This window comes from Theropithecus gelada, chromosome 16 (assembly GCF_003255815.1).
Source record: "Theropithecus gelada isolate Dixy chromosome 16, Tgel_1.0, whole genome shotgun sequence".
Taxonomy (NCBI): Eukaryota; Metazoa; Chordata; class Mammalia; order Primates; family Cercopithecidae; genus Theropithecus; species Theropithecus gelada.
Window position 1 is genome coordinate 6,372,771 of NC_037684.1, and position 71,356 is coordinate 6,444,126.

The window sequence follows — 71,356 nt, forward strand, 5'->3', positions numbered from 1 at the left end:
CTGTAATCACGCCGCTGCACTCCAGCTTGGGCAACAAAGCAAGACCTTGTCTCAAAAAAATAAGCTAATTAAATAAAGTGCAATTGCGTGCCAGGGTCTCTGCCATTCAATTAATTCCATTCCACAAATGTTTATGTGTGAGGCCCAGTGCTCGGGCTGCCAGAGAACAAAGACAAATTCGGCAGGTCTAGTAGGAGCTGATCTTTTGGAGTTTCTCATCACTTCTCATATTTAGTTCAGAAACAAAAACTCAGGACACAGCACATTTTGCACTTACTTCAGCTCCACAGATGCAACATTACCCAGCCCTTCAAAGACTGCACCTTTTGAAAGACGCTTAGCAATAAAACTGCGCAGCTCTGGCTCCACTTCGGATGGTAGATTAGTATCCGCCAAGGAGAGGCTTGACAAATGAAAGACACACATTCTTTACCAGTGGACTAGTGTATTCACACCCATTAAGTCAGACAGAATGGTACCAAAGCCAAGGGCTCTTTTAAGGACGGGGGAAAGCTGTCCTTATAAATCCTATTGGTGAAGCTCCTAGGAATGTATGTCACTAAGTATGATCTACCTCATTAAATAGCTTAAAATATTCCTATCTTTCCAGCTCATTCTCTCCAGTACTGTGACTCCACTGGAACCCCCAATCCACTGACCCTACCTCTTTTTCACAGTCTCTCAAGTTTCTCATCTCATTTCCCTCCTTATTCCACCTTAATTCCATGGTCAGTCATTATAATCACACCCCTGCACACATTCTTATCTTTTTTATCTTTCAACTTCATTGAGGTATAATTGATGATTTAAAATTTTCAGGGCTGGGACCGGGCGCAGTGGCTCATGCCTATAATCCCAGCACTTTGGGAGGTTGAGGTGGGTGGACCACGAGGTCAGGAGTTTGAGATCATCCTGGCTAACACAGTGAAACCCGTCTCTACTAAAAAAATACAAAAAAATTAGCCAGGCATGGTGGTGGGTGCCGGTAGTCCCAGCTACTCGGGAGGCTGAGGCAGAAGAATGGCCTGAACCCGGGAGGCGGAGCTTGCAGTGAGCCGAGATCGTGCCACTGCACTCCAGCCTGGCCAACAGAGGGAGACTGTCTCAAAAAACAACAACAACAACAACAAAAATTTCAGGACTGGGCAAGGTGGCTCATGCCTGTAATCCCAACACTTTGGGAGGCAGAAGTGGGCAGATCACTTCAGTCCAGGAGTTCAAGACTAGACTGGGCAACATGGCGAAACCCCATCTCTATCAGAAATACAAAAATTAGCCAGGCGTGGCGGTCAGTAGTCCCAGATACTGGGGAGGCTGTAGTGAGAGGATCACCTGAGGCCGGGGAGGTTGATGCTGCAGCGAGCCAAGATCATGCCACTGCACTCCAACCTGGGCAGCAGAGCAAGACCCGGTCTCAATTTAAAAGGGAAAAAAAAAAGGATTTCTTTCTAGCTAATCACCAAGCACAAGTATGTGGATTTGTTTGTCCCAGCCTTGAATGAACCAGCCAATGAGGAAATCAGGATGAGGTTCCTAGGGGACAGGAGGAATTGATGGTTTGACTCAGGGAAAGCTCAGTGGAAACAGAGTACCCACTGACATGCACAGGCCAGAGATACAGGGAAGATAAAAGCACATGCATGAATTACGGTGAAGTTCTTTTTACCTGAAATCATCACCAGAGGGAGTTTCTGCATTTGTGCCACTTGGGCTTCCGTCATCACTGTCCCCTCGTTGCTGTGCCAATCTGCAAGCCACAAAACCAATAGTGCTATCAATTGTGGGCTCTAAACCAAGAGGAGTATGGGGGCCTTGCAAGCAGGGTAAGGCAAGGAGTCAACTAAAAATGCTGCAAGGTGGAAGTGCACTGCCTATCCTCATGACAAGGAAAACCCATACAGCAGTGCTGACAAGAGCCCCTTCTCTCTCCAGGCCACCTAAGGGATGGAGGAAAGGTTAAATACCCAGAAGGTTCAAGGAGACTCCTTTAAAAACCAAACTTGACAGGGCCAAGAAGGTTCCAGGAAAGTCAGTCAGGAGAAGGGAAAAGAGGAAGCAAGAACAGAGGAAAACCAGAGGGTGGGGACAGGGGTGTGTGTGACAGAAATGGGAGAAAGTGGGGAGATAATGACAGAAAGGAGAGGGGACGGGAACTGAAATTATTGAGCGTGCGGGGCACTGCGCTAAACAAAGGGCAGCCGCAGAGTAAGGAGGTGGGATGATATAGGGGCAGATGAAGGGCACAGGCATGGTTGGGCCAGGCATACAAGTCCACGATGGGGGCTGGGAAGAGCAGCGTGAGGCAAGGAGCGCCCTTCAGGCCAGAGACCTTGGCTGGGAGAGGAGAAGATGGCTTTTAGGAGCGGCCGGGCCGCCGGGCCGGGGGTGGGGTGCAAGGCCGGGCGGCGGGCCAGGGGCGGGGCCGCAGGGGCAGGCGGGCTGGCAGGCCGAGCTGGGCGCCAGCACCTGCTTCCGCGGTAGCTGTAAAGACAGTAGTGGCTGCTGGACGGCGGCTCGAGTCTCCGCTCCTCGGCTGAGCCTCCCTCCTCGCTACTCTCTAGCTCCTTTTCATCTCCATCCAGCGATTCCTGCAAGGAGGGGAGCATCGCGACGGCCTCTGGGTGGCCCTGTGTCTCCGCCAAACCGCTCCCCTGCTGCCGTGCAGCCGTCAGTATCCGGGCTCGTCCGGCTCCCGGCGCTCGCACACCTGCGTTCCGCTGGTTTTCCCGGGTTCGCAGGCAAAGACTGCCCTGGAAAGGGAGGCTTTTCACCCCACAGGGGCTGACAAGCGTACTGAGTTCGCCTTTACTGAAAAACTTTTACCATTTATTTTGAACTTATTTTCCTTTGAGTCGTCTAGGAAACTTACTATGTGATGAGGGTGGCACAACTGCCTAGCCACATGGAAAAGAATAAGGCTACTTGTCTGCCTCCTTGTTCGCGTGCCAGCACGCACAGACACCCGTTCGATAAAAAAGTTAAGAATTTAAAATGAATTTTGTTAAAGTGAAAATATGGGATAATGTTAATTCTTGAAGTTAAGGAGGTCTTTCCAAACATAATAAAACAGAAATCATACAGGAAAACGTTTTAAAAATCTGACTATGTAAAAACTAAAAGGCCGGGCACGGTGGCTCACGCCTGTAATCCCAGTGCTTTGGGAGACCGACGCAGGCGGATCACTTGAGGTCAGGAGTTCAAGACCAGCCTGGGCAACATGGTGAAACTCTGTCTCTACCAAAAGTACAAAAAATTAGCCAGGCGTGGTGGTTCACGCCTGTAATCCCAGCAGCCCTTCCAGTCTCTGCCCATTACCCAGTTCTAACACCAATTCACATTTTCAGGTGTTTGTTTCTGCAACACCCTATTCTCCAGTACCAGTTTTCTGTCTCAGTTCATTTTATGATGCTATAAAAGGATACCAAAGAGTGGGCAATTTATAATCACCTCTTAAAGGCCCCACTTCTTAATAGTCTTACAATGGCAGTTAAATTTCAACATGAATTTGGGAGTGGACAAACACTTAAACCATAGCACCACGTGAAGGAGGAGGCAGACTGCAGTGATGTGTCTACAAACCAAGGAATGTCAGGGATTAATGGTCATCACCAGAAGCTAGGAGAGGACATGGAACAGATTCTCCACTAGAGGCTTCAAGAGAGTATGTCCCCACCAGCACCTCCATGTCAACTTCTAGCATCCAGAACTGTGAAACAATACATTTCCATTGTTTTAAGCCACCGTGTGTGTGCGTGTGTTTTGTATTTTTTTTTTTTAGTAGTACAAACTTTATTCATAAATAAAACTTCATAAAGTTAAAAGCAGGGGCAGTTCCTACTTTAAAAAGGGAATACTGGAAGGCAGCCTGCCATTTTATTTAAAATTACAAGTTAGGTTTTTCAGATGGATAATAGTTGAGATCATTAAATCCCCTTCCTGCTTCTCAGATTTTCACAAAATAGCACATTAAATCCTCAGTCCTAAGCAATCCCAGCAGAGATTCCAAATTGCCTCTCAATATCAAAGTGGATAGCACAGTTTCTTCTCTTGCAATAAGGGTACTCATTTGATGAACAAGGGAGTATAGCAGTCACATTCTTAAAAGATTGTGTTGCAGAAGTTACTGCCATGTCTTCATTCACAATGTGTATCCTCACCTCTATCTCCCATTTAGTAACATTGTCAGTTTCCTTATCTCTCATTTCAACTACATTTAAAAGAGGATTCTAATTGCGGACAACACACGACAGAGGCATTTCAGATCGGACAGTAGTCTCTTGAGATACACTTGATTTTAGTTTTAAGCAGAACTTCCTGGAGAGGTTAAGTTACAATACCACAGTCACGAGGATGGTAGAAAAACTCATAGTAGATATTTGGCAAAACATAGGTTACAAGGCAACCACCTCCTAGAAACACTTCATCGGGGGTTCATATACAAATTGTGAAATATCATGGGTTTAATCCTGGCACAGAACCAAAACTGGGTGCATTATACTTGAATAGCTGACCAGTCCCCAGCACAGGTCCATATCAAGGAATGGAGAAAAAAGAGCCCTTTTAACCCCAAAATGGTCTTCATTTGCCCGGACTGAAAACCAAATCTCACTCAGGAAACAGCTGTATTTTTATTTTTTATAGAGACAGGGTATCAAGAAAGAAAAAGAAAGAAAGAAAGAAAGAAGAAAGAAAGAAAGAAAGAAAGAAAGAAAGAAAGAAAGAAAGAAAGAAAGAAAGAAAGAAAGAAAGAAAGAAAGAAGGAAAGAAACTAATACAGAGTCCCCACAACAACCCTTTCTTCTATTCCAATCTGGATTTCTTCACATTCTTCCCTGTTAATCCCATTTTTTTCTAAATTATGGTTTATTCTCTTAATTTGCTTTAATCAAATCAAGAGGCAGGAGAATCACCTGATCCTGGAAGGCAGAGGCTGCAGTGAGCCAAGATCGTGCCACTGCTCTCCAGCCTGGGCAACAGAGCGAGACTACGTCTTGGGTGGGGGGAAAAAAGAAAGAAATAGAATTTTAGACTGATATGATTGGACATTGAATTCTAGGTTGAAAAGAATTACCCCAGCCGGGTGCAGTGGCTCACACCTGTAATCCCAGCACTTTGGGAGGCTGAGGCAGGTGGATCACCTGAGGTCACGAGTTCAAGACCAGCCTGGCAAACCTGGTGAAACTCTGTCTCTACTAAAAAATATAAAAATTATCCAGGCGTGGTGGCACACACCTGTAGTCCCAGATACTCGGGAGTCTGAGGCAGAAGAATCCCCATGTTGGTCAGGCTGGTCTCGAACTCCTGACCTCATGATCCGCCCTCCTCGGCCTCCCAAAGTGCTGGGATTATAGGCATAAGCCACGACCGTGACCGGCCCAAATCAGTCATTTCTCCAAGAACCTCAGGTTGCTTTTACTGGAGAATGGTATTATAAACCAAGACCCGGGGGCAAAGTATGCTTGCTATGGGGCATTATTGCTTCTAGGCCCTCTCAGCTGATAAGACAAGGAAATATATGTATCTATACTAACTTGAGTATATACCCATATCCATAAATATTTCTCTGTGTATCTATTTTAAAATAAACATGAGTTCATACTGGTGTCTCCAGCCCTAATCCATGGCCACATGGATCATTCTAGCCTCCTCCCCTTGCTTATCTATAAACCCACTACAACGAGAGGCACAGCATGGTAGCTCACGCCTGTAATCTCAACACTTTGAGAAGCTAAGACAGAAGGATCACTTGAGCCCAGGAGTTCAAGACCAGCCTGGACAACAAAGCAAGACCTTATCTCGACAAAAAATAAAAAAATTAGCAAGGCATGGTGGCATGGCCCTGTAGTCCCTGCTACTTGGTGGGCTGAGGTGTCAGGATCCATTGAGCCCAGGAGATCGAGGCTGCAGTGTGCTACGATTGCATCACTGCACTCTACCATTCTGGGCCACCGAAACCCAGCTAATTTTTATTTTCATAGAGAATAGGATATTGCTTTGTTGCCCAGGCTTGCCTTAAACTTTTGGCTTCAAGTGATTCTCCCACCTCAGCCTCCCAAAGTGCTGGGAATGATCTAGCCCACCAGGCCTTCTTTAATTTCTAACAGCATTTTTTTTTTTTTTTTTTTTTTTTGAGACAGAGTCTCGGTCTGTCGCCAGGCTGGAGTGCAGTGGCTCAATCTTGGCTCACTGCAACCTCTGCCTCCTGGGTTCAAGTGATTCTCCTGCCTCAGCCTCCCAAGTAGCTGGGACTACAGGCACACGCCACCAGGCCCAACCAATTTTTGTATTTTTAGCAGAGACAGGGTTTCACCATGTTGGCCAGGATGGTCTCTCTCTTGACCTTAAGTGATCCGCCCGCCTAAGCCTCCCAACTAACAGCAATATTTTATTGCTTTCATAGTAAAAGTGTTTTAATCTGTTTGTGGTGCTATAACAAAACACTACAGACTGGGGAATTTATGAGTAACAGAATTGTATTTCTTTTCTTTTTTTTTTTTTTGAGATGGAGTCTCACTATGTCGCCAAGGCTGGAGTATAGTCGTGCAATCTCAGCTTACTGCAACCTCCACCTGCAAGGTTCAAGCCTCAGCCTGGGTTCTCCTGCCTCAGCCTCCTGAGTAGCTGGGGTTACAGGTGCCCACCACAATGCCCAGCTAATTTTTGTATTTTTAGTAGAGATGGGATTTTGCCATGTTGGCAAGGCTGGTCTCGAACTCTTGATCTCAGGTGATCCACCCACCTCAGCCTTCCAAAGTGCTGGGATTACAGGCATGAGCCACCACACCTGGCCAGCATTTTATTTCTTTTCTTTTTCTTTTTTTTACCCTGAGATGGAGTTTTGGTCTTATTGCCCAGGCTGGAGTGCAATGGCGCGATCTTGGCTCACTATAACCTCCGCCTCCTGGGTTCAAGCGATTCTCCTGCCTCAGTCTCCCGAGTAGCTGGGATTACAGGCGCCCGCCACCATGCCCAGCTAATTCTTTTTGTATTTTCAGTAGAGACAGGGTTTCATCATGTTGGCCAGGCTGGTCTCGAACTCCTGACCTCAGGTGATCCACCCACCTCAGCCTCCCAGTGTTGGGATTACAGGTGGAAGCCACTATGCCCACTGAATTTTATTTTCTTATGGTCTGGAAATTTGGAAATCCAAGATCAAGGTACTAGTACTCAGTGTCTGATGAGGACATTCTTGCTGCATCCTCATTTGGTGGAAGGCAGGAGAGAGTAGAAAGTTTAGTTCCTTCCAGCACTTTAATAAACTCACTAATCCACCCATTTACTCACGATTTAATCACCTGCTAAAGGTCCCACCTCTTAATGCTATCACATTGGTGATTACGTTTCAAGCAGTTGGGGGAATATTCAGCACATTGCAATATGGTTTTGAAGTTTTTCATTTTTTAATTCATTTTTTGATACAGATGGTCTCACTATGGTACCCAGGCTGATCTCACACTCCTGGCCTCAAGCCACCCTCCTGCCTCGGTCTCCCAAAGCACTGGGATTACAGGCTTGAGCAACTGCACCCAGCCTGAACTTCCTTTTTTTTTTTTTTTTTTTTTTTTTGAGACAGTCTCCCTCTATCGCCCAGGCTGGAGTGCAGTGGTATAATCTTGGCTCACTGCAGCCTCTGCCTCCCGGGTTCAAGTGATTCTCCTGCCTCAGCCTCCCGAGTAGCTGGGGTTACAGGCGTGTCCCACCATGCCTGGCTACTTTTTTTTTTTTTTTTTTGATATTTTTAGTAAAGACTGGGTTTCACCATGCTGGCCAGGCTGGTCTCGAACTCCTGACCTCAGGTGATCCACCCACCTCAGCCTCCCAGAGTGCTGGGATTACAGGCGTGAGCCACTGCGCCCAGCCTAAACTTATCCTTTAAAATTCAATTCAGCTCCACACTTACTTTGTGCTTTCGGGCAAATTACTCCAGCTCTCTTAAGTCTCTTTTATCTCATCTCTATTAACAAGTTGACAATAATGGCTCCTACCCCAGAGGCTGAGATAAATAATGTTAAAACTTACTACAATGCTTGGCACACGGTAGGTGCTCCATGGATGTCTGCTATTATTTTCTGCTTTTAATAGTAACACATAATTTACATCACTAGTTATTACCATATGCCAAGCTCTGTTCTGAGTGCAGCCAGATGAAGTTTAAGTGCCTTGCCCAAAGTCAGGCAGCTAGGCAGTGGCACTGGTGGACTATGAACCCAAGCACTGGGCTTTTAACCACCTCTCACTTGCATGATCCTCCAGTTGCCCTCTTAGAACTCCTCTGTGCCAGGCCGGGCGCGGTGGCTCAAGCCTGTAATCCCAGCACTTTGGGAGGCCGAGACGGGCGGATCACGAGGTCAGGAGATCGAGACCATCCTGGCTAACACGGTGAAACCCTGTCTCTACTAAAAATATAAAAAAAAAATAAGCCGGGCAAGGTGGTGGGCGCCTGTAGTCCCAGCTACACAGGAGGCTGAGGCAGGAGAATGGCGGGAACCCGGGAGGCGGAGCTTGCAGTGAGCTGAGATCCGGCCACAGCACTCCAGCCTGGGCGACAGAGCGAGACTCAGTCTCAAAAAAAAAAAAAAAAAAAAAAAAACTCCTCTGTGCCTTCTCAGAGACTTCAGCCTGAAATCCAACTTCTGACAATGTTTCTAGGGTTTGCCAGAATCCGCCTTTGCTAGCCTCCCTAGGATTATCTCTTGTGACCAGCACCTTCACTGACAGCTCCAGTATTTTTTTTTTTTTTGAGATGGAGTCTCGCTCTGTCACCCAGGCTGGAGTGCAATGCCGAGATCTCGGCTCACTGCAACCTTCACCTCCCAGGTTCAAGTGATTCTCCTGCCTCATTCTCCAGAGTAGCTGAGGTTACAGGCGCCTGCCACTACGGCTGGCTAATTTTTGTATTTTTAGTAGACAGGGTTTCACCATGTTGGCCAGGCTGGTCTCGAACTCCTGACCTCAAGTGATCCGCCAGGCTTGGCCTCGGCCTCGGCCCCGGCCTCGGCCTATAGTGCTGGGATTACAGGCGTGAGCCACCGCGCCCGGCTATCAGCTCCAGTCTTACCACGACTAGTGTTTTCACGTGCCCAGCCTCAAAGACTTCAACTCTTTGCTCCCTTACTGAGATACCCTTTCCTTCACCTTGCTTGCTCCCTTTGACTCTTCAAGAAACCTTTCTTGTGTCGGGTGCAGAGGCTCAAGCCTGCAGTCCAGCACTTCGGGAGGACGAGGCGGGCGGATCACTTAAGCCCAGGAGTTCGAAACCAGCCTAGCTAACACGGTGAAACCCCATTTCTACTAAAAATACAAAAATTAGCCGGGCTTGGTGGCGCGGGCCTGCAGTCCCGCAGGAGGCTGAGGTAGGAAAATCGCTTGAACCCGGGAGACAGAGGGTGCAGTGAGTAGAGATCGCGCAGCTGCACTCCAGCCTAGGCGACAGAGCGAGACTTCGTCTTAGAAAAATAAAACAAAACAAAGAAAAACAAAACCTTTCTTGACAACCCAATGATCACTACCACTACGGCCGCCTTAGGACTCCCGCTCTCTGAGGTCCTACAGCACTTCACATTTCCCCCAACGCCGCACTGAGGGCTCTGCGTTGTGTACTCGTCTGTCACCAATCTGCGAGTTACAAAGCAGAGACTAACTTCTTTGGTTTAGCATTTAATAGGCACATAATCAACATTTACTGTTAAAACAAAATTAAAATTGGGCGCTGTCTCTATCTCTATTTGTGATCGGCCCTAACTGCACTGGCAATCTTTCCCGTTTTTTCGTTTTCTGTTTTCCATTTGCATGTGCCTTGGCGTACCTAGGTCTCTGGCTCCTTTACAAAAGAAATCCGAAGTGCTCCGCAAGCACTGACAGCGAAAGCGAAAGACTCTCAAACGGACAAGATGTCAGCTACCTCTTCGCGCCTCTTAGTCCCACCCACTCAGGGCGGAGGTCTGCGTCCTGTGACCCTCCCTTCCTGGCTCCGCCTCCTGCCGCAGTGCCTGACGGGAGGCGGAGCGGCGAACGAGGCCGTCGGCCATTTTGTGTCTGCTTCCTGTGGGACGCAGTCGTAGCCGTTGGGTCGGGAAAGTGAAGGATTTTCGCCTCGTTTCTCCTGCTTCTTTTCTCCTCCCTTTTACTTTGTCGGTAGAACACAGTTATGGGTCGCAAGAAGAAGAAGCAGCTGAAGCCGTGGTGCTGGTATCCTTTGTCGGTTTGAAGTCGAGGTCGCGCTGGGGTGCCGGTTGGTGGGGCCCGGGACTGGGAGGCCTGGGTTTGGCCTATGGCGTGGAGCGTTTGTATTTAAGCGTCGGCGTGGGTGGCCTGGTGGCTGGGATTGGACTTGGGAAGGCTTCTAGGAAAATGGTATTCCGAGGTTGAGAGGATCTTGCAGTTGTGGATCGTGTGACTGACTCAGGAGGATCTTGTTCGGTGCGAATTTTAGACTCTGGGAGGCGGCCTGGACCCCTCCGCCAAGGACAGTGTCCCCTAGGGACTATTCAGCCACATTCCGTTGTTTTGGTGACGATTCAACAAAGGGACTTTTCTTCGAGTGCGATAGGCTTATTAATTTCATGGAGGGTTGGGGAAGAGCTTCCCAGTCTGTCACCCACTTTTTCTGTTTTTATGTACTTTATGGGTGCTTTGTGTTTTTTCGAATTGGCGGTTTAGTAAAGGCCCAAGTTAGTCAACCCTGGTTTCGAACCTTTTTTATTTTTTTCTTCTTGGGGCTGGAGGAGAACTAGCTTCCGTGTCTCACCCAGAGGCGCCTTAATCTGCAGGAAGCGTTCTCACAGGGTGGAGTTTCTGTTACCCAACTTTGTAGGACTAAAAAATGACTATCTTATTAGAAAGGAAAACTCTTACTACAGTGTGGTATTATTTAATACTTTTTCCGGAAGCGTTAATATTCTTTACATTAAAATTGATTTTGTTTAGTTTTGTACGTAAAGGCGGCCTGTTACAGTACTGCATTTATTTATGTAACAGCTTTAAAAATAGCTTAAATACGGTTACGAATTTTGTAATGTGATTTTAGGAAAATCTGAGTAGTGAGGTAAGAATTCTGTTTTATTGATTTTATTGATCTGTGAATTTAAATACATTGCTTGGCAACAAATTCATTCGGAATTGGAAACAATTTTATGGATTGTTCATTCGAAATTATGTGATTATTGTTCACCATATAATCTTAGATTCTAAATATTGCTAAATTCCTAATGCAGTTATGGCTATCGTCTACGTATCTAGTGAAGTAATTGTCTAGACAGAACCTTGGGGATTTCTTAACTGAACTCCTTCCTGTCCTCAGTGTGCATTTGTAAATGTTGAAATATTTGTAACAAAAGTTTCACAGACATCTCTGTTGAACATAGGAATTTGACAAAGTATATTGCTGATGACTGACGTGTTTTTTGAGGTAATGAAGAGAGATAGGCTTCTAGGAAATTGAAAATATTGAAATTACATGGCATGTGCAGTCCTTAATTGTGTAATAAATATCAAAAGCAGGGTTTCTGTACAGTACCATTTTGGTTTTAGCTGTTCCTATATTGTAGTGTTATCCATGTGTTTTTATTACAGGCAGTGTCATCATTATGCTGTTTTTGTGCCTTAACAGTATTGATCAGGTATTGTAATAGAGATTTTGATGATGAGAAGATCCTTATACAGCACCAAAAAGCAAAGCATTTTAAATGCCATATATGTCACAAGAAATTGTATACAGGACCTGGCTTAGCTATTCATTGCATGCAGGTAAGGATTTTTCTTCTGTATTTATTGTCCGCTTGTGATTTGGAAACAACTTGAAAGAATAATCTTTTTTATTTTTTTGAGCTTCGGTCTAGTCGCCCAGGCTGGAGTGCAGTGATGCAATCTCGGCTCACTGCAACCTCTGCCTCCCCAGTTAAAGTGATTCTTCTGCCTCAGCCTCCCGATTAGCTGGGACTACAGGCGCCCGCCACCATGCCTGGCTAATTTTTTGTATTTTTAGTACAGACTGGGATTTCACCATGTTGACCAGGCTGGTCTTGAACTCCTGACCTCAGGTGATCTACCCACCTGGGCCTCCCGGAGTGCTGGGATTACAGGCATGAGCCACCGCGCCTGGCTGAAAGAATAATCATTTATTTCTCTGACAACTGTAATTTTTTTGTTGTTGTTGTTGATTTACTTACTGCAAAAGATAAGATAGCTAGTCAGCCTTAAAAAAAAAAAATTGTTCGATAGCCATCAAGACAATAAAACTGGCTTTTTATGTTTAAAGAGAGTTTATATTTGTATTTAGTTTGATAGTACCTTACTAGGGTAGATTGGTAACAGATTGAAATCACAAAATATTTCCTGAGTTCTTGGAGCAGAGAACAAGGATCAGCGATTTAGATTTTGTAGGTGGTCTGGCCATAAGGATTAATACTTAATTAGCTGTCATTACTCACTGCCATTGAAGGATTTGTTATTATCTGTAGCTTGGGGCTAGGCTAATTTCAGCAACTTACTTATTGGAATGGCAGCGTTGTATTCTTTGCTTCTAAGAGACGGCCTTGCTCTGTGGCCCAGGCTGGATTGCAGTGACATGGTTATGGCTCACTGCAGCCTCAAACTCCTGGGTTCTAGCCATCTTCCTGCCTCGTTCTCCCAAAGCCCTGGGATTATAGGCATGAGCCATTGTGCCAGCCCAGAATTGTATTTCATTTAATAATTTCTAGGTTTCAACCAGGCACGGTGGCTCACGCCTGTAATCCCAGCACTTTGGGAGGCCGAGGTGGGCGTATCACAAGGTCAGGAGTTCAAGACCAACCTGACCAACATGTTGAATACAAAAATTAGCCGGGTGTGGTGGGGTGTGCCTGTAATCCCAGCTACTGGGGAGTCTGAGGCAGGAGAATCATTTGAACCCTGGAGGTGGAGGTTGCAGTGAGCCGAGATGGCGCCACTGCATTCCAGCCTGGGCGACAGGGTGAGACTCCATCCCCGAAATAATAATAGTAATAGTAACAATAATTTCTAGGTTTCTTAAGTTCTTTTAGAAAGTAGAGCATTGTAACTTACAGTTTTTAAGATCTAGTAAGTACCTTCATGTCTCATTCAACGTTATTCTACTTTTGCTTAGTCCTAGAGCCGTCTGTACTTTTGCTAAATTATACCTTAGAGAAATATGAGAAGATCAAATACCCAATCATTGGAAACTACTGTTGGTGGGAGGTAGGGAGACATGGTTTCTCTGGGTTTAAAGATAAATTGATATAGATCCTTTTCACTCCGTATACTTTAACAACAATTTAATACTCACTTTAAAATGTTGACCAGGTGCGGTGGCTCACGCCTGTAATACCAGCACTTTGGGAGGCTGAGGCGGATGGATCACCTGAGGTCAGGAGTTTGAGACCAACCTGGCCAACATGGTGAAACCCCGTCTCTACTAAAAATAGAAAAAATTAGTTGGGCGTGGTGGCGGGCGCCTGTAGTCCTGGCTACCCAGGGGGCTGAAACAGGAGTATCACTTGAACCTGGAAAGTGGAGGTTGCAGTGAGCTGAGTTTGTGCCACTGCACTCCTCCAGCCTGGGTGACAGAGACTCCGTTTCAAAAAAAAAAAAAAAAAAGTTAGAGAACCTACTACATGTTAGACCCACAGCTGTTCACTGTTGCGGCCACTAGTTACATGTGGCTATTTGAAATTCTATGAATAGCTAAATGTTCAGTGTCTCTGTCACGTAGCTAACTATTATATTGGATAATGTGGATAAGAACATTTTCTTTTGATTGATTGACAGGGTCTCACCCTGTTGCCCAGGCTGGAGTGCAGATCATAGCTCACTGCAGCTTTGAACTCCCTTACTCAAATGATCCTTCCATCTCAGCCTCCTGAGTACCTGGGACCACAGGTGTGTGCCACCATACCTGGCTATTTTTAAAATTTTAGTTTATAGAGACAGGGTCTCACTATGTTGCCTAGGCTGGTCTCCAACTCCTGGGATCAAGCGATTCTCCCACCTCAGCCTCCCAAAGTGGTGGAATTACAGTTGTGAGCCACTGTACCTGGCTGTTTTCTTTAATTCTGAATGAAATGGGGGTTTAAATAGAGATGTATGCTCTGTCACTCTGTCTCAAAAAAAATAAGTAAATAGAGTTTTGCTCTGTCTTGGGCTCACTGCAACCTCCGCCTCCTGGGATTAAGTGATTCTCGTGTATCAGCCTCCTGAGTAGCTAGAATTACAGGCGTGTACCACTGTGCCTGTCTGAGTTTTGTAGTTTTAGTAGAGATGGGGTTTCGCCACGTTGGCCAGGCTGGTCTTGAACTCCTGGCTTCACGTGATCCTGTCTCAGCCTCCCAGAGTGCTGGGATTACAGATATAAGTCACTGCAGCTGGCCTCCGTTAGACTTTTTTTTTTTTTTTTTTTTTTTTTTGAGACGGAGTCTCTTTTGCCCAGGCTGGAGTGCAGTGGCGCGATCTTGGCTCACTGCAACCTCTGCTCCCCGAGTTCAAGTGATTCTCCTGCCTCAGCCTCCCGAGTAGCTGGGATTACAGGTGCCTACCATTTTGCCTGGCTAATTTTTTTGTATTTTTAGTAGAGATGGGGTTTCAGCATCTTGGCCAGGCTGTTCTTGAACTCCTGACCTGATCCACCTTCCTTGGCCTCCCAAAGTGCTGGGATCACAGGCATGAGCCACGGCGTCCAGCCTGTAAGACTTTTTTAAAAGGATTTTTCTGGCTGCAGGGTTGAAAGTAGAGTGCAGAGTACAGTGAGACCGGTTTAGAAGACTTGGAATATTACAGACAAGAGGAGATGGTGACAGAGACCAGAGTTTGATAGGTTAGATATGGGATATAAGAAAAACTGAGGAGTTAAGGGTGATCTCAAGATGGTCTGGCTAGGTGCGGTGGCTCACGCCTGTAATCAGCACTTTGAGAGGCCGAGTTGGACTAATCACTTGATCCTAATAGTTCGAGACTAGCCTGGGCAATGTAATGAGACCCTATCTCTACAAAAAATGGAAAGTTGGGCATGGTGGCACGTGCCTGTGTCCCAGCTACTGAGGAGGCTGAGGCAGGAAGGATCGCTTGGGCTAGGGAGGACAAGATTGCAATGAGCCGTGATAGCACTACTCGGCTTCAACTTGGGCTACAAGAGTGAGACCCTGTCTCAAAAATGTTTTATCTGAGCAGTGTGAAAAATGAGTTAGCATATATCGAAATGTGAAAAGCTACAGGAATAATAGACTTAAGAATGAGAATAAGGGAGGCCTGTGTTAATTTTGAGTGTAGGTATGTTTGAGGTCTATTAAATATTCAGACGGAAAGGTTACCTAAGCGGTTTGATGTACAGGTCAGGAATTCACAGAAGTTAAAACAGGAGATAGAAATGTGGAAGCATATAATGTACGGGTGGCTAGTTTAAGCCATGCTACTAGATTTCCTTTCTAGGGAATCTAATGTGGATGGAAATTAGGTCCTCTCTGCTCGTGGCCAGTTCCAACATTTGAAGGTCAGGAGATTAAAAGGAATCATCCAAGGAGATTGAAAGGTAGGAAAACCAAGAATAGTGCCCTGGAAGTCAATGATGTGTTTCAAGGAGTGACTTATTTAACTGAGTCAAATGCTGGTGGTTGGTTCAGTAAGAGGACTGAGACTGGGTTAATAAGGTCATTGGTGACTTGACAAAGAGTCATTGCTAAGAGTGGTGAGGGTGAAGTGTGATTACCGTGCTTTGAAGAGACAAAGGGAGAGGAAGTGGAGGCACTCTTAGGGAGTTGTACTATATGAAGAGCAGAGAAGTGGTGTGGAAGCTGCAAGGAGGTTAGTTGAGAAACTGTTAGTAACATTATTAATTGTCTGAGTGCCTTTATTTAGTCCTATATTTTCACAGCAACCTGTGAGATAGGCCTGGCAGTTAAATCATACCAGTTTTATAGATGATAAACCCTAAGACATGATTAGTAAGTTAGGTGGTTACCTGCAGTTTCTCATCAATGCTTGCCTCCTGTCTTTTCAACCAAGACCCTATGACTTTGCTTGACAAGGTCCCAAGAAATCTAATTCTGGCTGTACCATAATAGATAACACCTTTAAATTAGTAAATTGTTGCCCTCAGAAATGTAGTGAAGATTAGTGTGTATGTGAATGTAATTGTTTATAGAATGCCTGTTGCGTCATCTCTTTAAGAATAGCAAAATATCCCAAAAATCCTTAGGAAACAGGGCAATTAAGTCACTTGTTGAGCCGCTTTATCCATAAATATTTTAATTGCTATATAAGGAATAGCTTTTAACAATCAGATATTAGCTGGGCGCGGTGGCTCAAGCCTGTAATCCCAGCACTTTGGGAGGCCGAGACGGGCGGATCACGAGGTCACAAGATCAAGACCATCCTGGCTAACACGGTGAAACCCCGTCTCTACTAAAAAATACAAAAAACTAGCCGGGCGAGGTGGCGGGTACCTGTAGTCCCAGCTACTCGGGAGGCTGAGGCAGGAGAATGGCGTGAACCCGAGAGGCGGAGCTTGCAGTGAGCTGAGATCCGGCCACTGCACTCCAGCCCGGGCGACAGAGCGGCACTCCGTCTCTGATATTAAGATAATTTCTGAGTTTGGTTTGCATGCCCCAGTTTCAAATCTTTAAGTGAGATACATTGCTAAGAAGAAAATACTTACCTTTTTGTAGTTACTTTTCTGTTCATACATGAAAATGTTTTATGAGGAAAGAAAAAATGAATGTTATTTGGGCGAGTATATCTGAGTCATTAGCCTAAATCAGGGCTTCTCAAACTTGAGCATGCATTAGCATTTCCAGAAAGACTTGATAGTCTAGGCAAAATACTTTGACGTCTACTTCAGCAAAATGGCTTGCTGAAGAAACCAAGACTGGGAGGGGTATTGGCAAAAGTTGTCCAGATCTGAAGATTAGAAACATTTATGTAGCAAAACAATATAGTGAGAAAAAAAAATCCCAGATTTTCAGTGTGTTGCAAGAAACTTGTTGAAGTGCCTCAGGGCCGGGCATGGTGGCTCACTGCTGTAACCCCAGCACTTTAGGACACTGAAGCGAGTGCATCCCTTGAGTTCAGGAGTTTGAGACCAGTGTGAGGAATGTAACAAAACCCCATCGCCACAGAAAATACAAAACTTAGCCAGGCATGGCAGCGCACACACCTGTAGTCCCAGTTACTTGGGAGGCTCAGGTGGGAGGATGGCTTGAGCTTGAGAGGCAGAGGTTGCAGTGAGCTGAGATAATGCCACTGTACTCCTGCCTGGGCGGCAGAGTGAGACCCTGTCTTAAAAAAAAAAAGTAAAATGCCTCACGTAACTCATTAGTTGCAAGTGATACTGATTGTAAATGTAACTTTTCTAGTTTGTAACCAGAGGCTTGTCTCAAGATCTGTACTTAGAAAATTTGCTATTGTAATTATTATTATTATTATTTTTGAGACAGAATCTCGCTCTCCTGCCCAGGCTACGGTGCCATGGTGCAGTCTCGGCTCACTGCAACCTCTGCCTCCCATGTTCAAGCGATTCTCCTGCCTCAGCCTCCTGAGTAGCTGGAATTACAGGTGCATGCCACCATGCCAGGCTAAGTTTTGTATTTTTAGTAGAGACAGGGTTTCACCATGTTGGTCAGGCTGGTCTCAAACTCCTGACCTCGTGATCCGCCTGCCTTGGCCTCCCAAAGTGCTGGGATTACAGGCGTGAGCCACCGCGCCCAGCTTTTTATTTTTTTATTTTTATTTTTGGAGACAGTCTCGCTGTTTCAGCCCAGGCTGGAATGCTCACTGCAACCTCTGCCTCCCGTGTTCAAGTTATTCTCATGCCTCAGCCTGTCCAGTGGTTGGGATTACTGGTGTGCACCACCACGCCTAGCTTTTTTTTATTTTTATTTTTGAGGGACTCTTCCCTCTGTCGTGCAGACTGGATTGCAGTGTTGCGATCTCTGCTCACTTCAAGCGATTCTCCCTCTTCAGCCTCCTGAATGGCTGGTATTACAGGCACCCCCCACCACGCCCAGCTAATTTTTGTATTTTTGGTAGGAACAGGGTTTTGTCATGTTGACCAGGCTGGCCTCAAACTCCTGACTCAGGTGAACCACCTATCTCGGCCTCCCCAGTGCTGGGATTACAGGTGTGAGCCACCTCACCTGGCTATATTGTAATTCTAATATGAGGCTGTTTCCTAATCTTTTCTTAATTCACATGTGAAACATCCCTGATTTGGATAGGACTACTAGTTACTGCTAATAATTGAAGTAATCAAGATTATATGATAAACTTGAAAGAATGTTTATTGAATGTTTACTGTGTGTTAGACGTCTGGCCAAGTATTTTTTATATATAGTATTTAATCCTAAAAACAACTCTACAAGTTAGCTACTATATAGATGAAGTAAACAGGCTTAGAGGTCCACTGACATGCTTGATATCAGTCACAGAGCTAGTGAATGGCAAAACTGGGAATTGACCCTACATGGCCTCACCATAGAACATTTATTCTTTAGCATTATACTAAGTAGTCTTTGATTAATTCATAATTATTCTTAAAAAAAGACTTTTATCTAATGGAAATTGTTGTTGTTAGGTACATAAAGAAACAATAGATGCCGTACCAAATGCAATACCTGGAAGAACAGACATAGAATTGGAAATATACGGTATGGAAGGTATTCCAGAAAAAGACATGGATGAAAGACGACGACTTCTTGAGCAGAAAACACAAGGTAAATATTGGAATAAATTTTCTTTTTTTTTTTTTTTTTGAGAACAGAGGCTTACTCTGTCCAGCCAAGGCTGGAGTACAGTGGTGTGATCTCGGCTCTCTGCATCTTCTGCCTCCGGGGTTTAAGTGATTCTTTTTTTTTTTTTTTTTTTTTTTGACGTGGAGTCTTGCTTTGTTGCCAGGCTGTAGTGCAGTGGCATGATCTCGGCTCACTGCACTGCAACCTGTGCCTCCCAGGTTCAGGTGGTAATCTTGCCTCGGCCTCCTGAGTAGCTGGGGAATACAGGCATGCACCACCACGCCCGGCTAATTTTTGTGGTTTTAGTAGCTAATTTTTGTGGTTTTACCATGTTGGCCAGGCTGATCTTGAACTCCAGACCTTAAGTGGTGATCTGCCCGCTTTGGCCTCCCAAAGTGCTGGGATTACAGGCGCAAGCCACCGTGCCCAGCCTTAAGTGATTATTGTGCCTCAGCCACCTGAGTAGCTGGGATTACAGGTTTGTGCCACCACACCCAGCTGATTTTTGTTTGCTTTTATTTTTGAGACGGAGTCTCTGTTGCCCAGGCTGGAGTGCAGTGGTATGATCTCGGCTCACCACAACCTCCGCTTCCCAGGTTCAAGCGATTCACCTGCCCCAGCCTCTGGAGTAGCTGGCATTAGAGGTGCGCACGACCACACCTGGCTAATTTTTGTATTTTTAGTAGAGAGGGGTTTCACCATGTTGGTCAGGCTGGTCTCGAACTCCTGACCTCGTGATCTGCTCCTTACCTAGTGATTTACCCGCCTCGGCCTCCCAAAGTGCTGGGATTACAGGCGTGAGCCACCTTGCCCGGCTTGTATTTTTTTTTTTTTTTTTAATTAATTTATTTATTTTGAGACAGAGTCTAGCTGTTGGCCAGGCTGGAGTGCAGTGACATGATTCAGTTCACTGCAACCTCAGCTTCACAGGCTGAAGTGATTCTCGTGCCTCAGCTGCTCAGCTGGGATTTCAGGCGTGTACCACTATTCGCAGCTTTTTTTTTTTTTTTCTGTGTTTTCAGTAGAGACAGTGTTTCACCATGTTGCCTAGGCTGTTCTCAAACTCTTGGCCTCAAGTGATCCGCCCACCTCAGCTTCCCAAAGTGCTGGGATTACAGACCTGAGTCACCACACTTGGCCTAGTTTTTTTTAATATTTTTTAGTAGAAACGGCGTTTCACCATGTTGGTCAGATTGGTCTCAAACTCCTGACCTCAAGCAGTCTACCTGCCAAGGCCTCCCAAAGTGCTGGGATTACAGGTGTGAGCCACCATCTCTCTCCCCTTGTAATAATATTCTTTTTTCAGCCTCACTGAAGCCCATAGTTACTATTTTCAATTATAAATGTAATGGTAGGTTAGTTGCAGTGGCTCACACCTGTCATCCCAGCACTATGGGCAGGCGGTGCAGGAAGATTGCTTGAGCCTAGAAATTGGGAGACCAACCTGGGCAATAGAAAGTGACATGCTGTCTTTACAAAAAAATATAAAAATTAGCTGGGCATGGTGGCACATGCCTGTAGTCTCAGCTGAGGTGGGAGTATGTCTTGAGCCCTGGGGGTTGAGGCTTCAGTGAGCTGTGAATTCTCCACTGCAGCCGGGGTAACAGAGTGAGATCCTATCTAGATAAATTAATTGATTAGTCACTTAATAGATAAGATAGATAAAATTGAATGGTAGATCTATCTATTTGGAATTTTAAATTTGAGCTCTGTTTTTGAAGACATGTACTTGATTGGTATATATGCAGTACCATTTGGATCATTCCATTTTCTTATATTATTGTTCATAATTGAATTCCAAATAGAATTAACAAGTGTTAAGGCATATGAAAATGAAGGACCCCCTATAATTTCGGTGCTTTAGGTGGCTGAGGCAGTAGGATCAATTGAGGCCAAAAGTTCGAGACCTCATCTTTACCAAAAATAATAATAATAATAATAATTTTTAAAAAAGGCCCGGTGTTGTGGCATGTGCCTGCAGTCCCAGCTACTTGGGAGACTGAGGCGGGAGCATCACTTCAGCCCAGGAGTTTGAGAATGCAGTGAGCTGCAGTCGTGCCATTGCTTTCCAGCCTGCGTCACAGAGCAAGACCCTACTAAAAATTTAAAAGAAAAAATACTGATTTAGGATAATCATTTTACCTTTTATGGGACAGGGAAAGAACGTTAACCTTGTTTAATATAGAGTGAAAACACATTTGAAGAACATAGAGCAATATTGAATTTTGGGGGAAGAAAAATCTCATGAACTAATTTTACCAATACAAGTATTTTTAAATATTGAATGTTGTAAGTAAACTTTCTTAGTTTTTACTCCATGGAAATAATTAAGATTTTTTTTGTAACAGAAAGTCAAAAAAAGAAACAACAAGATGATTCTGATGAATATGATGATGATGACTCTGCAGCCTCAACTTCATTTCAGCCACAGCCTGTTCAACCTCAACAAGGTTATATTCCCCCAATGGCACAGCCAGGACTGCCACCAGTACCAGGAGCACCAGGAATGCCTCCAGGTAGCACATAGGATTGCTTAAAATCTTACATTTTTAGGGCATTATTTATATTGTATCGAAGTATTACTTTCTTCCTCCTGACTCTTTAATATTTGTTATTATTTTGATTGAAATTCTTGCTTGTAGGCATACCTCCATTAATGCCAGGTGTTCCTCCTCTGATGCCAGGAATGCCACCAGTTATGCCAGGCATGCCACCTGGGTAAGAACATTTTTTTATTTATCTTGTAGGCTTGTGCCTAGTAATCTTTTTCAATTTGGATGTTATATGAATGAAATGTTAGTTTCCATTTTTTGCTTTAGAAGAAGGTATGGGCTATATAAATCTTGTCTAATAAAGGGATCAACCAATAAATTTAAGGAGTATAAATTTGCCTCTGAATAATAGATTTTTGGGTTTTAGGGTATATGTAAGCAACCATCTACTTCAATTGCATTTACTGTGATTAAAGTAGTTGGTTATTTATAGATTTGCGTTTCTGAGATTCAGAACTATCTGTGACACTTTGTAGTTGCGACAAGAAGCAGACAAACTCTGTAAATGATTTATTTGTCAAAGCATCAAAACTAAAATGAGTATGAGGTGCTTGTGCCCATCACTTTTACTTAAATATTGTTGGATGTGAGAGGTATACAATACACTTTCCCACTGTATTTTGAAAATCACAGTTAGATTTTGATTTTGTCATACATTTTCACAGATTGCATCATCAGAGAAAATACACCCAGTCATTTTGCGGTGAAAACATGTAAGCATCTCATTCATAATGTAATTCAGGAGGTATAATCATACTGTCATTTTTTTTATGTGTGTGTTTAATGGTATCTATTCAGTTGACTTCAGAAATTTTCTAACCTTCCTCACTAAAACTTGAAAGCTAATTAACACAGGTCTCTTAAAGAAGGAAAATAAAACATCTTTTAGGAAATGGTAATAGACCCATATAAACATACTTCAAACGTGCAGTGATTTTTCTCCAAACTATTAAAAGTAATGGGACCTGATAATAAGGGTTAGTATTTAAGAAAGACTATATTCTGTGAAATGTGCTTTATTATCATAGGATGTAATGGAATTTTCTAATCTATCAATAGAAGTTAATCTTCTGATAAAAATTTTAAATCAAGAACTGAATTTGCCCACAAAAAATTTAAAAATTTTGAAGAAAATTGACCAATTTGTCGTTTTTTAAGTGAATTGGACACTGATATTTGAAGGTGAGCTCTTTTAGGGGAAAAAAATGAATGGGTTGTGTTTTTAAGTCATGGTTTAGTGTTAGGTAGTTATTGTAAATATTAGGCCATCTGATTTTACTTTTGAGTGTCTTTAATTTTGGTGGTAGCATTTCCTTCCTCTAAAAATGTGTGTGTGTGTGTGTGTGTGTGTGTGTGTGTGTATGTATTTGAGACAGGGTGTCTTACTCTGTCGCCCAGGCTACAGTGCAGTGGTGCAGTCACAGCTTACTGCAACCTTGACTTCCTGGGCTCAGGTGATCCTCCCACCTCAGCCCCCTGAGTATCTGGGACTATAGGCACACAGTACTGCACCCAGCTAATGTTTGAAATTTTTTTTAAAAAGATACTTTTTTAAAAAAGATATGGTCTCACGTTTTGTCCAGCCTGGGTTCAAGCAGTCCTTGAACGTTGGCCTCTCAAAAGTTCTGGGATTGCAGGCGTGAGCTGCTGCACCTAGCCAAATAAAAAATCTCATTTCAAAGGGTACATTCATTCAATCTTTTCCTTTTCAAAATCTGACACAACTCTAAAATAGAGGTTTCTTCTTTTTATTTAATACTCTGTGTGGATATTTTACAAGTGGAAAAAGTGGTAATTTTGCTTTCCATTACACGTATTTTAGATGAGGTCTCTTATACATATTGAGAGTATATTTGTTCTCAATGACTTTAAATGTTTTGTCAACATTTTTTTTTCTTTTATTGGTAAACCAAAGAGTTTGCTGGGTTTTAAACAATTTATTTTGATAGGATTGTTACAGTGTGTTGTGTGTTCTTTCAGCTTGATTCATATCAATATTAGAGGTCAGATTCAAGTCTATCTAGTGTTGTTTCAGGCTTTAGCCAGAATATTTTTTAATGGTTTATGCTGTTCATTAACTTCATGTTTCTTGAAATTTGCTTTCTAATAGAATGATGCCAATGGGTGGAATGATGCCACCTGGACCAGGAATACCACCTCTGATGCCTGGAATGCCACCAGGTATGATATGTTAGACAATTTCCTTTTAATATGATGTACAGGCTTTAATTCTAAGTTTTTTTAGACATCTGTGGGCATTGGTATAATGAAATTTAAAAATTTTCGTAAGTTGCAAGTTCCTGTGAGAAGTGTTATATGGGCCCTATTTACAAAAATGTATTTTAGTGGATATCTGAAGACCATGGCCCTTTCTTGAAGTTTGAAATAGATGATAGGTTTCAAAGCAGCGAAAGTGAGTCATGGCCTATGTGCTGAATCTCATGTACTTAAGAGCGCTTGTATTTGTTAGGAATATTTTAGACAAGTAATAGAGAAATCCAACAAACTTTTTTTTTTTTTTTTTTTTTTGAGACGGAATCTCACTCTCACCCAGGCTGGAGCATGCTCTTGGTTCACTGCAACCTCTGCTTCCAGGGTTCAAGTGATTCTCTTGCCTCAGCTTCCCGAGTAGCTGGGAGTACAGGCACCCACTACCACACCTGGCTCATTTTTGTATTTTCGTAGAGATGGGGTTTCGCCATGTTGGCCAGGCTGGTCTCAAACTCCTGACCTCAGGTTATCCACCTGCCTTGGCCTCCCAAAGTGTTGGGATTACAGGTGTGAGCCACTGCGCGCAGCTCCAACAAACTGTATTAAACGGTGTAGGCATTTATTGTCTCAGTCAACAAACTGAGTGGCTCAGTGATACTTATTAACCCATGCTTTTTTGACTTTGCTAATCTTAGCTTGTTTTCCTCAGAAAGGTCATTTGGTTATAAGACAGCACAGACAAGAAGCGGTGTCAGTAGTAGTGCACTCTCCATTTTCTTTTTTTCCTTTTTTTTTTTTTTGAAACAGGGTGTTGTTCTGATACCTGGGCTGATGTGCTGTGGCACGATCATAGCTCACTGCAGCCGGATAGCCTCCCAAAATGCTGAGATTACAGGTGTGAGTGAGCTGCAGCACCTGACCTCCTTTTTCTTCTATTTGGAAGCAAAATAACTTTCCCAGAAGCGCCTTAGCTCCTTACGTATTATGCTGTGAGGGAACCTGGGAAATTAAGTATATAGAATTTGGCCTATGAAGCAGGAAATACAGCACAAGGAAAGGGAGGGATTCAGTTGGCCAGCAAGGAGGGATTCAGTTGGCCAGTGAGGTACACCACACGAGGCTGTTTCTTTCTTTTTCTTTTCTTTTCTTTTCTTTTTTTTTTTAAGATGGAATCTTGCTCTGTCACCCAGGCTGGAGAGCAGTGGTGTGATCTCAGCTCACCACAACATCTGCCTCCTGGGTTCAAGCGATTCTCTCCTGCCTCAGCCTCCTGAGTAGCTGGGATTACAGGCATGTGCCACCACGCCCGGCAAATTTTTGTATTTTTAATAGAGTTGGGGTTTCACTGTGTTGGTCAAGCTGGTCTCGAACTCCTGACCTCTTGATCCACCTGCGTCAGCCTCCCAAAGTGCTGGGATTATAGGCGTGACCCATCGCACCCGGCCCTAGCCGGGTTTTTATGTTGGTGTGTTTGCAATCCGTAGCATATTTAGAGTGCTGAAAATAATTGATGTAAAGGGACACAGGAAAAATAAAGCATCAACAAAATACGAATAATTGCCTGGTGGCTCCATATACATTATGTTGTGATACATATTTAGGTATTTAAAAGAATACAGAATAATAATTGATGTTCATTTGATAATATGAAGTCATTAAAAGTTTTGTCATGGCCGGGCGCGGTGGCTCAAGCCTGTAATCCCAGCACTTTGGGAGGCCGAGACGGGCGGATCATGAGGTCAGGAGATCGAGACCATCCTGGCTAACATGGTGAAACCCCGTCTCTACTAAAAAATACAAAAAACTAGCCGGGTGAGATGGCGGGCGCCTGTAGTCCCAGCTACACGGGAGGCTGAGGTAGGAGAATGGCGTGAACCTGGGAGGCAGAGCTTGCAGTGAGCTGAGATCCGGCCACTGCACTCCAGCCTTGGGCGACAGAGCGAGACTCCGTCTCAAAAAAAAAAAAAAAAAAGTTTTGTCATGTTGAGGAAGTTTAAAGAATGTAGTAGTGATGTGTTTAACTTTGGAAAAGTTTTTATCGTTCGTGGTATTTGATTCATAGAGTTTTTATTGTAATTTGCACTAGAGTTCAGGGAACATTTAAATATCTGTCTTGTAGATGATTGAAATAATTATTTTATATATTGCAAGAAGTTTGCTAAGTCATTAGGATCAGTAAGCATAATTGCCAGATGTTTTGTGCATGCAGCAGAGTCTAGTGTTATCTTCCACTTTGTAAAATTCTGAAGCAGTCCAAAGGAAGGGAAAATTTGAGGTAAGAATATTGCATGGGGCAAATGCCTGAGTTCCTTGGATTTAATCGAGTCATTGAGCAGTTAATTGTTCATAATTTTGTAGTATAGAAGTGTTTTTTCCTACACTAAATATTTCAGTGACTCAGTTTCCCCAAACATTTCTTCTCTGCAGGTATGCCCCCACCTGTTCCACGTCCTGGAATTCCTCCAATGACCCAAGCACAGGCTGTTTCAGCGCCAGGTATTCTTAATAGACCACCTGCACCAACAGCAACTGTACCTGCTCCGCAGCCTCCAGTTACTAAGCCTCTTTTCCCCAGTGCTGGGCAGGTAAGGTGAAAATCCTGTAAAGGAGTGCACTTAAAGATAAAGTACAGTTGTTTACAGAAGTCTTTGAAATTCTCGTAGGTCAGTTTTTTTTTCGTTTATAATATTTTTAATATTATTTATTAAATGTACTAAAAGGTGGCTTATCCACTTCCATGTTTACACACTGATTTCCTCTACCCATAAAAGGTTAAATGGAGCCAAAGTTAGTATGTTACTTTTTCATAGTTGTGAACCCTATTTATTCTTAGTTTTTTTTTTTTTTTTTTAAGCTAATGAAAGTTTAATATCTGGAGTGTTTAGTAGTTTTCCTTTGCTAGCTGAACTGTGAATGGAAGGACAGCAAAGTCAAAGATGAGCATTCCTAAGATGGTAGCAAATTATTTGTCAGGCTCTGCCTCTAGTATGGAACAGTGATGGGCTACAATGCCACACTTGTGCTAAAATGGCGTAATTTAATGGCTTTTGACCTAGGCACACTTGTATTTCTTATTGGTCTTTTTTCAAAGCTTTTACAACTTTTTTTCCGGAGCATGAGTGAAAGATGCTTCTGTTCTATGTAGTGTGCACATAATGGTTAACACCTTTGCTTTTTTTCCTCGTTTCATTGAGAATTAAGCAGATTCAGGTTTAATTTATTCAGAATTTAGATCAGGATGTATGTTTATTCATTTTCTTTTTTAGATTATCCCTTAGATTTTTTTTTAACTGTTTTTTCTGTTTGTGGGTGCTAAATTAAAAGCATTTTGTTTAAGTGCCTTTTATTAAGCACATTAACCTAGCTTTATGGTGGACGGGAATTTTATGTATTGAGAGATGTAAAATTTGGCAAAAATCTTTTTGTAGAGAATCATTGATACAGAATTGGATTGAAGTGTCAGTATTTATACATAATTATTCTCAGTTTCAGGTATCATTCTTGAAATAATGCAAAACACAGTAGTTTTAGAAAAGCTAGTTAACTAGGTTTTATTGGTATAGAATTAAAATTTTGAGGCTCATACTTTAATCTTGTTTATTGTAAATGCATTAACTGCCTGCCTTTTAAAGTAAATGACATTTGATTGCATTAAATTTTGCATTTACAAATATGCAATCTACTAGAAAGTCTACCACATGGCTTATTTTGACCCATTTGTTTGGAGACTTTTCATTGTTTCCTTTCTTTTATGCTACAGATGGGGACACCTGTCACAAGCTCAAGTACAGCTTCATCCAATTCAGAAAGTCTGTCTGCATCTTCTAAAGCTCTGTTTCCTAGCACAGCACAAGTACGCAGGAAGTTGCAGTTTAAAATTGTTAAAATGGCTTTATAACTTAACCCTTTGGACCCTACTTAAAAAATGAATATTTTTCCAAAAATATACTGTTTACTTTTTTTTTTTTTTTTTTTTTTTTTTTTTGAGACGGAGTCTGGCTCTGTCGCCCGGGCTGGAGTGCAGTGGCCGGATCTCAGCTCACTGCAAGCTCCGCCTCCCGGGTTTACGCCATTCTCCTGCCTCAGCCTCCCGAGTAGCTGGGACTACAGGCGCCCGCCGCCTCGCCCGGCTAGTTTTTTGTATTTTTTAGTAGAGACGGGGTTTCACCGTGTTCGCCAGGATGGTCTCGATCTCCTGACCTCGTGATCCGCCCGTCTCGGCCTCCCAAAGTGCTGGGATTACAGGCTTGAGCCACCGCGCCCGGCCAACTGTTTACTTTTTTAAAGCAAAATTAATGCCGTATAAGTCAAATGGTATTTAAAAATTTTAATTCATGCTAAAAAAACTACCCCGAACTCTTGTGGTTCTAAAGGGTTAAAAGCATGTAAGCAGTAAATGCATTATAGTGGCCAATGGTTAGCCTGATGCATGATTAAGCTATTTTGATTTCTGCTGTTTAATGCATCACATTTAATGTAAGAAAATTTAATACATTGCTTTGGTTCTAAAGTTGGCCTAGTCTACATGTTTTAGATGTGTGGTATTATGAAAAGTAACACATTTGTTACTGGTAACTTGTTACTTTAAAAGATCCTGCTAAATTAACCCTTTTGTCCTTGATAATTATCCAGCCATTGTTAATTTGGAGGGGATTATATATATAAAGAATACTACTAAAGGATGTATCTTTAATATGTCACCATTTACACTCGTTCATGTTATACTTAGTAACTGGAACTTAAACTCTCATTCTGTAGTTTTTTGGTTTTTTAGCTTTGATAGATTAATAACTAAACTTATTAATAGAACAGTAAAAAAAGAACACATGCTATTCTATTATACTGTATTTCAGCAATCTGGGATAAATACAGAGCATTGTAAATTTAATTTTTGGTGAAGAGGTAGAAGACATCTAACAAGTTAAATACAGTCTTATTTCCATTGCTGTGTTGTGGGTGTGACTTTAACCCAGCATCTTTTGATGTTCTGATGGGTTATCTTGAATTTTGTGGAGTGTTTATCACATGTTAACTTTGTTTTAATTTCATTTAAAGTTTGGTGCTTTGATGTTGATGCCTTGTTTTAAGTTAAACTGTTGTAGATATAGTTAATTTTGGGTTTTGAGGTTTTATTGACGAAGTATTGTATTTTACAGGCTCAGGCAGCTGTCCAAGGACCTGTTGGTACAGATTTCAAACCCTTAAATAGTACCCCTGCAACAACTACAGAACCCCCAAAGCCTACATTCCCTGCTTATACACAGTCTACAGCTTCAACCACTAGTACAACAAATAGTACTGCAGCTAAACCAGCAGCTTCAATAACAAGTAAGCCTGCTACACTCACAACAACTAGTGCAACCAGTAAGTTGATCCATCCAGATGAGGATATATCCCTGGTAAGTTGTTTTTAGTTTTCTACTAGCAGCATTTAATTTAAAGCCATTATACCAGTTTGTCCCTTTAAAAAGTGTTAATTTGTACTCAGATGGTCTGTGATGTGGTTTAATGCTAACTAAGTGGTTTTTGCCATTCTGAATCTTAAGAAATCATAAAATACTTAAAGTGAATGGATATTGCATGTTTTGGTCTTAGGTGCTTTCTATCCCCTTCCTCCAGACTGTTTCTAAAAGAAGACAGCAAGTCAGGTTCTTAACTCTTAAAAATCATTTTAGTTAAACATAAGTTTGCACATGTTAATTGAAGAAACGTTAAGTGTGAAGTAGAATCTGCAGATCCCTTAAGTCCCGTATAAAGGAATTAATTTTGATATAAAGTTAATGTTTAGAATGTTGATAACGGCTGGGCATGGTGGCTCACGCCTATAATTCCAGCACTTTGGGAGGCCAAGACAGGCGGATCACAAGACAGACAAATGACACATCATTAGTTTAAGACTAGCCTGGCCAACATGGTGAAACCCCATCAATACAAAAATTACCCGGGTGTGGTGGCGGGTACCTGTAATCCCAGCTACTCGGGAGGCTGAGGCAGCAGAATCACTTGAACCCGGGAGGCGGAGGTTGCAGTGAGCCGAGACCTGGCCATTGCACTCAAGCCTGGGCAACGAGCAAAACTCCATCTCAAAAAAAAAAAAAAAATGTTAACAATACTTTATTACTTTCTTTTTGAAGCAATTTGTAATTCCTGGAAAGTTGTTAGCCATGCTTCAGGTTTACAAATAGGTGAAGTTTTAAGGTATCTAGAGTTTAAGTAGTTGGATTGGTTTGTCTGGCAAAAGTAAACAGTTGGGATGTAAGGGTAAATTTTTGAAAATTACTCTTAACATTGTAAGATTTTAGATGCATGCCTTTATGCTTGATGAGCCTCTACATTTGAGTATTTAGCCTTGTGCTTATTTTTATTCCCAGGAAGAGAGAAGGGCACAGTTACCTAAATATCAACGTAATCTTCCTCGGCCAGGACAGGCCCCCATCGGTAATCCACCAGTTGGACCAATTGGAGGTATGATGCCACCACAGCCAGGCATCCCACAGCAACAAGGAATGAGACCCCCAATGCCACCTCATGGTATTCCTCTTTTTATGTTTATCATATTTCGTGGATTTTCTAAGTTCATGCATAAAATATTAAATTTATCTGCAGTATACATTGCATTTAAAAGTACAATACGTAACAATCTATTTTTTGTGTTTGAAATTCTTGTTTTTTAGGTCAGTATGGTGGTCATCATCAAGGCATGCCAGGATACCTTCCTGGTGCTATGCCCCCGTATGGGCAGGGACCGCCCATGGTGCCCCCTTACCAGGGTGGGCCTCCTCGACCTCCGATGGGAATGAGACCTCCTGTAATGTCGCAAGGTGGCCGTTACTGATCTTACTTCATCCAGTCTAATAGGTTTGGAGATTAAACCTTTTCTCAACTTGTGCTGTTTATATAGCCAAGCTTCCGTCAATAAGGCTTCATTGTGACTTTAACAAACATTATCTTCCCACATACCAGGAACTATTGGACATTTATTTTACATGGGAAAAATTATTTGGAATAATAAAGCAGGAACTTTTCCTGAAGTTGCAATTTATACTGTATGGCTTCTTTTTCATGTTTCATCTAGGTTTTTAGAAGTGAAGTATAGTAAATTTGGTTCGTTAAATTGTGAAGGCGCTGGAATTACATGAACATACCACCTTAATAAAGGCAAGTTCTGTAAGCTTACATTGCTATTTGTAAAGTTTGCCTTCACAGCATTTCAGATGCTGTTGGACTTCATGTCCCCAACCTAGCTTGGTGAGGGCTGTAACTGTTTCCAAGTACTTGTACATTGGAAGTCTGAATGTGTAACAATATTTAATGTATTTAGAGTTCCTCATGTTGCAGGGTTTAAGAAATCTGACCCACCAAGGTCATGTGACTTTTCTGTACTGTTAAACTTCATTGTAATAAAATGAGAGAAAAATTTATGCCTTTTTATTCATAACCCAGCTGTGGACCACTGCCTGAAAGGTTTGTACAGATGCATGCCACAGTAGATGTCCACATAATAAAATTTATAGTTACCAATGCAGTTTTGATATATCATTGGATTCTGTCTTTTGAGTTGTAGGTTATTTCTTAGCTGCATGTTTTAAACTGAATATGCATAAAGTTGTATGTTAATGTTTCAGTTAAGAGAAAAACAGATACATGAGTCATTACATAATGGGTATGAAATCTTTATAATCACCTTTCCACCCTCTTTGGTGTCAGTACACATCATGTGTCATAGATACTTAAAATGTAAATGTTAACACTTTTCCTTCCTGCTGAGATGTTTAGAGCCTAGTGCCAGACCCATTCATTTCCTTTTGATTATTTTTGAGACTTCAGTACTGCATGGACCTCAGAAGCTTTTCAGGTACAAACTTCTAGAAGCTTAGGTGCATGCAGTAATAGCTTCTTGTGCTGTTAATGGGTTGTAATATATTATTTTAAGTGTAATGCTGAGAATCTAAATGTGTCTCTGTTGGGATGGTTAACAGATGGGTTGGCAATTTTTAATTTTATTATGTTCCTGGAAGATTACATTATTCATTTGAGTACCTTCTGTTATTAAGCCTAGGTAGCCTTACTGTGCAACTTTTTATCCTTGGAAATTTTGAATGTTGTGTTCTTACAGAGAGCTTTTCTGTAGAGATGCCTGCTATTCAGTATTTTGTGTTACAACCTCTTAATAGCTCTTGTGGACCTTTTTGGGATCTGTTTTTCTGATCTTTACTTTTGCAGGGTAGTTTTATGATTTTTTAGGCATCAAATAACCTGTGCAAAGTATTAATATAATGAACTCGAGTTTTTCTCATTGTAAAGTTAAGACTTCCAAGAAAATGGTAACATTTCTTTATAACTTTACTGTGAAGGTATAGATAAAAGACAGGGACTCTGAAGTTGTAACGAAAAAAGGGCTTTAACTTTGAAGGAAAATATATTGAAAAGTGATTTAGCCATCACAAAAGAGTTTGTATATATGTGACAGGTAGAAGTCATACCTTTAAGCAAAACATTGCAAGTATTATAAAGCTGAATGCTATTTTAACTCTTATTGGCTGGGTGCAGTGGCTCACGCCTGTAATCCCAGCCCTCTGGAAGGCTGAGGTGGGAGGATTGCTTGAGTCCAGGAGTTTGAGACCAGCCTGGCCAACATGGGAAAACCCCACCTGTACAAAACATTTAAAAATTAGCCAGGCGCTTTAGTGTGTGTCTGTGGTCCCACCTGCTCCAGAGGCTGAGGGAGGAGGATCACTTGAGCACAGGAGGTTAAGGCTGTGGTGAGCTATGTTCATTCCAGCCTGGGCAACAGAGTGAGACTGTCAAAAAATAAATTTAAATACCTGATTATTTGGCTTCAATGATTTTATGGCTCCTGTGCTTGTGGTACCATAGTGGTACAAAAATTTTTCATAGTTTGAAAGTAAAACTACCATATTTTGCCAAGAATGTATTTCTTCCTTCTGCCAGCCACCAAGTCTCAAACCACTTTCGCCTCTGAACCTCTGCCTACCTAAATGGTTTCAAAATTAATACATGCTTCTTTGATTTGGCAGCACACTTAATATACTGCCGAAGAAAAACTCGTGTTGAAAATCTTTAAGATAAAAATGGTGACATTAAATTTACAATGATTAAGTAAGGGATGCTCTCCCAAATTCTCAAGAATTTCATGTACAGGGTTATTGACAAACTGCAATAGGTTTAGTAGACCTGTTTCAGAAATTACGTGAAACTTTATTTGCATTTTATGCAAAGAAGGCTGATACTTTATAGCAAGGTTTTTTGCTCTCTGTATATGTCTGATGGGCAAAAATGGAAATTTTTAATATGGGATAGAATTCTAATTAAAAATTAATTGAAAGTGTTAGGCATTGGCACATAAAACTTAAGCTCATGAGTTCCTGAGTTTGTAGCTATAGGCTCAGAGGTGGTGTACCCATTTAATATATTTGAAGGGTAATTTTTGCATGCATCCAAGCGTAATTAAGCTTCTAGAAAATACCTTTTATCTAAATGCTTCTGGGGTCCATAGCGTGGTTGAATCATGAGTAGAGCAAATTACATTCATATAATTGACTCTGACTCAAATTTCCTTAAGTAATAGATGAAGTTGAGTCAAAGTGGATGTCAACTGCCCTCACAGAAGACAGGTTTTAGGACTTGATAATTCAAGCTGATTGCCATAATTAAGGAAGCTGTAAGGTTAGTAGGGCTGGCAGCTTTGGCTCTACCTTACATCCACCCCTTTTAGAAAAACAAACATTTTGTCTGGCACTAGTTTCTGTTGTATAAGTTTTCATACTGTGTAACAGTAACAAGGCCACAGCAGGTGAGGATTAATTTTTGAGTGGCTGCTGGAATTATTTGATTTGAATACTTAGTATTTTAGTAGTCTCTCACACATTTGCCATTAGGTATGATTAAAATATTCCTACTGTACTCCTATTCCACTAAGTTACATTTTGAACTTAGACTCACCTTAATGAAACTTAATTGGGGAGGGGGATTCCCCAACAAAAAGAAGTACGGGCTCAGAATGGAATTGTAGTGGACAGTAGTTTTAAAAACAAAGCTGCTCCTTTTGCTTGCTTGATCATTGGGATTTTTTTTTTTTTTAAATTTAATGCATGTCTTTTAAATTAATTGGGAACTGTTTTTCTAAAATTAAAATTTTCTTCTTCCTATAGCCCTGCCATAGGACAGGCTGAGGCTGAGTCTCAGTGTTGCCCTGTTCAGTCTGAGGCAAGTGGGATTTATTTTATTCCTTATAGGGGCTTTCACAGCTTTATGGCTGTTGGATATTTATGTCCCCAAACTTGCAGCAAGTTTGGTGAAGGCCCCTAAATTTAATTAAACTTAGGATTTTTATACTCTTTTGGCAGAGAAGGCTCTATATTAATATTCACGTTTGACTGTGGTGTTAATAAACCTAAGTATTTCATATGCATTTTTATGTAATTTGCTTTGTGTTACATAATTAACAGCTTCAGTAAAGCTTGTGTTACTATATTGAACTTTAGTAAATTCACAAAATTTGATGTTTTTGATTTGGAGACATGAAATGTTTCATTCAAATTTTCTACTTTCACTTTTAGGAAAATCTTACTGGTTTTATTTTCTCCATAAACTATTAAATTTAACCTCAAGGATAAGTTTAATCATTGGAAATGCCACTGGATACTGAAATCTGCATTTTTTTTTTTTTTTTTTTTTTTTTAAGATGGAGTTTCACTCTTATCGCCCAGGATGGAGTGCAGTGGTGCGATCTCAGCTCACTGCAACCTCTACCTCCCAGGTTCAAGTGATTCTCCTGCTTCAGCCTGCTGAGTAGCTGGGATTATAGGCTCCTGCCACCGTATCTGGCTATTTTTTAAATATGTTTTAGTAGGGACGGGGTTTTGCCATGTTGGCCAGGCTGGTCTCAAACTCCTGACCTCAGGTGATCCACCCGTCCTCAGCCTCCCCAAGTGCTGAGATAACAATAGGTGTGAGCCACCACACCTGGCCAAAATCTGTTTTTTTTTTTTTTTTTGAGACAGAGTCTCGCTCTGTCACCCAGGCTGGATTGCAGTGGCGCAATCTTGGCCTGGGTTCAAGCGATTCTCCTGTCTCAGCCTCCCGAGTAGCTGGGACTACAGGCATGTGCCACCACGCCCGGCTAATTTTTTGTATTTTTAGTAGAGACAGGGTTTCACCATGTTAGCCAGGATGGTCTCGATCTCCTAACTTTGTGATCCGCCTGCCTCAGCCTCCTAAAGTGCTGGGATTACAGGCGTGAGCCACTGCGCCTGGCCAAAGTCTGCATTCTTAATCACTAACTTATGCATTGAATGTTAAGGCTAAAAGGTCATCTGGAAATGCTTAATTTTAAATATTTTCAAGCCTCACCACATTAGAGCAAATGTTAATGTAGAGCCCTGTTAAGGTGGGAAGGTGGTGTCTTTGTGCGTGCTTTGTGTATGTGGGGATATAGACCATACAGTTGATACAACGAGAATTTGGGTGTTACAGACCTTTCAGCATGGATGGATTGCTAATTTCAGGTATCCAAACTGAAATTTGATACCTGATCATGTGGTAAAGTAAGATAAACTATGGTTTTGGAGTGATTATTTTGAGGTTCATTTTCAGCCTCACTGAACAATGTTTTATGGACATGTGAAAAGTATGCACTTTTGTTTCCAACTAAAATTTGCTTTTATTTGGTGAGAAAAGTTGTGTGTGTGTGTGTGTGTGTTGTAGGGAATAATTAGAGAATTGGAAGAGAGGCCAAAAACAAACCTGAATTACTTTTGTTTCTTGTGTTTGAGCCACCATTCTATCCAGATAGCAGTTTACTCTGAGCAGTAACAATGAACAGTGTAGCATTTAGCAAACCTGGAATTGTTTGTATATGGTTTTCATTCTTGGAAGCATAAAGAAAAAATATGCATTAAGTGAATTACAAATTTTGACTTGTTAAATAACATGTTTTTCACTGTAAAAGGATTTTAATATTTAAAGAATTTTGTTGCTTCCATGACAAAATATTCCATTCAACTATTTTATAACCTCAGTAATCAACATGTAAGAGTCCTTAATTGGAGATCTGTTTTCTCTATTACCTACCATCCCCCAGTATGCTGAAATCTTTCTAAGTTGCTTGTCGTAATTCTAATGGTGATAATTGAAAAAAGTGTGCTGGAAATACAGGCTCTTATCTGCTTGAGTACTGGGGGTGGGAGGAATTTAGTAATGTCATAATTTGTTGAAGGTAATATATATAGATAACTAAGATAGTTCCAGATAGTTCCTTTTTTTTTTTTTTTTTTTTTTTTTTTGTATTTCTCTGACTCAGACAAAAAAGATTTCGATAATTATGTAATTTTTAGGTGTCTGTAACATCCACTGGTAAAACTTGGCAAATGAAAGAAAATGGTGAAGTCACCACTTTAACCGAGTCAAAATTTTGTTTGAATAAGCTGATGAAAGTAGACATGTACCCTAGAAGTAGATACCCTAAAATTTATACAGACATGTATGTCTTTTTTAAAAGGTTGTAGTTATTGACCTAATACTGAATAATCTTTCTGCGTTATTCCAAATTGAAATTTGTTTGCTCCTCATTGTAACTTTTATGGAAAAGTCCTTTGAAAGGGGATTCAGTTTTAAGGCTATTTGGCTATAGGGCAGATTTTTATAAGTAAACATTCCCCCAATTCCACTTATGCTAACTATCTCATGACAGTAAAGTTTACTCCTTTTTTGAAACCCTTTCTCAGTATTTCAGTTTCTGTCATTAAATCATTCAAATAACAACCTTTTGTTTTTATACAAAGAAGTCATCTGACTTCTGTGTGATGTTTCTTGGCAAAATAAGCACTTCATGTTGTATGGTCGTGTACATAATGGATATTCATTAATTTTGTGATTAGTGCTGAATTTTCTAAACTAGTATATTAAGCTTTTAGACACCTTATTATGGATCTAATTCAAACCAATATGTAGGAAATGGAGAAAGTAGGATTTCGGTTTGAGCTTCCCAATAACTTTAAATATATCCACCTTTTCCAAGTGTTTAAGCCCTAAAACATCTGTCTTTATTTTTTTTACCTGGCATTTTTGTTAGAAAATAGATTAAGTTTTAAAGTAACATTAAAAAAAAAATTCTTCAGTAAGATAATTGCTTTTAGTAACTACTATTTTTTTCTTACTCTTGGCTCTATACATTTTTGCATAATATTTTAGTCTAGAAAGGAAAAGCTTTTCATTTTCTTAACTCTGGAAAAGAATAGTTTGGAACTAAATTAGTTTGAGAAATCTGAACCATCTCTCTTTAAATCTGTTCGGTTAGTCTCATGTATTCTCAGGGTAAAATGTCTGTTTTACTAAGCAGAAGTAGTAGTCATATTGAGGCAGAAATTTGTAGCCCAAATGAGGTAGGTCTTCGCTGAAACTAATTTGAACTATTCCTATTTGAAGCAAATTGAAAGCTATTATAAATCCAGACTGGCTAATTAGATGGAAACTTTGATGGTTAGGTTCTTTAAGAGGCATACAATCAGTTATAAGAATGTTTATGTATATGTTTCACTTTTTATCAAAATAACCTCAGAGGAGGTACATGTGAGTAAACTGTCTTAGTGGTTGATTACTTGGACTCCACCTATTAATTCTAAATGATGTCATGGTCTGTAAGGTAGTAATGTGGCACAGCTTCAGTAATGTGTGCTGTGTTTGTAAAAAGGTGAAGTCCTTTATTGGCATTTTCTAAGCCCTCTGACATTGTTAGTGTCTGGATTGGTTGGTTTGCATTTTACCATTATGGTTGAATCTGTGTTCCTTCACCATTAGTTAAGTCTGAGGAACTGTGAAATTCCTTGATGGCCAACTTGGATAAAAATGAAGAATGGTATTTTCCCAGTTTACTACACATGGACCAATAGTGATTATTTGGGAGAGAACACTGGGTAGTGTTGCTTGACTTAAGAACCTTAAATTTATTGAAAAGTAACAGCATTCTTACTCATGGTTTGCATTTGTTACTGAGATCTCACCATATTATTTAATGTAGCTTCTTATTAAAATTTTATAAATAGTTTAGCAATCACAGGGGTCAAAAAAAAAAGATTTGCACCATCATATCCCTGTCTTTACTAATAGAATGAGGCTGCTTACCTACCCAAGTGGAGCAAGGGAAGAGTTACTACAGTTACAGTTAGTCTGAGTTAGAAAAAATATGGAGCATCTAGTTATTGAGCAAAGCCCACTTTTACCTGTTCACTTATTCAAGGAGAAACAGTAGAATTTGCCTCAGTACATGTTTTTGAAATTGAGACTCTCTGATGTGACAAAATTAATTTTTGTGAAAGTTGAATTAAAAGCTTTTAAAAATTGCTTGTCTGTGGGGGTGTGTCTACATACTCGTTTAAATTTAGAAATTGCCACATATTTAAGATATATGCCCATCCCCTTTTTAGAATAATCAATTTCCATCACAGTTCACATACTGGAATACATAGTTTATTAAAATTGAGATGTGTCCAAGAGAATTTCAGTGTTAATTAGCTCATTCTAAATAGCCAATATAAGGTAACTTTTGTTAAAAAAAAAATAGGGAAAAGTTTTAAATGTATTAATATCAGACTCTGAGGAAATTTAATGCACATTGACTTTTTAAACTATGGATTGAACTCCTCAGTTTAATACAATTTGTGTTTTTGTTAACTAGCAGCAGAATTTCAGCATTTGCTACTTACTGGTAGAGAAGAAAAATCCCACAGCCCTGCCAGTACAGGTTAGTTTAATCTGTAAGTACCTGATGTTCCTATTTTTTTCAAACATATCCATATAACTCACACAAGGAAGAAAGCTGTGCGATTACTTAAATGTGAGTATAACTAATAATAGATCCATTGGACACTTTAAACACTCAGTACTTGGGCCAAAGTAGATCTAGGTTTGCTAACCCCAGTTGTAAAAAAGGTGTAATACTGCTCCTTTGTTATCTCCTTGTGGTTCAACCTAAGTAGATACATGGTACATAAAAGGAAAAGACAGTTTGAGTTGGCTGTGCCTTTGTTGATAGATGATATGGAGTCCAGGGCTTTGGGTCCAGGGTCTTTTACTTAAGCTATTTCATGGTGGTTCTCTCATTCACCTTTTAACTTTTTACAGTATGAATCAACCTAAGAAAAAAGGCAAGTTTCCTCACATCTAGAAATGATAAATGGTGTACAGTCATAAGCTAGAATATGTTTTTATAATGCTTTTTTGTTCTTTTAGCAACACTTGTAGATACAAGTACTCCTTTTTTTTCTTTTTTTGTAAACTATAACGTATCCTGTTGGTGTACCAGTGAGTTCATTTTACTGTGAACTAAGAATAACATACCTTTTTAATATTGAAAGCTGACTACCCATCAAGAAATGTAGCTAGATTCTTCATGTAACACTTTTGAGGGGCAGTGGGGACATAATGGGTTGTGGAAGATGTGTTTAACATTTCTATTTTTATTTTTTTCATTCTACCCAAGTTCATTGTTGTTTGAACCATCCTTTAACCTTTAAATGTTGTGCTTTTAGGTTGATACAAATGTAAAGCACTGAGGAGGGAGGAATAAAGCATACAAGTTAATTTCTAATTTTCGCAAGCCTGAACCATCCTAATCTGATGGTAGGATGTATGGCTTCTTCCTTTTCACCTTGTGTGATACCTAATTTGAGACGATCTAGCCATAAAACGAGTTAATCTTGAATTCCTCTTGAACTGGATGGTGGTTAGCCATTGTGATAACAGATTATCTTTATATGGAAATTGTGCATATTGTTAAATTTTAAAACATGGATTTATCAGCTGATAATAAAATATATCTTACAAGATATCCACTTGTTTTTTAATGTAAAATTGCACAAGGGCTTAAGTTTCGTTGCCTTTCACAGTTTAATTTGTATATGAAATGGTGTAGATGCAGTGGAAATGGTTTTCCTTAAAACCATCTCTTTAAAGCTGCCTTTCTGGTGAGTACTATTTTATACTTTTATATATTATAATTTTACCTTCTAAAATTAACTGAACTAGGACACTTTGATTAAAGAGGGGAGCAATCTGACTTTCTACATCTCTTTGGATATTACTTGAATCAAGAATATTAGAAAATTATTTTACCGCCTGGCATTTCCCTTTTAATGCTTTTTTAAGAAAAAAGTTCACCTTTTTCTGACCTTCACTTAACAGACTACAAATACAAAAACTTTTAACACATAAATTATTTCATTTTCATGAGATGGAATAAATGTTAAAACTAGTATTTAAGAAAGTTCTTAAACATTTTCTTTTTAGTTGGCAGCCAAAAGATTTTTCTCAGTGCTTTGGAGACATTGCATAGGTGTAAAGTTAAGATACCAGAACTTCATTCTGTTCTTGTTGGAGCTGTTGTTGCAGTGATTCATGAGCCAGTAAGCTGGAGTTCGGGTGGAAGAGGGGTTTACCAAAATCAAAATTCTTCATGCAGACCAGTTACTTACAGGGTTTCTTTGAGAGGCTTAAACATTTCAAAAGTATTATTTAAGCCACTCTAACTCTGCATGAAAAATTGGAGTTAGAAATACTGATTTCTGAGACCACGTATACCAGTGAAAGCTTCTGAGTATGTTTCTAATTACTTTATGCCCTGCTTTATTTAGCCTCGGTATATGTAACGCATGGATTATTTTTTCCCTCTAGTTTTTAACTGTATCCTAGATAAAAACTAGCATATACTAAGAATGTTTTTACATTCTGTTTCCTCCTGTGATCTTTGGGAACCAGTAATGAATAGTCAACTCTGATGCTTTTTATGCATCAGAGTATGAACAATGATAGTTTTCTGAAATCTGAAAATCGATATCTGAGCATGTGATGTGGCAATGCATTCTTTTAGATAAGCACTAAACAAAGTATGGACCCTCCGTTTGTGTCTTTAAGATTTAAAGTGAAGTAAATTTCTAAGGAACTGTGTCCTTTCCTAGCAGGAATAAACAGACAGTGAAAATTTGGTAAGTATGTAACTTTAAGTGCATGTAATAGTGATGAGTAAGTAGCCAAATTTTGATAGCATAAGATAATGTTTAAAAGTGAGCAATAATTATTGCATCTCTTTTGTGACTTAATGTATATATGTTTAACATTTTTTACAAATTTGTGTGCATAAAGATTAAATTGGAACATACCTTACTCCTTTGTCTGTTTTTTTTTAATTTTGTATGGTGCTTTAAATACTAATTTTATATTTCAAGCTTTTTGCAGGGTAGAAATAAGTGGCCGTTAAAGAAAATATCTTCAAGAGGAATTATTTCAATGTCCCTTTTTAAAACTTGATGATGGCTTTCAGTTTACTTAAGTCTTCTGTTTTTCAGCTCCAGTTAAAACTGACAATAGGCAGCTATCAAAAATGGAAAAAATCTTGTGCTCTTTCTGGAATATTAGAGGAATCAGTAACAGTAAAGTGATATTAACCCAATACTTGATTTGTAGTTTTTAAAGCAGTTTTTAAATTGAGAGAAAAGGGGCCGGGCCCCGGCTGAGGTGGGTGGATTGCCTGAGATTAGGAGTTTTTGAGACCAGCCTGGTCAACATAGTGAAACCCTGTGTCTACTAAAAATACAAAAATCAGCCGGGTGTGGTCAGACGTGCCTGGAACCCCAGCTACTCGGGAGGCTGAGGCAGGAGAATCGCTTGAACCCAGGAGGAGGAGGTTGCAGTGAGCCAAGATTGCGCCATTGCACTCCAGCCTGGGTGACGGAGAGAGACTCCGCCTCAAAAAAAAAAAAAAAAAGGAAAGGTGATGAAATTTGGGAGTCTATTCCCTGGGATGTTGTATTAATAATAAAGTGATAAATGAAGGTTAAAGTGTTCAGTTGGTACACCAGGAAAGATTATTTCTGAGGAAAAGGTCCATTTATTTCCAAACTAGTCTAGTGGTTTAGAGTAAGCATTTTATGAAGTGGTACAAGATCGCAAAGGTTAGTAGAGGGGCCAGGTCAATCTTAAGGCTTCACTTTTACTGGTAAGGGATTATGTGAAGCATAAGTCATACATGGGATATGACTGTAAGGAGGTCTGAACAAAGCGTGATAAATGTTAGACCATGTGGATTATTAAAATGGTCTAGTTGAATAAAAAATCATGACTGATAGGATAATTTTTAGTGTAAGTAAACAGGCTCACTAAGGGTAATTAAATACTAGCTTTTAAAATTTAAAGTTGTCACAAATAATATTAGTACATCTCGTCACTTTGATTTGTCACCTGGTTAGCTGGAAGCTTGTGCAAATGAAAAATGAAATGGAAGCCTACATTTATGTGTATTACCTGTATAATTTTTGTCTACTAGTAGGTTCAGAGAGAGACGTTCCTTAATATGTAGCCATGTAATTAGAACTCACAAGGGGCATTGAAATGTTTTTCTTTTTCAGATGGTCTGGGGCTATTTACTTTAAGTAAGCCAAGTCTACCATTTGAAAAACGGTGCTTTATTTCCATATCTGAAGTCAGAAGTTATTTTTTAGTTTTCATCTAAAAGTGGGAAGATTTTTGCTTCTGCCTTATTAAAAGCCTCTTTGTTTGGAGATGATTATCTCCTTCACTCATTAACCTTTGAGTGCTTGTTATCTATAAAGATGAATAAAATCTTTCGTTTATTATTTATGATACTTGTCTGAGCCCATTTTTAAAATTTGTGTCCAGAACAGTTTACATCGAGAAGGTGTTACGATATGCATCAGTTGTCCTGAGCAGTTTTCGTTGTATCCTGGGAACTATAAGGAATAATTATTTTTATTAAATACAGAATGTCTACGGGGAAAAGTAAGGGGTAAAAGAGCACACTTAGGGTGGATATTTTGTATGTGATACAGTGTTGAGGTTGGATAGGTAGATGAGCCAGAAAAAACAGTCATTTAGAGTAAGCATAAAACTAGAGCTTGCAATCAAATGCTTTTCTGTTATTTATTAGTTACATGACCTGGAACAAGTACTTCTCAAATGGTAGTCATAAGTTTCATAGGTTTGTGAGAAACAAGTTAATATATATGTAAAAGAATTTAGCCTGGCACTTTTTAAGTGCTCAGTATTTTCTGTATGTTTACTTGAAAGAACTAACAACAGTATACATCTGGGCTAACCTTGTTAGACCACAGGAAATGGTGGGAGCAGACAGTTACTGCAAACCAAAAAATTGCATTTAGCACATATATATGAATGCCCACAGTGTGCTTTGTTATTATCCTTTGCACATAGTAAGAGAGAAAGTGCATCTGAGTAGAGACTTTGGAACTGAGGATTTAAGAAGTCAGGGTTTGCACAAAGTCTCATTGGGTAACAGTGTTTTGGGCAGTAGGTGTGCAGAAACCATAAGATGGGAAAGCATAACATCTTGAACAAAAAATGAGGTCTGAATGGTGGATGGGATGGGTGTGTGTGAGCATGTAAGGTGAGTGGAGATTGGAGAGAGATAGGCCAAGTCACACAAGGGACCATGGTTTTAATGTCATTCTAATGGAAGTCTTGAAGAACTTGGAGGTGGTGAGTAATACATGGTTTATGATTAACAGATGATCCTAAGTTGGTTGGCAGTGGGGCAGGGTGGGTTGGTGGGTAGTATGAGGATCAGTTAGAAGGCAAGAAGAACCTGGCCCCAAACATCTCAAGAGTAACCGATGTAATGACCTACTGGATAGTCATTGGAGAAGTTAGAATATACTAACCCTCTTGAATGTGTGAAACACAGGAAAAGGCAAAAAGCAAAATATTGATGCTGGATACAGTGACTCATGCCTGTAAACTCAGCAACTGACTGAGCTGGGAGGATTGCTTCAGGCCATGAGTTCAAGGCTGCAGTGAACCATGATGGTGCCACTGCACTTGCTGGTGCCTGGGCAACAGTGAGAACCCCCAACTCAAAAAAGGGAAACATTGGAAATATAGTGGGCTGGCTTTGGGGTTTTTTTGTTTGTTTTTGTTGTTTTTTTGGATGCCGTTTAGGCTCCACCTAATCTGTAAGACTTATGTAGGAAATAGAGAGGTAGTAAGACATTAAGAGTCAAAAACAAGTTTCTTCAAGAGTCTAAGAGGGATAAATCAGTAATAAGGAAGTGAAAATGCCCTCAAAGGAAGTAAAATTTGGAGAAAGCAAATTCCATCTATGTGATCTCAGGATGGTGGCATTTGAAATAGGTCTTGGATTGTTAGGATTTGGGCAAATTGGGAAAAAAAAGTGTTAGAAAAAAGATGGAAAACCCAACGATATGAGGCATATGAAGGAAAATTGTAAAGAATGAGATAAGGTCATTTGACTAAAGTGTAAAGGTCCTTGAATACCACATTAGGCGTACACATTTTCTGGAGGAGTTGGGGTGTTTTGGGATTCTTGGCATAGAAACAACATTGACTGCCAGGGCACAGTGGCTCACACCTGTAATCCCAGCACTTTAGGAGGCTTAGGAGGGCAGATCACGAGGTCAGGAGTTCAAGACCAGCCTGGCCAACATGGTGAAACCCTGTCTCTCCTAAAAATACAAAAGTTAACCGGGCATGGTGGTGGGTGCCTGTAATTCCAGCTACTCAGGAGGCTGAGACAGGAGAATCGCTTGAACCCGGAAGGCGGAGGTTGCAGTGATCCAAGATTGTACCACTGCCCTCCAACCTGGACAAGGAGTGAGACTTTGTCTCAAAAGAAAAACACCTTGACAAGAGCAGTGGCTGTGGTTTTGGACCCAATGTCTTTTCAGAAGCACCCAAAGTGTATCACCAGTGGCTGTGGTTTTTGGACCCAATGTCTTTTCAGAAGCACCCAGAGTGTATCACCAGAGGCTGCCACTATTTCCTGGCACTATCAGGATGTTTCCATATCACTACCATCTGGGTGACAGGGAATAATAAAATTTTAGAAACCGTAATTGGGCCTAGACAGCTATTGACTTGGTGAGTTGAAACTAGAACTATCTTATGTTCACTAAGGCCAGGTTAAAATGTTTTGGAAGCCTAATATACCTGAGGCCATTGTTTTTCTTCGTCCATTGTTTTTCTTCGTCACTTTACAGACTAAGTTTCTTAATTTTTTTGCTATTCCACGCAATTATAGGACATTGCGCCCCTGCTCAGAAACCTTTGTTATCACTACATGTATTTTGTAGTAATGGAACACCCCCTCTTTCTGAATTCTTCATGGAACTTTTCCTGAAAGCTGATTCTCCACAGAGGGTATAGTTTCTAACAGTTGCATGAATTGAGTGTACTATTCTGGATTATTTGTTCCTGGAGTTTGAGAGGACCAGTAAGCTCATTACCAAAGACAAATTGGGCAATTATAAATACATAAACATACCCCATTTGGGCCGGGCGCAGTGGCTCACACCTGTAATCCCAGCACTTTGGGAGGCCGAGACGGGCGGATCACGAGGTCAGGAGATCGAGACCATCCTGGCTAACATGGTGAAACCCTATCTCTACTTAAAAAAAAAAAAAAAAAATGCAAAAAATTAGCCGGGCGCGGTGGCGGGCGCCTGAAGTCCCAGCTACTCGGGAGGCTGAGGCAGGAGAATGGCGTGAACCCCGGAGCTTGCAGCGAGATTGTGCCACTGCACTCCAGCCTGGGCGACAGAGCGAGACTCCGTCTCAAAAAAAAAAAAAAAAAATACCCTATTTGCTTTATGACCCCACCTCACTGCTTTTGATCTGATTCCTGAAAGTTCCCCTTCATTGAAGTCTTAGAAATACGATGTAGTAGGTGTTCAACAAATAATTGGAGTGAATTCTTTCTCTGAAGAATGATAGTGCTGTAGTGAAGTCAATCACAATTCTGCAGATTAGTGTCTCTACCAGTGTATATTCATACATTGTGGATGTATTATAACCATGTACAATGGAAGTGAGTGCATAACCATGTCTCAATATTTGCTAGGATCATTAAGCTATGAAGCAATTGGTAGTCACGCTTTTCACTTATTCCGCTGGCTATTCCACATCTCTACTTTTGCGATTCATCCCTTGATGCCATAAACACATTTGTCTAATGGCTTTCTGATTCATGAAGGTGGTAAAAGCCAAGGCCTTGAACAAGACCCTACTGTATCTATAAAATCTGTATTTGCATCCTTTTTTATCACGTTATACTAGGCATCCATTTACAGCTCTCCTCTTTTACTATGCTCTGGAATCCAACTTCTGCCATCGTAGTGGTCTCTTTGTTCCCTTTTGTGTTTCTTCAGCTTCGTATCCTGTTTCTCTCTCTCTTTTTTTTTTTGAGATGGAGTCTCGCTCTGTTGCCCAGACTGGAGTGCAGTGGTGCAATTTTGACTCACTGCAACCTCTGCCTCCCAAGTCCAAACGATTCTCCTGCCTCAGGCTCCCGAGTAGCTGGGACTACAGGTGCGTGCCACCACGCCTGCCTAATTTTTTGTATTTTTAGTAGAGGCGGGGTTTCACCATATTAGCCAGGAGGGTCTTGATCTCCTGACCTCGTGATCCACCGGCCTCGGCCTACCAAAGTGCTGGGATTACAGGCATAAGCCACCACATCTGGCCCCTGTTTCTCATTCTTTTAATGACTCCTTTTTCCTAGGATAAAATTTGCATTACAATTGACATAAGACATAGGAGTCAGGAATGAGGCTCAGGTTTTACTTCTGAAAACTCTTGGCTCAAAGACCCTTTGTAATCTGACTCCTGCTTATCTGTCCAAAATAATTTCTTGCCATTCTCCCTTGGTACTCGGCTTAAGCTCTCAACACCCTCTCTGCACATTAGTACTTTGACTTGTGTAACTTCCACTTCCTCGCATCTGCCAAATACTAGTTTAGAGTTAATTCCCCCTTACAAATCCCTGAGCCTCTGTGATAACCTTCATATGTGCTTTCACTGCGTTATGTGCTTACCATCAATGTTGCGTGTTTGTATTGGACTGCAACCTCAAAGGCAGGACTGTGTATTGTTCGTTGCATTCCTAAAACTTAGCACATTGTACAACCCTTAAAAAGAGGCACTTAATAATAATTGCTGGGTTAAATTAACCCATTACTAGCAATGGGTTGATTCATTAATTTTTGTTTTGTTTTGTTTTTGAGATGGAGTCTCGCTCTGTCACTCAGGCCGGAGTGCAATGGTGCGATCTCGGCTCACCACAACCTCTGCCTGCCAGGTTAAAGCAATTCTCCTGCCTCAGTCTCCTCAGTAGGTGGGATTATAGGCGCTCGCCACCACATCTGGCTAATTTTTGTATTTTGTTTGTTTGTTTGTTTTTGAGATGGAGTCTCGTCCTGTTGCCCAGCGGTGCGATCTCGGCTCACCTCTGCGTCCCGGGTTCAAGTGATTCTCCTGCCCCAACCTACCGAGTAGCTGGGATTACAGGCATACCCCACCACGCTGGGCTAAGTTTTGTATTTTTTTAGTAGAGATGGGGTTTCTCCATGTTGATCAGGCTGGTCTCGAACTCCTGACCTCGTGATCTGCCTGCCTTGGCCTCCCAAAGTGCTTGGATTACAGGCATGAGCCACCGCGCCCGGCAGGGTTAATTTATTTAATCAAAACGGACTAGAGGTTTAGAGAGATGTGCCTTTATTTGAATATTGTGCAAGTTAAACCTGACTCAGTCATGCTGTCCTTTTGAGCAGGATCTTTAGAACAGGTACTTGTGATTGTCTAAAGAATAACCTCTGACAATAGCAAAGGTCTCTTGGACAGAGCTGTTTCAACAAAACAATGAAATCAGTATTTAAGAAGATCAGAAGAATTTTTGAAAAGTAGCTTTTCCTGTGGCATGTCTGCTAGAATAAAAGGTTCTCGTTTTATTTATGTGAAAGAATAGCTTTAGTTTGGAATAGAGGTAGGCTAGACCAGTGATTGCAAACTGAAACACCTACAAGAACCAGACAGGTAATAGAAATGAGTGAAACAAGCCAATTGGAGACTGGGGAACTCGTGACCGTTACAGATGAGGCTCATACTGTGTGCATTGCTTGGCCACAGTGGCCAGCTTTCAGTTTTTTTCTAGAGAAGTTAGATCTCATAGTTATTTAAAGAGAATTTAAACACTATGGGCTAATCACACCTGCAGGACAGTTTTTCTTGTAGTTCGTCAGTGTGGGATTTCTTTGATGAAAGCTGATGTTTCTGGAAATTTATATCAACAGGAGGAAAGCCAGATAGATAATCCCAGAGAGGAAGGTTTGATGACAGACAAGATGTAGATGATGCAGTATGATGTTGGGGAACAAGCCACTTAATAGACTGGTGCAGTTGAACCAGTAATTGGCTATTGTGATTGAGCTACAGGTTGTAGGTGTGTAAATTAAATAAATAAATTAGTGTTCAATATCAATATTTCAGTTCCTAGATGGGCTTTTAGGAAATGCAGTATTCCAACAGACTAAGATCACAAAAGTAAAATTTCAGAACAATCAGTGAACATTTTTGGATGGTGAGGGACCTATCTTGGATATAGTCATAAATAGGTGACTAAGTTTATTACTGTGGGGTTTGAAAGAGGTGTTTCTACCTCTGATTCATAGTGCTTGGCACCTAGTGGGCAGTAAGTGTTTGTTACATTGAGTAGGTTCATCTCTGATGCCATCCTCAAATCAAAGAAAGCAATGTATGATAGCTGTCAGGGTGTTAGCAAAGCATACTTCAGTCCTCAGTTTCCCAGTAAATAGTGGTGAGACAAAAAGGCAAAATATTTAACTCTAGTAGTTCATAATTACCAAGAATATATAATGTTTTACCTGTTTTCTGGAAATTTGTAGAAAGTTCGTACTGTTCCTTTTCTTAAAAGTACATTTTCTTTATGTTTAAAGTGTTGCGTGTTACTTTTAAAAATCTAAGGCCAGGCGTGGTGGCTCATTCCTGTAATCCCAGCACTTTGGGAGGCCGAGGCAGGTGGATGACTTGAGATCAGGAGTCCAAGACCAGCCTGACCAACATAGTGAAACCCCATCTTTACTAAAAAATACAAAAATTAGCTGGGCATGGTGGCGCATGCCTGTGGTCCCAGCCACTGCAGAGGCTGAGGTGGGAGAATCTCTTTGAACCGAGATCGCGCCACTGCACTCTAACCTGGGCGACAGAGTGAGACTCTGTCTCTAAATAAATAAATAAATAAATAAATAAATATCTAATGTGGATTAAACAAAAGGAATTGTTTTCTGCTCTACTCCCAGCTACAGTCCCCAGGAAGAACTACATTTGTCCTTTGTTATACAAAGACTGGTTCCAGGACTTCCCTTCGATACTAACATCTGCAGATTCTCAAGTCCCTGATATGAAAGTGACATAGTATGTGGATATTACCTATGCACATCCTCCCATATACTTTAAATCATCTCTAAATTACCTACAACACTTTTTTTTTTTTTGAGACAAGATCTCACACCCATCATCCAGGCCCAGGCTGGAGTGCAGTGGCCTATTCACAGCTAACTGTGGCCTTGACTTCCCCGGCTCAGATGATCCATGTCAGCCGCCTGTGAAACTGAGATTACAGGCACACACAACCATGCCTGGCTAATTTTTTGTATTTTTAGTAAAAACAAGATTTTGCTATGGTGCCAAGGTTGGTCTTGAACTACTGGGCTTAAGTGATCTGCTGGCTTCAGCCTCCCAAAGTACTGGGATTACAGGCATGAGCCATGGCACCCAGCCCTTTAATACCTTTTTTTTTGAGACCGTCTTACTCTGTCTCCAGGCTGGAGTGCAATTGTGCAATCTCGGCTCACTGCAGCCTCCATCTCCCAGGTTCAAGCGGTTCTCCTGCCTCAGTCTCCCAAGTAGCTGGGAACCCAGTCATGCGCCACCACACCCAGCTAATTTTTGTATTTTCAGTTGAGATGGGGTTTCACCATGGTGGCCAGGATGGTCTCGATCTCTTGACCTCATGATCCACCTGCCTTGCCCTCCCAAAGTGCTGGGATTAAAGGCATGAACCACTGTGCCCGACCTAATACACAATGTAATTTATAAGATAGACCGATACCAACAACTAACAAATAATAGAACAGTTATAACAACATTCTGTAACAAAAGTTATGTGAATGTGGTCTCTCTTCATCTCTCAAAATATGATATTGTACTCATCTATTTTCAGACCGCAGCTGACCATGGGTAACTGAAACCATGGAAAGCTAAATTTCAGATAAGGGAGAACGGTACAGACATTTTTTTCTTTTTTTCTTTTTTTTTTTTGAGACCGAGTCTGGCTCTGTCGCCCAGGCTGGAGTGCAGTGGCCGGATCTCAGCTCACTGCAAGCTCCGCCTCCCGGATTTACGCCATTCTCCTGCCTCCGCCTCCGCCTCCTGAGTAGCTGGGACTACAGGCGCTCGCCACCTTGCCTGGCTAGTTTTTTTGTATTTTGTAGCAGAGACGGGGTTTCACCCTGTTAGCCAGAATGGTCTCAATCACCTGACCTTGTGATCCACCCATCCCGGCCTCCCAAAGTGCTGGGATTACAGGCTTGAGCCACCGCGCCCGGCACATTTTTTTCTTGACCTCATCTAGGCAGCCTCAGTTTTGTTTTGTTTTGTTTGTTTTTTGAGATGGAGTCTCCCTCTGTCCCCCAGGATGGAGTGCAGTGGCCTGATCTTGGCTTACTGTAACCTCCATCTCCTGGGTTCAGGTGATTCTCCTGCCTTGGCCTCCTGAGCATCTGGGATTACAGGAAGTTTATTTCGATCTTTATCCAGATTGCTGGTTTTGCAATGCCTCTTTGCACAAGACTTTCTCAGACTCACTTTGTTGTGTTCCCTCTTGAATGAGACACTGTTCACTACTCTAGTAGTGGACTAGAAACATCCCTGTTCACCACTCTAGTAGTGGAAAAACCCTAGTCCTGGAAACCCAAGACACCTGAATTGGTTCTTCCCACCCCCCCTGCCAATAGAGGGAGACACTTTTAGCTTGTATTTTGGTTTACGGGTTAAAAGTCTTACATTAGGATCAGAATGATTGCATCTGGTGTGAAGACTGAAATTTTATTTTTAGACAGGGTCTTGCTCTGTCACCCAGGCTGGAGTGCAGTCGTGTGATCACAGCTCACTGCAGCCTTGACCTCCTGGACTCAAGCAATCCTCTCTCAGCCTCCCAGAGTGCTGGGATTACAGGTGTGAGCCATGCACCTGGGCCTAAGAGTTGAATTTTTAAAACCTACTTAAAATTACTGTCTTTGTAAAACCGTAAGAAATTAGAACCAGAAGTTGCCTTAAAGATCTAGTCTAATCAGTCTAATCTCATTTTGTAGGAAGATTTGCTTGAAATACCTGTAGGATATGGCAAAGTAGAACGTGTAACCCTGGCCACGGTGGCTCATGCCTGTGATCCCAGCACTTTGGGAAGCTAAGGCAGGTGGATTGCTTGAGCCCAGGAGTTTGAGACCAGCCTGGCCAACATGGCAAAACCCCATCTCTAAAAAAAAAAAAAATTAAAAATTTGCGAGGCATGGTGGTGTGCAACTGTTGTCCCAGGTACTAGAGAGGCTCAGGTGGGAGGATCGTCTGAACCTCAGGGAGATGGAGACTACAGTGAGCTGTGTTCACATCACTGTACTGCAGCCTGGGCAACAGAGTAAGACGCTGTTTCAAACAAAAACATGTAACTCACAAGCAGCAAAACACTTACTTCTTTGTAAATACAACATTTTAGATTACTGTTTCTTTACCAATAGGACTGTTTTTTGTTTTTTGTTTTATTTTACTCCTTATTTGTAAAATTTAGCTGTATATGTTTCTTACTCTTTGGTCTTGTTTACTTCAAAATCTTTTTAGAAGTTGAAGAGATTGTGAGGCCCAGGTGGGTGGATGGCTTGAGCTCAGGAGTTTGAAACCAGCCTGGGCAATATGGCAAAACTCCATCTCTACAAAAACACACACACACACACACACACACACACACACACACACAAATTAGCTGGGCATGATAGCGTGCATCTGTAGTTCCAGCTACTTGGGAGGCTGGGATGAGAGGATCACTTAAGCCTAGGAGGTTGAGGCTGTAGTGAACTGAGATCACACCACTGAACTTCAGCCGGGGCGACAGAGTGAGACAGCCAAAATAGGAAAAAGAGAAAAAAGGTGGAGGAGAGAGGCATCCTAAGGTGATGGGACATTTTTCTTTTAATTTTAATTTGTATTATTTTTTGCGACGGAGTCTCGCTCTCTTGCCCAGGCTCTGTTGCCCAGGCTGGAGTGCAGTGGTGTGATGTCGACTCACTGCAACCTCCACCTCCCGGATTCAAGCAATTCTCTGCCTCAGACTCTCAAGTAGCTGGGATTACAGGTACCCACCACCATGCCTGGCTACTTTTTTGTATTTTTACTAGAGATGGGGTTTCACCATCTTGGCCAGGCTGGTCTTGAACTCTTGACATTGTGATCTACCCGCCTCAGCCTCCCAAAGTGCTGGGATTACAGGCATGAGCCACCGCGCCCGGCCTAATTTTTATTTTTTTTACTCAAGTACATGAATCAATTTTTATTTTTATTTCTTTTTACTGAAGTGACATTTTTCATCTTTATACTGGGGGTTTGTAATTCAGATTTCTAGAATATTTTAATCATCAAAGACAATTATTTCTTTAAAAAAAATTTTTTTTAAGACGAAGTCTCACTCTGTTGCCCAAGCTGGAGTGCAGTGGCATGATCTTGGCTCACTGCAACCTCCACCTCCTGGGTTCAAGTGATTCTCCTGCCTCAGCCTCCCGAGTAACTGGGACCATAGGCATGTGCCACCGTGGCCAGCAAATTTTTGTATTTTTAGTAGATACGGGGTTTCACTATGTTGGCCAGGCTGGTGTGAACATCTGGCCTCATGATCCGCCTGCCTCAGTCTCCCAAAATGCTGGGATTACAGGCATGAGCCACTGTGCCCAGGCAAAGACTATTTATTTATTTATTATTTTTTGAGACAGAGTCTCGCTCTGTCACCCAGGCTGAGTGCAGTGGCACGATCTCGGCTCACTGCAAGCTCCGCCTCCCGAGTTCACAACATTCTCCTGCCTCAGCCTCCCGAGTAGCTGGGACTACAGGTGCCCGCCACCACGCCCGGCTAATTTTTTTTTGTATTTTTAGTAGAGATGGGGTTTCACCGTGTTAGCCAGGATGGTCTTGATCTCCCGACTTCGTGATCTGCCCGCCTTGGCCTTCCAAAGTGCTGGGATTACAGGTGTGAGCCACTGCGCCCGGCCCAAAGACAATTATTAATCCCATTTCATCTTAGAACTTTTTCTTAAATTTTCATGCATTAGGGTTTTCTCAAGAATGTACTGTCCTTCTGAAAACTCTTATTTGCCTGTATATTATACTTTACATCTTCAACTTATTTCCTAATAAGTTGTTAGATTTAACCCAGTGTCTTGCTTGTAATTTCCTTCTCTCCAGCACAACTAGTGTACTTTTAATGTTTTCTTGATGTTAATGAAGATTAGTAAAGGGTACCAGGTACAATTTAAAAAATTTAAGTGAACCCAGCTGATACATTTGCCTTAATTTTATTGGTGACAGACTCCATCTAAATATGTGAAAGAGAAAAAGTGATACACATAACTTCAGAAGTTTAAATTGTATTGAAGATAGTGTTCATTTAAGTTTAATTGTTCCAGTTTACTCACTGGAACACCTGTAATCCCAGCACTTTGGGAGGCTGAGGTGGGTGGGTCACCTGAGGTCAGGAGTTCAAGACCAGCTTGGCCAACAACATGGTGAAAATCCACCTCTACTAAAAATACCAAAAAAAAAAAAAAAAAATACCCAGGTGTGTTTGTGCCCACCTGTAATCCCAGCTACTTGGGAGACTGAGGCACAAGAATTGCTTGAAACCAGGAGGTGGAGGTTGCAGTGAGCCGAGATCATGCCACTGTACTCCAGCCTGGGTGACAGAGTGAGACTGTCTTTGTTGTTGTTGTTATGGAGTCTCACTCTGTCACCAGGCTGGAGTGCAGTGGTGCGATCTTGGCTCACTGCAACCTCCGACTCCCTGGTTCAAGCAATTCTCCTGCCTCAGTCTCCCAAGTAGCTGGGATTACAGGCACGTGCGGCCCAACTAATTTTTTTTTTTTTTTTTTTTAAGTATTATTAGTAGAGGAGTTTCACCATGTTGGCCAGGAAGGTCTTGATCTCCTGACCCCGTGATCCGCCCTTGTCAGCCTCTCAAAGTGCTGGGATTACAGGCATGAGCCACCTCGCCTGGCGCGAGACTCTTTCTCAAAAAAAAAAAAAAAAAAAAAATTGCTCTCGGCTAGGTGGCTCACACCTGTAATCCCAGCACTTTGGAAGGCTGAGGCTGAAGGATTACCTGAGGTCAGGAGTTCAAGACCAGCCTGGCCAACATGGTGAAACCCCATGTTGTCTCTACTAAAAACACAAAAATTAGCTGGGTGTGGACACGGGTGCCTGTAATCCTAGGTACTGTAGAGGCTGAGGCAGGAGAATCGCTTGAACCTGGAGGCAGAGGTTGCAGTGAGCCAAGATCGTGCCACTGCACTCCAGCCTGGGGGACAGAGTGATAATCTGTCTGGAAAAAAAAATGGAATAATACAAAATCATACTGAGATTTATTCATGTTATTTTTTGTGGCTGCAGTGCATTCATTTCCACTGTGTAGTATTTCATTGTCTGATATACCAGAATTTATCCACTCTCTTTTTGATGTACATTTGGATTTGCAGTCTTTTGCTTTATGAAAAGTGCTGCCGTAAACATTACTATTGTCTGTGTCTCCTGATGCATCTGTGAAAGGGTTTTTCTAGGACTGGAATTGCTGGATAATATGTAAATAATAAAGATAAGAAAATGTCAAATTCTTTTCAAAAGTAGTTGAATCAAGTTATACTCCAACAGCAATGTATAAAGAGTTCTCACTGATCCGTATCTTCTCCAACATTTAGGTTTCTCACATTTTTACATTTTTTTGCCAGTTAAATGTACATAATATGTATCTTATGGTTTAATCTTTCTGTTTTTTTTTTAACTAAATCTTTCTGCTTTTATTATTTTCTCTATTGAAAATAGTTTGGTTTAGATTTAGACTTAGACAAGATGGAAAAAAAAGAAAAGAAGAGAATTTGGGCTGGGTGTGATGGCTCACTCCTGTCATCTCAGCACTTTGGGAGACTCAGATGGGTGGATCACTTGAGCTCAGGAGTTCAAGACCAGCCTGGGCAACGTGGTGAAAACCCATCTCTATTTAAAAATACAAAAAAAAATCAGCTGAGCATGGTGGTTCATGCCTGTGGTCCCAGCTGTGGGGGAGACTGAGGTGGGAGAATGGCTTCAGCCCAGAAGGTCAAGGTTGCAGTGAGCCAAGATTGTACCACTGCACTCCAGCCTGGGCAACACAGCCAGACCCTGTCTCAAAAATAAAAAGTTCTTTTTTGTTGTTGTTCTGATTACAAAATTAGCACAAATATATTCATTTTCAACCAATGTTATGAGCTATAATATGTTTCAGGGCCCTGGGGAAATATATTAGGTAAACAAAACAGACGAGGCCTTCCCCTCATAGAGCTTCCATTCTAGTTTGGGAGATTAACGTTAAACAAAGAAGATAACTTTTAATTTCAGATACTGATAAAGTGCCATGGAGACAATAAAACAGTAAAATAATAGTGGTTGGTGGAGTTGGGACTCCTTTAGATCGTTAGATGATGAAGGATGGTCTTTCTGAGGAATTAAATTATGTGTGAGCTGTATCTAAGTGATCAGAAAGAGCCAGCCATGTGAAGAAGGCATAGGATGAGTGTCTTAGGCAGTAGGAGTGGGAATTCTAAAGGTCGAGAGGTGGGGAACAAACTGGTCAAAATTAAAGAATAAGAAGAAAGCAAGGCAGGCACCGTGGAGCATGCCTGTAATCCCAGTTACTTGGGAGGCAGAGGTGGGAGGATCACTTTATCTCAGGAGTCAAGACCAGTCTGGGCAACATAGCAAGATCCCATCACAGAGGGAAAAAAATGTATATAAAAGCAGGCCGGGCGCGCTGACTCACGCCTGTATCCCAGCAGTTTGGGAGGCTGGGGCGGGCCGATCACCTGAGGTCAGGAGTTGGAGACCAGCCTGACCGACATGGAGAAACCCTGTCTCTACTACAAAGTTAGCCGGGCGTGGTGGTGCATGCCTGTAATCTCAGCTACGCGGGAACCCGGGAGGCAGGTGTTGCAGTGAGCTGAGATCACACCATTGCCCTCCAGCCTGGGAAACAAGAGTGAAAACTCCGTCTCAAAAAAAAAAAAAAAAAAAAAAAAAAGTAGAACTCACCCTTAATCTAACCATCCAGAGATAACCATGTTAACATTTTTTTTGTTTATTTGTTTTTTGAGATGGCATTTCTCTTTTGTTGATCAGGCTGGAGTGCAATGGCGCAATCTCGGCTCACCACAACCTCAGCCTCGCGGGTTCAAACAATTCTTCTGCTTCAGCCTTCCAAGTAGCTGGGACTACAGGTGCGCACCACCACGCCTGACTAATGTTTTGTAGTTTTAGTAGAGTCAGGGTTTCACTGTGTTGGCTAGGATGGTCGCAATCTCTTGACTTCGTGATCTGCCTGCCTTGGCCTCCCAAAGTGCTGGGATTACAGGCGTCAGCCACCGTGCCCGGCCACCATGTTAACATTTTGATGCAAGGTTTTTTTTGTTTTTTTTTTTTTTTCCAAAATGGGAGTCTTGCTCTGTCGCCCAGGCTAGAGTGCAATGGTGTGATCTGGGCTCACTGCAACCTCCACCGCCCAGGTTCAAGCAATCCTCCTGAGTAGTGGGGATTACAGGCACGCAACCAAGCTAGGCTAATTTTTGTATTTTTAATAGAGGCGGGGTTTTACCATGTTGGCCAGGCTAGTCTCGAACTCCTTACCTCATGATCCATCCTCCTCAGCCTCCCAAAGTGCTGGGATTACAGGTGTGAGCCACCATACCCAGCCATTAACACAAGTTCTTGCACACATTTCTCTATGCATCTTTGGTATTTCCCCCTATTTTCTGGTGAGTTAAGTAGTAGAGTGTCTTTTTATTTTATTCATGATTACTTTTTTGTAGTAATATTAAATAATATCATGTGAATGTTGTATGAAAGTTTATTGTGGCTTTATTAATGAATTATAACATATTTACAATCTGCTTTGTAGCCACAATTACTATTACTATGCTTATTTTTCTTTACAAGTCTAAAGATTAACTGTTAGTCCTTTCACATCACAAATTCCAAATCAAAAGTGTTTTTTTCTTATTAAAGAAAAAAGTCAGTTGCCTGGATGATATCTTCAGGTATATTTTTCTTATGTTTATGTAAAATACATATGACAAAATGTACCATATTAATCATTTTTTAAAATTTTATTTATTTCTTACCTTTTTTTTCCCCAAGATAGAGTCTCGCTCTGTCACCCAGGCTGGAGTGCAGTGGCACAATCTTGACTCACCACAACCTCCGCCTCCTGGGTTCAAGCGATTCTCCTGCCTCAGCCTCCTGAGTAACTGGGATTACAAGTGCCCACCATCACGCCCAGCTAATTTTTATATTTTTAGTAGAGCTGGGGTTTCGCTGGGCTGGTCTCGAACTGCTGACCTCAGGTGATCTGCCCATTCCAGTGAATCCACAGAAAATTTTAGGATGCTGGCAAGCAAGTGATTGAAATGATGTGAATAAAATCTTTTATTTTTCTTTTATTTTTTGTATGTGGCAAGAGGTTCCGTGAAATTAATTTCCTCTATCAGAATTTGCTCTTCCTTGCTTCCATGACTCTGCTATTTATTTGCCCCTGTTATAATACACATATAGTAAAGGGAGTAAAACAAATTTAAAATAAAAAACTTACTAAATTATAAAATATATTCCTATTTTTATAAAATATAGAAGGATATATAACTTCTGATTGAGATATTAAAGTGAGTTCAGCTTCAACACAATTCCTCTGCCTCAAACACGTAGCAATAAATAAATGTTCAGAAAGGAAAAACGTGACTAAAAATAGAAGAGAGGCCAGGCAAGTTGGCTCACACCTATAATCCTAGCACTTTGGGAGGCTGAGGCAGGTGGGTCACCTGAGGTCAAGAGTTTGAGACCAGCCTGGCCAACATGGCAAAACCCCGTCTCTACTAAAAATACAAAAATTAGTTGGGCGCGGTAGCGTATACCTGTAATCCCAGCTACTCAGGATGCTGAGGCAAGAGAATTGCTTGAACCCAGGAGGCGGAGGTTGCAGTGAGCCGAGATTGTGCCACTGCACTAGAGCCTGGGCAACAGGGTGAGACTCAGTCTCAAAAAAAAAAAAAAAAAGAAAAGAAGAGAAAGCTCTAGTGACAAGTGAGGCTCACGGTGAGACTCCAGCTCTGGGTGGAGAATCAGTGTTTGCTGGGACTCTGATCTCTTTCTGTAAAACAGATCCTTAGGAGAACTCCATGGCAGAGACGCCTGGAGCTGGGAGTATTCCTCAAAGCTGGGGCCTGGGATGGGTGTTAGCTTGTGAAAGCAGGCTGATAAAAGGGTTGACTGTCTGGGACTGTTGCTTTGTAAGAAAATGGGCCTAGTGAGGGTGAGGGAGAAAAACATGACTTCTTGACCAAAAACAGTAAAGTAACCTGTCTGCTCAAGTGACTGAATCTGTAATATTAGTGTATCCACACAGAAGGTTCAAAACACTGTGAAGTCCTAGATCTTGATTGAAGGGTGTCGAGGAACAGGTGAAGCCAACTGCATACCTTCTAGATAAAGTAGGAAAAGAGAAAGAAAAGGGAGAGATTTAAAAAGTAAGACGGTGGCCGGGCACGGTGGCTCATGCCTGTAATCCTGGCACTTTGGGAGGCTCGAGGTGGGCGGATCACAAGGTCAGGAGATCGAGACCATCCTGGCTAACACAGTGAAACCCCATCTCGACTGAAAAATACAAAAAATTAGGCGTGGTGGTGGGCGCCTGTAGTCCCAGCTACTTGGGAGGCTGAAGCAGGAGAATGGTGTGAACCTGGGAGGTGGAGCTTGCAGTGAACCGAGATTGTGCCACTGCACTTCAGCCTGGGCGACAGAGCAAGACTCCGTCTCAAAAAAAAAAAAAAAGTAAGACAAAACCTTAACTTTCATTCAAGGATATTGAAAAACTTAATGCTAAGGAAGGAATGACAGATCACGTTTGAGAAGATAATCACTGAACATTTTCTAGAATTCAGACCGAGGCAGTGGCTCACACCTGTAATCCCAGCACTTTGGGAGGTCGAGGTGGGTGAATTGCTTGTGCCTGGGAGTTCAAGACCGGCCTGGGCAACATGACAAAATCCTGTCTCTACAAAAAATTAGCGGGATGTTGTGTTGCTTGCCTGTAGTCCCAGCTATCCAGAAGGCTGAGGTAGGAGGATCACCTAAGCCTGGTGGTTGAAGCTACAGTGAGCCAAGATTGCACCACTGCACTCCAGCCTGTGTGACCCAGTGAGACCCTGTCTTTAAAAAAAATTATTAAAGGATATACCTCTACAAGAAGAAAAGTTAATCCAGAAGGAAAGTGTGGACATCAAGAAGCAAAAGGTAGTTTCTATAGTGGGAGGAGTAGTCGACTTAAAGAAAAGTAATGTGACCATAGGAATTAATTTAACAAGTCAGTAAGTTTAAATTATTTATTGACTCTAAACACTTTTTTGTGATGAAAGGCCAAAATAATTTTTTTTTTTTTGAGGCAGGGTCTCACTCTGTGGTGGCATGATCACGGCTCACTGCGGTCTCAATCTCTGGGGCTTCAGTGGTCCTCCTGCCTCAGCCTTCTGAGTAACTGGGACTACAGACATGCTCCACCACACCCGGCTAATTTTGTTTTATTTTTTCTTTTTGGTAGAAATGGGATTTTGCCATGTTGCCCAGGCTGGTCTTGAACTCCTGGCCTCAAGTGATCCTCCTGCTTTGGCCTCTCAAAGTGCTGGGTTTAGCAGTGTGAGCCACTACACCTGGCCTGAAATGAATTTTTTTTTTTTTTTTTTTTTTGAGACAGGGTCTCACTCTGTCACCCAGGCTGGCATGCAGTGGCACTATCTTGGCTCACTGCAACCTCTGCCTCCTGGGTTCAAGTGATTATCCTACCTCAGCCTCTCAAGTAGCTGGAATTATAGGTGTGCACCACCACACCTGGCTAATTTTTGTATTTTTAGTAGAGACAGAGTCTCGCCATGTTGGCCAAGCTGGTCTTGAACTCCTGACCTCAAATGATCCATCTGCCTTGGCCTCCTAAAGTGCTGGGATTACAGGTGTGAACCACTGTGCCTGGCCCCAAAATAAAAATTTATTTATTTACTTTTGTTTTTGTTTTTCCCTAAATAAAAATTTAAACCAAGACAAAAATGTAACGAGTGGCATTATTTGTACATTTTTGCAGATCTCTTTAATGTTTGTCTTAATAGAAGTCAGCTGGATTCTCATATATGCTTCTGTGTTCAGTACGTTGCAGTGTTTTCTGGGTTGAAGTACCTGAAGAAAATCCAACCTCACACAGACAAGTAGTTGGGAGAGGGATTATTTTAATAGCTTTTTCACTTGAAAGCGTGAATGTTTTCTATTACAACATACTGAGTTTTTCTTGAAGTGACAGGGTTACTTCATTTTTGAGAAAATGTCTGCCACATACCCACATCTGTAGATCCATGGTTGTCTATCAGTTGTTCTTGCAAATAAAAATGGTGCTCCCTGAGAAAAGTAGCTAGTTCAGCCCAACTCAAAGGATCGCACAAATGTCTTTCCATGAGACAACTCTCGTACTTCTGTGTGTGGAAGTGTTTTATGCATGCTTCTTATGTTATCACTCAGTTTTTTTTTTTTTGAGACAGAGTCGCGCTCTGTCGCCCAGGCTGGAGTGCAGTGGCCGGATCTCAGCTCACTGCAAGCTCCGCCTCCCGGGTTTACCCCATTCTCCTACCTCAGCCTCCCGAGTAGCTGGGACTACAGGCGCCCGCCACCTCGCCCGACTAGTTTTTTGTATTTTTTAGTAGAGACGGGGTTTCACCATGCACCGTGTTAGCCAGGATGGTCTCGATCTCCTGACCTCGTGATCTGGCCGTCTCGGCCTCCCAAAGTGCTGGGATTACAGGCTTGAGCCACCGCGCCAGGACTTCAGTCACAGTTTTTAAAAGATGTGTATTCATGGGTCAAGGATTTATAAAATTAACAGTTTTTATTCTCTCATCTGGGGCAATCTTAAGTGAAACTGGCTTTTTTTCTTCTGTGAGTGCATGATGAAGAATACAGTGACTACTGGGACAGTTCAATAACACGGCCTAGATTCATACTAAGACACCAGCTCTTTTACCCATCATCAGTTTTGTACCATTACTAAATGTCAATCAATTGAGAACAATTTGTAGTATTATTATAAAAATAGCTTTAACCTTTCAGACCCTTGAAAAGGCCTTGGGGAACATACTCTGAGAAGTGCTGCCCTGAATAGTAATAGTGAGGGAGGACCTGTCCAATGGTGTGCTAAGAATCTCTTCGTATTCCCCAGGAAGAGAGACATAGCTGTAGACATTTAGAGTAAACTTAAAGTTGTGTGTCCCTTTAAAATCAAGAGTAACTACTAAAAAGCCCAGACACATCTATAGTTTTCAAATTAGCACAGCTAAAAAAGGGAATAGAGAAATCAATTCAGTAGAAGGAAGGAAAAGAGACTCAGAAAAAGGGATAACATTTTGGGTGTGATGGCTCATGCCTATAATCCCAGCTGAGGTGGGAGGACCTGGACAATACATAGTGAGGCCCTGTCTCTACAAAAAATATAAAAAATTAACCAGATATGTTGGTGCACACCTATATTCACAACTGCTTGGGAGGCTGAGATGGGAGGATTGCTTGAGCCCAGGAGATTGAGGCTGCAGTGAGCTATGATTGTGCCAGTACATTCCAGCCTGGATGACAGAGACCTTGTCTCTTTTTAATAATACAATGGGCAAAAGAAGTTCAAGAAAGGAAATTAGAAACCAATCTCATGAGTATAAAGAAAAGCAAAATTCTGCCAGGAGCTCAGGAGGCTGACGCAGCAGAATCTCCTGAGGCCAGGAGTTCGAAACTGTAGTGCACAATGATCGTGCCTATGAATAGCCACTGCACTCCAGCCTGCACACAGTGAGAACACTGTCTCTTAAAAAAAAAAAAAAAAAAAAGCAAAATTCTCACAAATTTGGCAGTGTACTAAAATAATGTATGAGGCTGGGTGCAGTGACTCATACCTCATACCTGTAATCCCAGCACTTTGGGAGGTGGATCATCTGAGGTCAGGAGTTCGAGACCAGCCTGGCCAACATGATGAAAGCTCGTCTCTATTAAAAATACAAAGAATTAGCTGGGCGTAATCCCAGCTACTCGGGAGGCTGAAGCAGGACAATCGCTTGAATCCAGGAGGTGGAGGTTGCAGTGAGCCGAGATCGCACCATTGCACTTCAGCCTGGGCAAGAAGAGTGCAACTCTGTCCCAAAATAAATAAATAACAAAAATAAAATACAGTAGACAAGGAGGATTTATTCTGGAATACAATAATTTCTTTTTTTTTAGAGGCAGAGTCTTGCTCTATTGCCCAGGGTGGAATGCAGTGGCAAGGCCTTTGCTTACTGCAGTCTCAACCTCCTGGGCCCAAGCTATCCTCCCACCACCTCAGCCTGTCCAGGAGCTGGGACTACAGGCATGTACCAGTCACTAACAATTATTACCTGGCTAATTATTGAATTTTTGTGTAATTTTTTGTAGAGACAAAGTCTCACTTTGTTACCCAGGCTGGTCTTGAACTCCTGGACTCAAGTGATCCTCTTGCCTTGGCTTCTCAAAGTGTTGGGATTACAGGCGTGAACCACTGCACCTAGTCCAATAATTTAATACTTTGAAAATATTTACACTTTTTTGCTCAAAATTCTCCTATGGCAAAAATACAGAGTTCTGCCCCAAGGGCCTTTGCACCTCTGGTTCCTTCAGCCTAGAATGGACTCTCTTTTTTTCAGAGGCAGACTCTCATTCTGTCACCCAGGCTGGAGTGCAGTTGTGTAGTCACAGCTCACTGCAGCCTCAAACTCCTAGACTCAAGTGATCCTCCTTCCTCACCCTCCCAAACTGCTGGGATTACACATGTGAACCACCATACCTGACCTTGTACTTTGTTTTTTTCCTTTGGAGTCTCACTCTGTCACCCAGGCTGGAGTGCAGTGGCGCAATCTCAGCTCACTGCAACCACCACCTCCCGGGTTCAAACAATTCTCCTGCCTCAGCCTCCCAAGTAGCTGGGACTACAGGCATGCACCACCACGCTTGGTTAATTTTTGTATTTTTAGTAGAGAGAGGGTTTCACTATGTTAGCCAGGCTGGTCTCCAACTTGTGACCTCAGATGATTCACCCACTTCAGCCTCCCAAAGTGCTGGGATTATAGGCGTGAGCCACCACGCCTGGCCCTTATACATCTTTTATTGCAACATTAGTTATAAACAAAGTAGAAGTATTTATTTTTATTTTATTTTATTCTGAGACGGAGTTTCACTCTTGTTGCTCAGGCTGGAGTGCAATGGCGTGATCTTGGCTCACTGCAACCTTTGCCTCCTGGGTTCAAGCGATTCTGCTGCCTCAGCCTCCCAAGCAGCTGGGATTACAGGCGCCCGCCACAACACCCAGCTAATTTTTTGTATTTTTAGTAGAGATGGGGTTTCACCATGTTGACTAGGTTAGTCTTGAACTGCTGACCTCAGGTAATCCACTGGCCTCGTGTTGACTAGGTTAGTCTTGAACTGCTGACCTCAGGTAATCCACTGGCCTCAGCCTCCCATAGTGCTGGGATTACAGGCATGAGCCACTGCGCCAGGACTATTTATGTATTTATTTATTTTGAGATGGTGTCTCAATCTTTTGCCCAGGCTGGAGTGCAGTGGTGCGATCTCGGGTTCAAGCGATTCTCCTGCCTCAGCCTCCTGAATAGCTGGGACTACAGGTGCACACCCCTGTGACCGGCTAGTTTTTGTGTTTTTAGTAGAGACTATGTTGGCCAGGCTAGCCTCGAACTCCTGACCTTGTTATCCACCCACCTTGGCCTCCCAAAGAGTTGGGATTACAGGCGTGAGTCACCACGCCCAGCCAATATTTATTTATTCATTTGCTTACTTAACATAGAGACAGGATCTTGCTCTGTCATCCAGGCTAGAGTGCAGTGTTGCCAACCCATCATTACTCACTGCAGCCCTGAACTCCTGGACTCAGGTAATCCTCCTGCCTCAGCCTCCCCAGTAGCTGGGATACAGGCATGTGCCACCATGCCTAAGTTTTAAATTTTTTTGTAGACAGGGTCTCACCATGTTGCCTAGGCTGGTCTCACACTCTTGGGCTCAAATAGTCCTCCCACCTCAGCCTCCCAAAGTGCCTGGATTACAGGTGTGAGCCACTGTCCCAGCCTACTCAAAGTCCTATCTAGGAAAATGCTATCTGGTGGTAATATGTAATTTTGAATTTTTTTAAAAAATTAGTTCTGTAATAGTCTTTTAGGCCCTTCCCTTTTGTATAAATATATATTTATAAATAAATGAATTATGAAATTGGTTCATTTCCATCTTTTTAAAAGGTAGTCAGAAATAATTGTCAGATGCAATGAGATATTGGATGAGCTACGTAGGTAAGATATAAGCAGTGTACAAAGTAGGATAAAAATGCCACTTTACATATTTTTTTTTTATTTTGAGACAGTTTTATTCTTGTTGCCCAGGGTGAAGTGCGGTGGCGCAATCTCGGCTCACTGCAACCTCCACCTTCCAGTTTCAAGCAATTCTTCTGCCCTAGCCTCTCGAGTAGCTGGGATTACAGGCATGTGCCACCATGCCCGGCTAATTTTTTTGTATTTTTAGTTGAGATGGGGTTTCATCATGTTGACCAAGCTGGTCTAGAGCTCCTGACTTCAGGTGATCTGCCCACCTTGACCTCTCAAAGTACTGGGATTATAGGCATGAGCCACCATGCCCAGTCCATTTTTCATACTTTCTAAAACAATATTTAGGGATTTTTGTGTTAGCCACTCTCCTATCTCATTTCTCCAATTGAAGTAATGACTAAATCTTCCATTCTATTTTTTCTCTCATTCTTGGATAGAATGAATGTCTATAATGAAAAGAGTTTCTTGTCAATAGCCCTCTCAGATTTCTTCTGAATTTTGCCAAATATTTGTATAACTCTGCAAAAGACTTTCTTTCTCTGCCTTCTCCTTTAGAGGGAAAAACAAACAGTAGGTGTGACAGCTTACCTCCTAGCATTGTTGTGAAGTTTGGCTGGCACAAGATAAAGTGCTGTGTAATTACTCTGAAATGTTTGTAATTAATAAAGAAATGAATTGTAGGCACTGTGTCAGTAGAAACCACTGTGATTTGGAAATGCAATGTTTCAATAAAAAAGACTGTATAAATTTTAAAAAAGAAAAAATTAACTCTCTCCAAATTATAAATTAAATGATATACCTAATGATTTTCCTTAGAACTTGAAAAGCTTAACCCAAAATTTATATGAAAAGGCAAGAGCCTGGAATGGTTAAGACAACGTTAAAGAAGAATAATAGAGACGGGGTTTCACCAGGCTGAGGCAGGAGAATGGCGTGAACCCAGGAGGCGGAGCTTGCAGTGAGCCGAGATCGCGCCACTGCACTCCAGCCTGGGCGACACAGCGCGAGACTCCGTCTCAAAAAAAAAAAAAAAAAAAAAAAAGAAGAAGAATAATGTGAGGAGACTTACCCTCGTAGAGACCGCAATTAACCATAAAGCCATAATTGTTCTCAAGCCTAGTATAGCACCTGACATAGACAGTAGTCAATGAATGTTTGCTCAGTAGATTGACGGGTGGAACAATGAGTTGCTTGGGGGATAATTAAGTGAAAGTTAACCCTGGGTCTTTCCTGTCCTTATATTACTTCTTGCCTGGGGTCAGGATTAACTCTGGAAGTGGTAGTTGTTGGAAGGGTTGAACCTGAAGATTAGGGTGAGGGTGACTCAGAACTTCAAAGACCAGGGAAGTTGAGTTCTGAGAAAGGGCAGGACAGAGAGCTGACTAATTTGTTTCATTTGTCTACAGATACCCTTAAGCAAATTTTATCTTGTACAGTTTGAGTATAGGGTTTGTGTTTGCTTAAAATTCAGCAAGCCTTTAACAGGAATGTACGCAGTATTAAGTGTGGTGTCAGGTTGGCTGCAGTGTAGGAAAGCTTTTATTCCATGGGAAAGAAGTCTGTGATTTTTGGAGCTATCTATTATACAGTTACGTTGCTTTAGATTTAGTTATTTGGATCTCATGATTGAAATAGTATTTTAAATTGGGGACATCTTATTGTTTGGGAGAGGTCGTTTAGAAATGACAGGTGAAGAACAAAATTTTCAGAGTAAAATTTGGCCATATGTGATATGGGTATTAATAATCCAATGGTTTACATATGCCAGTAACAGAATTTAGAGGACAGCCAATGGTGAGGTGCTGTTCTCTGGTGGCATTCTGGTAATAACCAGCTCTTGTATGGTGCTTGATAGTTTCCAAAGTACTTTTGCATACCTTATGTTATTTGTGCCTCCAAGGTATGTAAAGGAGGTTTATTTCAATTCAGTGATCATTTATTGAGAAGGTTTTGTGCCAAGTTTTGTACTAGATCTTGGGAAACCAGCAATAAGACAAAGAACTTGACTTTAAGTTAACATAGACAGGTAACATTGGGATATATGCACAACCAGGAGTATAACTTTGGAAACAATAATTAAGGAGGGAGACACATATGATTAGGATGTGGTAATGGTAGGTTGTGATGGCTTTCCTAGGCTTTGTTATATTTTTTGTTTCAAGGAAGAATTGTGTGTTTTACACCACTTTGAAACTATATTTCACAATTTACATAGCTAATAATATACTTTCTTTTTTCTTTTCTTTCTTTCTTTTTTTTTTAGACGCAGTCTAGCTCTATTGTCCAGGCTTGCAGTGCAGTGACACGATCTCAGCTCACTGCAACTTCTGCCTCCTCGGTTCAAGTGATTCTCCTACCTCAGCCCCCCGAGTAGCTGGGACTATAGGTGCGTGCTACCACGCCCAGCTAATTTTTGTATTTTTAGTAGAGATGGAGTTTCACCATGTTGGCCGGGCTGGTCTCAAACTCCCAATCTCAAGTGATCCGCTGCTTTGGCCTCCCAAAGAGCTGGGATTATAGGCATGAGCCACTGTGCCTGGCCATCTGATGATATACTTTTTTTTTTTTTTTGAGACGGAGTCTCGCTGTGTCTCCCAGGCTGGAGTGCAGTGGCGTGGTCTCGGCTCACTGCAAGCTCCGCCTCCCGGGTTCACGCCATTCTCCCGCCTCAGCCTCCCAAGTAGCTGAGACTACAGGCGCCCACCACCACGCCCGGCTAGTTTTTTGTATTTTTAGTAGAGACGGGGTTTCACCATGTTAGCCAGGATAGTCTCGATCTCCTGACCTCGTGATCCACCCGCCTCGGCCTCCCAAAGTGCTGGGATTACAGGCTTGAGCCACCGCGCCCGGCCTACTTTTTTTTTTTTTTAGACAACGTCTCGCTCTGTCACCCAGGTTGGAGTGCAGTGGTGTGATTTCAGCTCACTGCAACCTCTGCTTCCCGGGTTCAAGTGATTCTCCTGCCTCAGCCTTCTGAGTAACTGGGATTACAGACACGCACTACCACACCTGGCTAATTTTTTGTATTTTTAGTAGAGACGGGGTCTCACTGTGTTGGCCAGGCTGGTCTCGAACTCCTGACCTCAGGTGTTCTCATCCTCCTCCGCCTCCCAATGTGCTGGGATTACAGGCATGAGCCACCACGCCCTGATGATATACTTTTGAAAATTATATTACATTTTCTACAATTACACTGTCTTTCCTCTGAAAAATCTGTATGATCTATTAGAACATTCAACCTAGGCCGGGCGCGGTGGCTCAAGCCTGTAATCCCAGCACTTTGGGAGGCCGAGACGGGCGGATCACGAGGTCAGGAGATCGAGACCATCCTGGCGAACATGGTGAAACCCCGTCTCAACTAAAAAATACAAAAAACTAGCCGGGCGAGGTGGCGGGCGCCTGTAGTCCCAGCTACTCGGGAGGCTGAGGCCGGAGAATGGCGTGAACCCGGGAGGCGGAGCTTGCAGTGAGCTGAGATCGGGCCACTGCACTCCAGCCTGGGCGACAGAGCCAGACTCCGTCTCAAAAAAAAAAAAAAAAAAAAAAAAAGAACATTCAACCTAAGCTACACTCCTTGGTAATGTGTTTGTGGAAGGAATGATTAATTTATGTGCATAATTTAGTCTTTTGCATACAAAATGCAGTTTTGTTTATTAGAAATATTTTAGATAATTAATGCTTTGTAGGCTTTTTGCTGTTATTTTTAGATCTGAAAAAGATGAAGAGGAATAAAACATGGCAAGTCTAGAGGGAGGCACTGCTTGAAGTGTGTGAAACAATCAAGCATCAATAAAAATAAAAGTCCTTGAGATGAAGAACAGAAAATCTGTGATTGTTATCATTATTAGCTTCACAGGGATGTTGAAGTGATCAGGATATCAATGATATAATTAAGTGGAATTGTATTTTTAAAATTTGAGAAATAAGGAAACCGTTGCTTTAGGATATGTCTCTTATATACTCAGAAAAGCTTGCTTTTTGTAAGTTAAACCTCAGTGATGAATAAATAGTGCATTTGTGGCTGGGCGTGGTAGCTTATGCCTGCGATCCCAGCACTTTGGGAGGTTGAGGCGGATGGATCACCTGAGGTCAGGAGTTTGAGACCAGCCTGGCCAACATGGCAAACCCTGTCTCTACAAAAATACAAAAAATAAGCCAGGCATGGTGGTGCACGCCTGTAGTCCCAGCTACTCAGGAAGCTGAGGCAGGAGAATCGCTTGAACCCAGGAGATGGAGGTTGCAGTGAGTCGAGATTGCACCACTGCACTCCAGCCTGGGTGACAGAGTGAGACTCTGTCTTAAAAAAAAAAAAAAAATTGTGCATTTATATTAATTACATGGATACAATTCTGTATACCAAAGAAAAATATCCACATTTACTGCAGATTCTTTTGTAAGTTGTGTAGAATTTCTTACTTCAAGGCCGGGCGCAGTGGCTCACACCTGTAATCCCAGCATTTTGGGAGGCCGAGGCAGGCGGATCACGAGGTCAGGAGATCGAGATCATCTTGGCCAACATGGTGAAACCCTGTCTCTACTAAAATACAAAAAATTAGCCAGGCATAGTGGCGTGTGCCTGTAATCCCAGCTACTTGGGAGGCTGAGACAGGGGAATCACTTGAAGGAGGCGGAGGCGGAGCTTGCAGTGAACTGAGATCGCGCCACTGCACTCCAGCCTGGTGACAGAGCAAGACTCCATCTTTAAAAAAAAAAAATTTCTTACTTCATATGAACTTGACCCTGTAAACACTATAAGAAAAACTTTGTTGCAGGTTGGTTTTCTTTTGGAATGGGATCCCTTTACTCTGATAATTGATTCTAACAGAAGACTTCTACTCAATGTGATAATGGAATGATTTGGAGCAACTCTACTATCAAATCAGGGAAAGCTAGCCTCCAGGGTGATCCAGAGGTTCTGCCGTCACCTTACAAAGCCAAGACAAGATTTTTCACCGAGACTGGCCTTTGGATGATATATACATTCCATAACAATACCTGCAAGGAGGCATGTATTTACATGGCCTAGTGATTTTCTCTGGTTGCTTTTGTGGAATTCAGATGCTGATTTTATCAGTGACTAACCATGACGTGTGGGGACATTGTAAGATAATTGGTAAGTTTTGGAAAATCTCACAGTGGCTGGATAATTCGACTTCCTTTTTGTGCAGGATTTGGGGATGAGAATGGCATTCTTTTCTTCTTCTTCTAAAAGCTGGAATCTTGCTATGTTGCCCTGGCTGGACTTGAACTCCTGGGCTCAAGCAGTCTTCCTGCCGTGGCCTCTGAGTAGTTAGAACTATAGGTGCATATCACTGCTCCTGGTGAAAGTGGCCCGGAGTTGAAAGAACAGAAATTTTGTTGGCAGAGTGATTTGTGCTATCTCTAGCAGTATAACTCTGGGCAAGTAACTTGACCTCTCTGAATTTCAGTTTCTTTATTTGTAAAAAGAAACTAATATTGGCCAGGTGCAGTGGCTCACACCTGTAATCCCAGCACTTTGGGAGGCCAAGGCAGATGGATCGCCTGAGGTCAGGAGTTCATGACCAACCTGGCCAACATGGTGAAACCCTGTCTCTACTAAAATGTAAAAAAAAAAAAATTAGCTGGGCGTGGTGGCGGGCACCTGTAATCCCAGCTACTTGGGAGGCTGAGGCAGGAGAATTGCTTGAACCTGGGAGGCGGAGGTTACAGTGAGCCAAGTTCGCGCCATTGCACTCCAGCCTGGGCAACGAGTGAAATTCCATCTCAAAAAAGAAAAAAAAAAAACATAATACTATCAAAGAGATGCACAGATATTGTATCCATGAACCAAGAATGGGCATTATAAAAAATGGAACCAAACTGGAGATCTTTTTTTTTTTTTTTTTTTTGAGACGAAGTCTGGCTCTGTCGCCCAAGCTGGAGTGCAGTGGCGCGATCCTGGCTCACTGCAAGCTCCGCCTCCTGGGTTCACGCCATTCTCCTGCCCCAGCCTCCCGAGTAGCTGGGACTACAGGCGCTCGCCACCGCGCCTGGCTCATTTTTTTTTTTTTTTTGTATTTTTAGTAGCGACGGGGTTTCACTGTGGTCTCGATCTCCTGACCTTGTGATCCGCCCGCCTCGGCCTCCCAAAGTGCTGGGATTACAGGCGTGAGCCACTGCGCCCGGCCTCAAACTGGAGATCTTGAAAATGAAAAATGTAATTTTAAAAATAAAATGCTCAATAAATGTTGATTATAAAGTGGATACACTAAAGAGTGAATTAGTGAGCTAGATGTTTGGACAGGGAAATTCTCCCAGAATGCAGTAGGAAAGGAAAGGAGAAGGATGGACATATGAAGGAAAATTTAGGAGACATGGAGGGAAGATCCAGAAGTGCTAACATCAGTCTAATAGGAGTGCTAGACATTGCAGAAAATGGAGGGGAGATATGGCCAGTGTTCCTTGTTACTTCTGCAAATGCCATTCTGTAACCCGTCTTCCTTGCTGGCCGTCCTGTCTCCCACTATAGAGGCTGAAAATGTCCACAGATTGCTTTTCCAGCCACCTTTGTAGCCGCTGCATGGATGGATAACCCAGTCCCAATCAGTGGGATCTGACAGGAATTCTGCTAGGCGATTTTTATGAAAGATATTTCTCCACAATACCAAGAAGAGCACAAGGAAAAATTGCTTCCCTGTGTTTGGATGCACTATCTGGAGCTGCAGTGGCCATCTTGCCACCTGAAGGGAACAAAAGCAATTCTGAGAAGGCAGAACAGAAAGATGATTCTTGAGTCCTCACATACCTTTTTTTTTTTTTTTTTTTTTTGAGACAGAGTTTCGCTTTGTCACCCAGGCTGGAGTGCAATGGCGCAATCTTGGCTTACCGCAACCTCTGCTGCTTGGGTTCAAGTGACTCTCCTGCCTCAACTTCTGAGTAACTGGGATTACAGGCTCCCGCCAGCACGCCCAGCTAATTTGTGTATTGTTAGTAGAGACAGGGTTTCACCATATTGGCCAGGTTGGTCTCGAACTCCTGACCTCAGGTGATCCACTTGCCTCAGTCTCCCAAAATGCTGGGATTATAGGTGTGAGCTGCCACACCTGGCCATAATTTTGGTTTTTTTTAGTACAGACAGGGTTTCACCATGTTGGCCAGGCTGGTCTCAAACTCCTGACCTCAAGTGATCCGCTTGCCTTAGCCTCCTAAAGTGTTGGGATTACAGGCGTGAGCCACCGCACCTGGCCTTCATAAACTTCAGGTATTTGACAATGCAAATACCTTCTTCGATTCTCCTGTTACCTAGCAA

The 71,356-nt window shown here is 41.8% G+C and overlaps 2 protein-coding genes and 1 pseudogene across 7 annotated transcripts in view; 1 reads left to right on the forward strand and 2 right to left on the reverse strand.

Moving 5' to 3' along the window:
- Positions 1 to 2,653, reverse strand: part of C16H17orf75 (chromosome 16 C17orf75 homolog) — an 11,376-nt gene extending 8,723 nt beyond the window's left edge. For both annotated transcript variants that reach the window (XM_025361355.1, XM_025361356.1), the window contains exons 1-3: positions 2,467 to 2,653; positions 1,667 to 1,747; positions 278 to 403 (exon numbers count right to left, since the gene is read on the reverse strand). In XM_025361355.1, coding sequence (XP_025217140.1) covers positions 278 to 403; positions 1,667 to 1,747; positions 2,467 to 2,606 — 347 coding nt within the window. In that variant the 5' untranslated portion in view covers positions 2,607 to 2,653. The remainder of the gene's footprint in view (positions 1 to 277; positions 404 to 1,666; positions 1,748 to 2,466) is intronic.
- Positions 2,654 to 9,650: 6,997 nt separating this feature from the next.
- Positions 9,651 to 42,127, forward strand: ZNF207 (zinc finger protein 207). Of its 5 annotated transcripts, XM_025361346.1 has the most exons (14): positions 9,651 to 10,188; positions 11,619 to 11,745; positions 18,557 to 18,695; positions 21,062 to 21,229; positions 21,356 to 21,431; positions 21,931 to 21,978; positions 23,376 to 23,446; positions 25,904 to 26,061; positions 27,237 to 27,329; positions 28,633 to 28,875; positions 29,848 to 30,007; positions 30,151 to 30,297; positions 33,649 to 33,703; positions 38,175 to 42,127. In XM_025361346.1, exons 1-13 carry the CDS (start codon positions 10,148 to 10,150, stop codon positions 33,657 to 33,659), a joined length of 1,482 nt encoding a protein of 493 aa, XP_025217131.1. In that variant the 5' UTR covers positions 9,651 to 10,147; the 3' UTR covers positions 33,660 to 33,703; positions 38,175 to 42,127. The 5 variants fall into 5 exon arrangements, with proteins under 5 accessions (XP_025217131.1, XP_025217130.1, XP_025217132.1 ...); XM_025361345.1 differs by lacking the exons at positions 33,649 to 33,703; positions 38,175 to 42,127 and adding an exon at positions 11,300 to 11,458 and having other exon boundaries at positions 11,572 to 11,745; positions 30,151 to 31,001; XM_025361347.1 differs by lacking the exons at positions 33,649 to 33,703; positions 38,175 to 42,127 and having other exon boundaries at positions 21,398 to 21,431; positions 30,151 to 31,001.
- A 15,358-nt stretch (positions 42,128 to 57,485) lies between these two features.
- On the reverse strand, positions 57,486 to 67,589 carry LOC112609086 (annotated as a pseudogene).
- Between the last annotated feature and the right edge of the window lie 3,767 nt (positions 67,590 to 71,356).

Coding starts and splice junctions, on each gene's coding strand:
- ZNF207 (XM_025361345.1), top strand. Junction 23,447..25,903: donor GATGCCTGGAATGCCACCAG/GTATGATATGTT, acceptor TCTTCTCTGCAG/GTATGCCCCCACCTGTTCCA. Junction 28,876..29,847: donor CAGATGAGGATATATCCCTG/GTAAGTTGTTTT, acceptor TTTTATTCCCAG/GAAGAGAGAAGGGCACAGTT.